This window comes from Herpailurus yagouaroundi, unplaced genomic scaffold (genome assembly GCF_014898765.1).
Source record: "Herpailurus yagouaroundi ecotype Mexico unplaced genomic scaffold, PumYag 190, whole genome shotgun sequence".
Classification (NCBI taxonomy): Eukaryota; Metazoa; Chordata; class Mammalia; order Carnivora; family Felidae; genus Herpailurus; species Herpailurus yagouaroundi.
Window position 1 is genome coordinate 24,237,106 of NW_024412421.1, and position 72,089 is coordinate 24,309,194.

The window sequence follows — 72,089 nt, forward strand, 5'->3', positions numbered from 1 at the left end:
CATAGTATTCCCTGATAATTGCTTGTATTTCTGAGGGATTGGTTATAATAATTCCATTTTCATTCATGATTTTATCCATTTGGGTTATCTCCCTTTTCTTTTTGAGAAACCTGGCTAGAGGTTTATCAATTTTGTTTATTTTTTCAAAAAAACAACTCTTGGTTTCACTGATCTGCTCTACAGTTTTTTTTTAGATTCTATATTGTGTATTTCTGCTCTGATCTTTATTATTTCTCTCCTTCTGCTGGGTTTGGGGTGTCTTTGCTGTTCTGCTTCTACTTCCTTTAGGTGCGCCGTTATATTTTGTGTTTGGGATTTTTCTTGTTTCTTGAGATAGGCCTGGATTGCAATGTATTTTCCTCTCAGGACTGCCTTCACTGCATCCCAAAGTGTTTGGATTGTTGTATTTTCATTTTCATTTGTTTCCATAGATTTTTAATTTCTTCTCTAATTGTCTGGTTGACCCATCCATTCTTTAGTAGGGTGTTTTTTAACCTCCATGCTTTTGGAGGTTTTCCAGACTTCTTCCTGTGGTTGATTTCAAGCTCCATAGCATTGTGGTCTGAAAGTATGCATGGTATGATTTCAATTCTTGTATACTTATGAAGGGCTGTGTTGTGTCCCAGTATGTGATCTATCTTGGAGAATGTTCCATGTGCACTCGAGAAAAAAGTATATTCTGTTGCTTTGGGATGCAGAGTTCTAAATATATCTGTCAAGTCCATCTGATCCAATGTATCATTCAGGGCCCTTGTTTCTTAATTGACCGTGTGTCTAGATGATCTATCCATTGTTGTAAGTGGGTTATTAAAGTCCCCTGCGATGACCATATTCTTATCAATAAGGTTGCTTATGTTTATGATTGTTTTATATATTTGGGGGCTCCCATATTCGGTGCGTAGACATTTATAATTGTTAGCTCTTCCTGATGGTTAGACCCTGTAATGATTATATAATGCCCTTCTTCATCTCTTGTTACAACCTTTAATTTAAAGTCTAGTTTGTCTGATATAAGTATGGCTACTCCAGCTTCCTTTTGACTTCCAGTAGCGTGATAGATAGTTCTCCATCCCATCACTTTGAATCTGAAGGTGTCCTCAGGTCTAAAATGAGTCTCTTATAGACAGCAAAGAGATGGGTCTTGTTTTTTTTCCCATTCTGATACCCTATGTCTTTTGGTTAGAGCATTTAGTCCATTTACATTCAGTGTTATTATAGAAAGATATGGGTTTAGAGTCATTGTGATGTCTGTAGGTTTCATGCTTGTAGTGATGTCTCTGGTACTTTGTGCAACATTTCACTCACAGAATCCCCCTTAGGATCTCTTGTAGGGCTGGTTTAGTGGTGATGAATTCCTTCAGTTTCTGTTTGTTAGGGAAGACCTTTATGTCTCCTTCTATTCTGAATGACAGACTTGCTGGATAAAGGATTCTCGACTGCATATTTTTTCTGTTCATCACATGGAACATTTCCTGCCATTCCTTTCTGGCCTGCCAAGTTTCAGAAGATAGGTCTGCCACTCGTCTTATCAGTCTCCTTTTATATGTTACAGCGTGTTTATCCCTAGCTGCTTTCAGAATTTTCTCTTTATCCTTGTATTTTGCCAGTTTCACAAGGATATGTCATGCAGAAGATTGATTCAAGTTACGTCTGAAGGGAGTTCTCTGTGCCTCTTGGCTTTCGATGCCTTTTTCCTTCCCCAGGTCAGGGAAGTTCTCAGTTATGATTTGTTCAAGTACACCTTCAGCCCCTTTCTCTCTCTTCTTCTTCTTCTGGAGTTCCTATGATACGGATATTGTTCCATTTGATTACATCACTTAGGTCTCTAATTCTCCCCTCATACTCCTGGATTTTTTTTCTCTCTCTTTTTCTCAGCTTCCTATTTTTCCATAATTTTATCTTCTAATTCACCTATCTCTCTTCTGCCCCTTGAATCCAAGCTGTGGTTGCCTCCATTTTATTTTGCACCTCATTTATAGCTTTTTTTTTTAGCTCCTCTGACTCTTTCTTAGTCCCTTGATCTCTGTAGCAAGAGATTCTCTGCTGTCCTCTATACTTTTTTCAAGCCCAGTGATTAATTTTATGACTATTATTCTAAATGCTTGTTGCATTATATTGCTTAAATCGTTTTTGATCAATTCGTAAGCTGTTGCTACTTCCTAGAGTTTCTTTTGAGGAGAGTTCTTCTGTTTTGTCATTTTGAATAGTCCCTGGGGTGGCGTGGAACTGGAGTGCTCTTCTCCTGTGCTGTCTGGAGTAACTTGTGTTGGTGGCAGGGCCACAGTCAGACCAGATGTCTGTCCCCAGCCCACTGCTAGGGCCACAGTCAGACTGGTGTGTACCCTATCTTCCCCTCTCCCAGGGGCAGGACTCACTGTGGAGTGGTGTGGCCCCTGTCTGGGCTAATTGCACACTGCCAGGCTTGTGGTGCTGCTTCGATGGGATCTGGCATATTAGCCAGGGTGGATCTGCAAGGTACACAGGGGCAGGAGGGGCAGGCTTAGCTGGCTTTGCCATCAGTGGTCCCCTGCGGGAGGGACCCTGAAGCACAGGGAGGGAGGGAGGCAGGCAGATCCGTCATAGGGATGGATCCAGAGAAGCACAGCATTGGGTGTTTGTGCGGTGGAAGCAAGTTCGGTGCTGTAAACTCGTTCCCTTTGGGATTTTGGCTGGGGGATGGGAGAGGGAGATGGCGCTGGCCAGCGCCTTTGTTCCCCACTGAGCTGAGTTCTGTCTTCTGGAGCTCAACACTTCTCCCTCCCGGTGTCCTCACGCTCTCCTGCTCTCCGAGCAGAGCTCTTGACTTATAACATTCCAGATGTTAAGTTCCGCTGGCTGTCAGAACTCATGCAGTCTGGCCCCTCCGCTTTTGCAAGCCAGACTCAGGTATTCCGCCTTGACGGGCGGGCTCCCCCTCCACCTCTCCAGCTCCCTCCCGCCAGTCCGTGTAGCATGCACTGCCTCTTCCCCCTTCCTACCCTCTTCCATGGGCCTCTTGTCTACGCTTGGCTCTGGAGAGTCCATTCTGCTAGTCTTCTGGCATTTTTCTGGGTTATTTAGGCAGATATGGGTGGAATCTAAGTGATCAGCACGATGAGGTGAGCCCAGTGTCCTCCTATGCCGCCATCTTCCTGGATTATCTCTATCCCCTTACTTTCAATCTGAAGGTGTCTTTAGGTCTGAAGTGGGTCTCTTGTAAACAGCATATGGATGGATCTTGTTTTCTTATCCATTCTGTTACCCTATGTCTTTTGATTGGAGCATTGAGTCCATTGACGTTTACAGTGAGTACTGAAAGATATGAATTTATTGCCATTATGGTGCTTGTAGAGTTGGAGTTTCTGGTGGTGTTCTCTGGTCCTTTCTAAGCTTTGTTGCTTTTGGTATTTATTTATTTATTTATTTATTTATTTATTCATTCATTCATTCATTCATTCATTCATCTTTTCTCCCCTGAGAGAGTTTCCCTTAAAATTTTTTGCAGGGCTGGTTTAGTGTTCACAAACTCCTTTAATTTTTGTTTGTCTGGGAAACTTTTTATCTCTCCTTCTATTTTGAGTGACAGTCTTGCTGGATAAAGAATTATTGGCTGCATGCTTTTCTGATTCAGCACATTGAATATATCCTGCCACTCCTTTCTGTCCTGCCAAGTTTCTGTGGATAGGTCTGCTGCAAACCTGATCTGTCTTCTCTTGTGGGTTAAAGACTTTTTTTCCCTTGCTGCTTTCGTGATTCTCTCCTTGGCTGAGTATTTTGTGAATTTGACTTTGATATGCCTTGTTGATGGTTGGTTTTTGTTGAATCTAATGGGAGTCCTCTGTGCTTCCTGGATTTTGATGTCTGTGTCTTTCCCCAGGTTAGGAAAGTTTTACACTATGATTTGCTCACATAACCCTTCTACCCCCATTTCTCTCTCTTCCACTTCTGAGTCCCATATGATTCTGATGTTCCTTTTTAACGAGTCACTGATCTCTAATTCTTGAGTCGTGCTCTTTTGCCTTAATCTTCCTCTTTTTTTCTGCTTCATTATTCTCCATAAGTTTGTCCTCTGTATCACTGATTCTCTGTTCTGCCTCCTCCATCCCTGCCGCCATGACATCCATCCGTGATTGCAGCTCAGTTATAGCATCTTTTGTTTCATCCTGACTAGTTTTTACTTCTTTTATCTCCACAGAAAGGGATTCTAATCTATTTTTGACTCCAGCTAGTATTCTTACTATCGTGATTCTAAATTCTGGTTCAGACATCTTGCTTGTATCTGTTTTGGTTAAATCCCTGGCTGTCATTTCTTCGTGCTCTTTCTTGTGGGTGAATTCCTTCATTTCATCATTTTGAAGGGAGAAAAGGAATTAATGATGTAGAAAAAATTAAAATTAAAAAATATTTAAATTAAAAAATAAAAACACACACAAAATCGAATCAATGATGCTAGATCCTAGGTGTGTTTTGGTCTGGGTGTTGAAAGTGGCTTGATAGATTAGAGAAGAAAGGGGGGAAAAAAGAAAAAAAAAAGGAAATCATTTGAACATTTGAAAAAATTAATACACTGAAGTATACTAAAATGAAATGATGGAAGTAAAATAGAATTTGAAAAAATTTACACAAAAGTAAAAAATGCAGTAAAAAATTTAAAGAAAAATATTTTTAATAAAAATTGATAATATAAATGAATTTTTCTCTTTCTGTATTCAAGAAAAAGAAAAGAAGTGAAAAAGAGGAAAAAAAAGAAAGAAAATCGAGTAGATGGACCTGCTAACAGATTGAAATACGACTGAAATTACTTCATTTTTTACCCTAGAAGTCAGACTATGAAGCTTTGTAGTCCATAAACTTAGCAGGTGGTGAGAATTGTATTCTTGAAGAGCGAGGTTAGCTCAGTTGGGCGGGGCTTAGTGTAATGGCTCCATTCTCCACTAGATGGTGCTGCTAGCATACTGGGGTGGATTGTTGTGGTGCTCCTAGGTGCGGATGTGCCTGCACAGGAGCTGTGAAAATGGCATCACCCAGCTACCCAGTCTCTGGTATTGGAACTCTCTTTTCCCCCATCAGCAATCATGCACCCGTCCTGTCCTTCGTCTTTAGCTTTCATCCACTCCCTGCTTTTACACTTTCCATGACCAAGCCCCAGGTAGTACCTCTCTCCTGAGTTTTGTCTCAGATGCAGCTGTTTTCCCTGGACCCTTACTTCTGAGGGACTGCAGCTTTGACCCATTCTGCCCCTCTGCAGGAGGGTCTCATCGAGCAATGGCTGAATGCTGGCTGCACCCAGGAATGTTTGCAGGACCATGCTGCTGCCGATGCCCAAAGACTGTGGCCAGGTGCCAGCCCATCCCAGAAAAAGTTTGCGAGATAGTGTAGCAGCAGCATTTTCAGGGAGTATGGAAAATCACAACACACATTTGACACCAGGCTTCACCCTTAATGACCTTGCTCCAGCACCAGCGAATGTGGCCCTTCTCTGGGGTCTGCTGGGACCAGGTGGCTTCAACAGTCTCTACCAAATGTCCTTCCAGCAGTGGAGCCGCTTTTCCCCATGTGGCTTGAGAACCTGCTGGATCCCACTCTGCTCCTGGGGATTCGCCCTTCCCACCAGAGCACCGCCAGGTATTGAGCTGCAGAGTTGCAGACTCTGCGCTCCCCTTGTTTACAGTCTTAATAGAATTTAAACCTTCTCCTTTCTCCCTTTGTAGTTTAGTCCCTGCAGCTGTTTCCAATTTTCCACTTTCTCTCCAGCTGCTTTTGGGGAGGGGTGTTTTTCCTGTATTCTTCCCTGCCCCATCTCTGTCCTCTCTCTACCAGCAAAAGCAGCTCCCTGCCCTCCACAGCTTCTCTCTCCCCAAGTTCATCTCTCTGCACTGCATGCCTGCTGAGTTCTGTGGTTCAGGTTGTGCAGATTATTGTGTTAATCCTCAGATCAATTTTCTAGGTGTGCAGGATGGTTTAGTGTTGGTCTGGCTGTATTTCATGGACGCGAGACACGCAAAAAACTTCCATGCTGTTCCGCCATCTTGGCTCCCTCCCCATAACACATGATGTTTTAAGCCACTAAGTTTTGGGGCACCTGGGTGTCTCACTCAGTTAAGTGTTCAACTTTGACTCAGGTCATGATCCATGGATTGTGACTTCAAGCCCTGCATTGGGTTTTCTGCTGTCAGCACCGAGCCCACTTCATATACTCTGTCCCCTTCTCTCTCTCTGCCCCTCCCTGCTCACATGTGCTCTCTCTCTCTCTCTCTCTCTCTCAAAAATAAGTAAACATTAAAAAAAAAAGGCACTGGGGCGCCTGGGTGGCGCAGTCGGTTAAGCGTCCGACTTCAGCCAGGTCACGATCTCGCGTGTCCGTGAGTTCGAGCCCCGCGTCAGGCTCTGGGCTGATGGCTCGGAGCCTGGAGCCTGTTTCCTATTCTGTGTCTCCCTCTCTCTCTGCCCCTCCCCTGTTCATGCTCTGTCTCTCTCTGTCCCAAAAATAAATAAAAAAACGTTGAAAAAAAAATTAAAAAAAAAAAGGCACTAAGTTTTGCTCCACCATTCCAGAAGACCTTCCCCCACTCCCTGCCAAACTACTAAATTTGGGGGTAGTTCTTTATATAACAATAGATAACGAATACAGGCACCTTATGAGGTCAGACGACCCGTGTCTCATCCCAACTCCACCATGTACCAGCTGTGTGGTTTTGTGCAAGTTATTCTACCTATTCAAGTCATGTTCTCTTCTGTAAAATAGAGATAGTAGTAATAATGTGGTTGTTATGGGGACTAAATGAGTAAGCCCAGCGCTTCCATGTAGTCGAGTTATACTAATATTAATAATCAATATTAGTGATATCAATAAAGCTTAGCAATGTTACTGAGCTTTCACAGCTCTGCTAACCTTAGACACTGGGATTTTTGGTGCCTCAGTTTCTTCATCAAAGAAGCCTAAAGAATTCTATGCCCCTTGCAGAAATGATATAGAGAGGAACATAAAATACCCAGAAATCTCTGAAGCAAATGGCAATTTAACTACTAAATATAAAGAACTGTTTCCACTTCCCTTATTTTGGTTTGTATTGTAAAGAATGATTTCCTGTCACAGAGAAGTCAAGTAACAGAATTCATGGTCTCAGATTCAAAATATCAAAAAATATTGGAGTTGATGGAATAGAATTTGTTTTCACAGTTTCCTTTACACAAAGGCATCCAACGACTGTCTGCAGCCGATTATTTTGTGTGTGGAAATGCCAGGGCACTACGCAGGTGGCAGTTTATCCCAGAGATGAAACCCAAAGATGAAGAGCACGTGGGTGATCAGTGCTGCTTCAAAGGTTTCTGCCTTCTGAGGCTAAAGCCCGTGGTGTCAAAGGTTTGATGGGATTTGCTCATTAATTCCAAGCTCGGATGTTCAGCTATCTTGTTTTCATTTCTCCTCAGGGATGCTGCTTTTCTCCCACTAGGAGCCGTGGGGCTCGGGTGGTGTGGGAGGTGTTGGATTTGCAGATTTCCCACCTGCCTCACCTCCCTTTTTTTTTTTTTTAAAGTTTGTTTGTCTGTTTGTTTATATTGAGAGAGAGGGTATGTGTGTGTGAGCAGGAAAGGAGGAGAGAGAGAGAGGGAGAGAGAATCCCAAGCAGGCTCTGCATTGTCAGCTCAGAGCCTGATGTGGGGATTGAGTTCACAAACCATGAGATCATAACCTGAGCCCAAACCAAGAGTCAAATGCATAACCGCCTGAGCCACCCAGGCATTGCTCGCCTCCCTCTTCATACCACTGCATCCCAAGGCCACTGCCCAGCCCCGGATTTCCTACCTGTCTCCTGCCACAGTGTGACTTTCTGGCAGCCGCCAGGGGCTCAGGCTGTCTGCCCCTCTTCTCCACTCATTCACTCGGCTGAGCTGCTTGCTTCCTGAGCCTGGCTGCGGAGTTGAGTAGCTTCCTGAGCTTCCCTCACTTTCATTGACATCCTTGGGGCACCTGGGTGGCTCATTCGGTTAAGCGTCCCACTTCAGCTCAGGTCATGATCTCATGGTTCATGGCACTGTGCTGACATTAGAGCCTGGAGCCTGCTTTGCACTCTGTGTCTCCCTCTTTCTGCGTCTCCCCAGCTCATGCTCTGTCACTCTCTGTCTCTCAAAAATAAAAATAAACATTAAGAAAAATACACTAAAGTTAAGCTGAACAAAAGCCCTTTGTGTTAAGGGTGACACCACTCCTTGCTGAGAGAACAAAGGGCAGCAGAAAGAGTAGATGGGAAGTGTGGTAGCCAGACAGACTTCACACAAAAAAATACCAGGCTCCCTGAGTAGAGCCTGCCACCACCATGAGACTGGGGTGTGCTGGGGTCATCTCCTTGCATCTTGTTTCCCATTCCCACCCTGTCCCTGAGGATGGTCGGGTGAAATGGCCAGACTTCTCGCAGTTATAAAACAACAATACCTTTTGGCTTCCAGAATCACCATCCCCTGTCACTCGGTGAAATAAACTAGTTAAAATAATTACTGCCAACAACTAAACAATGAAAGAGGTTATTTTCCTGCTATAAACCGAAAAGTGACAAGAAGAAAAACAGAAGGCTTTGGTGTGACTTTGTGCAGCCCCTAAATCCCCCTTTCCCCGAGGAGTGAAACAAAGGGAGGAAGAAGTGATGTAGGGGACTCAAAAAACTTAGAGAATTCTCCCCAGAAGCCCCTGATTTAGATAGAAGCTGATAAAGGTGGGGCAGGTAGCTTAGAGAAAAGTCGAGGAAATCTCTTCCAAGAGTAGAGGTTCCCGCCTATGATCTCAGTATCACCGTGGAGCCAGGAAAAAACCCCGGGTGTCATCATCTGCCAGGATCTGATGCTAAATCAGGGGATTGAGTTGAAACCTAAGGGTACCACCCCTGTGAGAAGAAGGGGTACCTCAGTCTGGATGTTAACAATCTTAGAAGAAAAGGTAGGTCTAGTTCTATACCAAAGACCGCAGGAAATTTCCCAAGTTTTTACCAAGTTCCTGCCCTCAGGCTATGAGAAAATGGGTGGATCGCAATCCCCAGGCCCAAAAATGTTGCTGGAAGGGAAGAAGGTCCCAGATAAGGTTCAGAAGTTGTCACTGAGAATCCACCTTCTTTTTTTTTTTTCTTCTGTAAATTAATTTATTTTACATTCTTTTTATCCCTGAAAATGATTACGTTCAGGTTTATGACATGCTTAACATGGGTGTAAGCCAATCTCTGGAGACCTTAACAGTAATGAGACTCCTATATATTGAGTCACTGCTATAAGTGTGACTACTAAAGCTAGGCTTATAATACTATGTATTGATTGCATTTATTTTATTGAGCTTCATTTATACAGTTTTCACCATTCATTCATATTAAAATGAATGTCTGTTTCAACTTTCCTTTTCATTCTTTCTGCCTCAGAAATGTCTGCTCACTTCACTATTCCTCATCTTTCTAAATAAGACCTATAACAAAACACATTTTCACCCATTTCACTATATTCACTTACATTTATCTCTAATATATTTCAGTACCACTTCACTAAGTCTCATGTGTTTAAAAAAGTTTCTTTTTTAAAATGTTTGTTTGTTTGTTTGTTTGTTTGTTTATTTAGAGCACAAGCAGGGGAAGGGTAGAGAGAGAGAGGGTGAGAGAGACCCCTAAGCAGGCTCCATGCTGTCAGGGCAGAGGCTGACACAGGGCTGGATCTCAACACAGGGTTCGATCTCTCGAACCTTGAGATCATGACCTGAGTGGAAATCACAAGTCAGAGAAAAGCTTAACCGTTTGGGCCACCCAGGCAGCCCTGAGAATTCATCTTCTATCAAAGCAAAAGGAAGAACTGGGTAGAACTGTCGCTAGAGCCTAAGCAAGATGAAAAGAAGCAACATGGTAACTAAGTAAGCATTCTGCAGGTGAATAAAATGAAGGGAAGATTTAAATGAGTATAGCAGGTGTAAAACAGATGAGAGACTGCAAGAAAAAAAATCCAGACAAGAAAACACCAAGGGATGTAGGAAAGGTTCCCTGCAATTGCTTTGAGCTACAGAGGAAATTAATAAGAACATGGATTCAATAAGACAAGAGGAAAAAAACAAAACAAAAACCTCATTTCAGCGATGAAATTTAACAAACCAAAAAATGAATGGGAGGTCAAGAAAAGAAAGACTAATGCAACACTCATTTCCAGTTGATCATGGAATAAATTCTACAAACTTACCAGGAAAAGAAAGTATAAATGTCCTTTGAGGATAAAGGCTGTGTGAGACAATTTAAAACTTGCTCAAACTTGGCACTTATAAGCCCTCTTAAAAATAAATTCTTGGGGCGCCTGGGTGGCGCAGTCGGTTAAGCGTCCGGCTTCAGCCAGGTCACGATCTCGCGGTCTGTGAGTTCGAGCCCCACGTCAGGCTCTGGGCTGATGGCTCAGAGCCTGGAGCCTGTTTCCGATTCTATGTCTCCCTCTCTCTGCCCCTCCCCTGTTCATGCTCTGTCTCTCTCTGTCCCAAAAATAAATAAACGTTGAAAAAAAAATAAATTCTTAAAACCATGGTAAAAAATGACTTAAGTGGAGGGGCGCCTGGGTGGCGCAGTCGGTTAAGCGTCCGACTTCAGCCAGGTCGCGATCTCTCGGTCCGTGAGTTCGAGCCCCGCGTCGGGCTCTGGGCTGATGGCTCGGAGCCTGGAGCCTGTTTCCGATTCTGTGTCTCCCTCTCTCTCTCTGCCCCTCCCCCGTTCATGCTCTGACTCTCTCTGTCCCAAAAATAAATAAACGTTCAAAAAAAAAAAAATTAAAAAAAAAAAATGACTTAAGTGGAGAAACAATGGTAAAAGGACTCTAGATGAATCAACTTAGGTATGATGACACCAAGGAATAAGTTGCCTTCTATTGACATGGGAAACTGGGTAGAGGGGGTCTTTGGGACTAAAACTCAATTTCAGTTCAGTTTGAGATACCTGTGAGGCATCCCAATGGAGACGTTGAGTAGGCAGTATTATATAAGAGACTAGATGTTGAAAGAGAGGTTTGGGATAAAGATATACATTTGGGAATCACAGATGTAGAGATGACATTTAAGGCTTGAGATTGGGTGAGATCATTCAAGGAATGAATGTAGAGAATGGGGTCAAGGAATGAGCCTTGGCTTACCCCAATATTAAGAATCATGGAGAAACGAGAAACAAGCAAATAAGGAGAAGACAGCTCAGTGATGTAGGAAGTAAACTAGAAGAGAGTGAGATCTGGAAAGCCAATGAAAGGGTAGGTATCCATGAGAAGTAGGTGAGTAGCTGTGTCAAATGCTGCTTGTTGAAAGATTAAAGTAAAATTAAAGTAAAATGAGGGGCGCCTGGGTGGCGCAGTCGGTTAAGCGTCCGACTTCAGCCAGGTCACGATCTCGCAGTCCGTGAGTTCAAGCCCCGCGTCGGGCTCTGGGCTGATGGCTCAGAGCCTGGAGCCTGTTTCCGATTCTGTGTCTCCCTCTCTCTCTGCCCCTCGCCCGTTCATGCTCTGTCTCTCTCTGTCCCAAAAATAAATAAACGTTGAAAAAAAAATTAAAAAAAAAAAAGAAAGATTAAAGTAAAATGAGACTTGAGAATTGTCATTTGCCTTTATCATGGGGTGACTTGGCAAGAGCTGTTTCAGTGAAGTTGTATAGTTCAGAGCCTGATTGGAGGGGGGCTTTAAAAACAATTTTCAAGAACTTTTGCTGTGAATGGGACAAAGAAAAGGGGTGGTAGTTGGCTAGGATGATGGGTCAAGATAATGTTTTCTAAACATGGAACTGGATGTAGTGAATAAAGGGGAAGAGGGGATGATTTCTAATTATATTAGGGCAATTGACTGGCTGGCTCTAGCCTCAGTAGTGAGCTCTGGGTTGGTGAAGTAAATTGAGATTCATCAACTTATTTAAGATTACCTGTAAATTATTTAATAATTAGGCAGAGGTATTGGATTCTACAAAGAAGCCTAAGGAAGAATGACCATAGGAGGAAAAGGAGGAGAATGACCATAGGAGGAGATCATGTTGGCACCAAAGTCATGAGAAGAGAATGTTTCAAGAAGGAAAATCACCAGGTTAAATAATGCCAGGAATTCAGTAAAGATAAGGGCAAAAAATTCTAGGTTAGATGTAGCAACAAAAGGAGGTTATTTGGGATCTTTCAATGAGAGACTCAGGGGTGTAATGAAGGAGAAATACATTTTTCATGAGTTGAAAACTTACTGGGAGATGATGAAGTGGAAACCTTGAGGACACAACTCTTTTAACAAATCTGGAACAACTCTTTTAAGAAAGGAGGTAGGAGAGAGATAGGGCAATTATTGGAAGAAGATACAGGTTTCAGAAACTTAGTTTCAAGATGGTGGGGACATGCATGCCTGAATGTTGAAGGAGAGTTTCTCAGGGGGGAGGGGGAGAAGCTCCTCTGTGTCTTTGGGATGAAATTGAGGAGAGGGAGACACAGAAAGGAGAGTGATAAATACAGGAGATAGGGAGAGAGGGAGAGGGAGAAGAGGAAAGAGAAGTTGGGGGTGGGGGAGAGTGAGAGACAGAGACAGAGAGAATTGATGGAATCAGTTTCCCTGAGAAGGCAGAAAAACCTGGGACACAGAGAACAGAAGGGACTGGTCTTAGACACCTATTCTATTATGACAGGAAGGGTAAGAGAGTAGGATAGATACAGATGAATCAGTGGTGAGTGGCAGAATTCTGAAGGAGTTCTCTTTCATGACTTTTATTTCCTTTGTGAAGGAGGAGGTTAGGTCATCTCCTGATAATGCATGAAAGGACAATAGGGTAGGAAATATGAGAGTGGAAGAAGTTTAAAATAGCCTCTGGGAAATAAAAAGAGACTTGTTATTTGGAAACACAGAAAAGGGAGTGTGAAGAAGAATGGAAGAAAGTTATTCGTTCCCCTTTCTCCTTTGTCTACTGAACTCAAGAAATGGACCTCTTTTCTTTTTAACATGTTGAGTGTTCAAAATGGATGTTCAAGGAGAATGTGGGTAAGTTGGGCTTGAAATCCTCTGGGTCCCTTAAAGGTCATTTTCAACCAAGTCCTCTTGTCCCGTCTGGTCTCATCTTTGCAGCCAGTTTTTTCTCGAGCCTATCTTAATTCCTTGGCTTGGAAATATGAGGGGATATTGATCTAACTCCAACAAGCACTGTGGAAACATTGGGATCAGGACCCTGGAATTTGGGTTGAGGCCAAGAAGATGTTCAGTGAAGCAAGTAGACATGTAGGAGGGTCTGTTTTTCATCTTCTACAGCAAGGCCACAAGCTTTGGTCCATGGGCCATATCCAGCCTTTTTCTGTAATACAGTTTTATTGCAACATGGCCATGTCTCCATTTGCTTTTTAGCTACAACGTCAGAGTGGAGTGGTTGTGACAGAGACCTTCTGGACCACAAACTGAAAATATATACTATCTGGTCCTTCTACAGAAAATATTTGTCAATCTGTGTCCTGGAGGAAAGATGGGAAGGTTTCTGAGGAAGTATAACCTGGAGAAAAATTTCAACTCTGAGTCTGTTTCCTTTTCTGCAAAATAAGGACACCATTCATTAAATCGTTCTTTCATTTAACAAACATTTATTGATTGCTTACTATGTGCCAGAAGCTGGGAGTGCAGATCAAAAGATCCAGTCTTGTCCTTTCAAAGCCCAGAGCAGAGATAGATGGGTAAACAAATAGTTGGGATAGCTAGAGATAAATGCTGTGTGTGTGCCACAGGGAGGTGTCTCACCTAGCCTGGATGGGGCTGGGAAGGCTTCACAGAAAACTAAAAGAGGAGGGACTCATCAGCGTGTAGGATTGCTGTGGTATGAAACCAGTCAGGGATTATTGCAGCATGAGTAAAGATCAATGAGAGTCAAGGAGGGGACTTCTAGGAGCACCAAGTTAGAATGGGGAAGTGATGGGAGATCGAGACAGAGCAGTGAGAGGTGGAAGGAGAATCAGGAAAGTGTCAGGAATATTATTGGGACACATAGGAAACCTTCCATCACCCTGCTCTTGACACAGCTCCCTACCTGACCATTGCCCTTCCTGTGGAGCTCAGATGTGGTTTCCCAACTGTCTAAACAGAGCACTGTGGCCAGCCACTATCGCTCAGTTGGAGTTTGTCCCTGAGATGAAACCCACTGCGGATCTTATGGTACACACGAGCAATCTGTTAACCACAAAACGTACCCAAGATGTAATCTGGTGTTAATGACATTAAAATGTAATAATAGGATAATATGTGTATTTCAACCCAGATATCAGAATTTGGAATATATTTTGGTAATGTAAACCTAACACAAAACATAATCCATTTGTAATAGATTCATTATACTCTTCTCGAATTGAATCTGAGAAGCATAATCATTCCTGAAAATCATGCATACGTGTGATTTAGCTGAACAGATGGGTTTCTAAAGTGCATGGGAGTTTGAGTGGATTTAGAAATGAGGCCAATGGTTTTCTTTTTTATGTTTAAAATTTTTAGGAAATATTTCAAACAATCAGAAAAGAGAAGAGAATAGTATAACACCCATGTAGCCACTACCTAGATTTTAAAGATGCCAAGATCTTGCCATAGCTTCAGAGTTTAGTAAAAAGAATAAAAACTTTACAGATACCCTTCATACCCATTCTGTGCTTCTTTCCCATCTCCTCTTGCTTCCCAGAAGTTGCCAGTCTCTGGAAGTTAGTGTGTTTTTATCATCTGTGTTTTTATATTTTGACTGTTTGTATCAATAAACATGAAACAGAATTGTTTCATGTGTTTTCAAACATTACATAAATGGTAGGCAACGCAAAACTGTTCTGCAGCCTCCCTTTATCTTTCTGCATTATGTTTTTGAAACACATCCATGTTGGTTCATGTGTTCATTCATTTTACAGCCAGTCTTCTTTCTGTTCTTTGAAACCGGCCCAAATTGTTGAAAACAGAACGCACATACATCTGACAGCTTCTCAATGACACCTATGAAATAACTTGGTCTCAAGTGTCTTCTCTTTTTTCCCTTTCTTCTCCTTGGTCTCCCCACCCCCCTCCTTTTCCTCTCCTCCTCTATTAAGGGTTTGGAATATAAGAAGAAACAGCAAAAGGAAAACCTTGCAAGGAGAGTCTGAATTTAGCACCCCATCTTCCAGAAAAGAACAGACATTGTTCAGGAGCAACTAACATCTATCAGATGTCGGCTGAGTGTGAGAGCCTGTGCTAAGTGTTTTACATTAGTTTGGTAATCCTCACTGTGACCCTTGCAGGTGTTGCTTGCCCAAGGCTGTGTAGCCAGTGGGTGGATATTCTAACCCAGGTACTCCAAAGTCAGAGCTGTTGTGCCTAACGGTTCAAGATGAGAAACCATATTGATCCCAAGGAGGGACAGTGCTAGGTGAGCTGTTAACAGTAAAGAGTCCCCCAGGGCTAGTGCTTTAACAACTTTTGGTATTGATTCCACTTCTGAATTAAGTATCATAATCGTTGTTAATAAACAATAATAAAGCAGGTACTTAAGAATCCACAGGGTTGAATGTTACTTTAGTTTTCTTCTCTTTTATTTATTTATTTTTTTTTAATTTTTTTTTTCAACGTTTATTTATTTTTGGGACAGAGAGAGACAGAGCATGAATGGGCGAGGGGCAGAGAGAGAGGGAGACACAGAATCGGAAACAGGCTCCAGGCTCTGAGCCATCAGCCCAGAGCCCGACGCGGGGCTCGAACTCACGGACCGCGAGATCGTGACCTGGCTGAAGTCGGACGCTTAACCGACTGTGCCACCCAGGTGCCCCAGTTTTCTTCTCTTTTAAATATTTATTTTTGAGAGAGAGAGAGAGAGAGAGAGGAAGACAGAGCACAAGGGGGGGAGGGGCAGAGAGAGAGGGAGACACAGAATCCGAAGCAGGCTCCAGGCTCTGAGCTGTCAGCACAGAGCCCGACACAGGGCTCAAACTCGTGAACTACGAGATCATGACCTGAGCTGAAGTTTGACGCCTTACAGACTGAGCCACCTAGGCACCCCTGAACGTTCCTTTAGTTTTGTTACCTGAACTTCAGCCACCCGTTGATTTCCAACTCCCTGCTGGATATTTCTGCTTGACTAGTCCACTATCATCCCTAAGTCTATTTAAACCAAACTTGGTCATTTTTTTCCCTCTTAACCATTTGCTATAGCAGCAGATTCTGGCACCTTAGTCTGGCTTCCATGGTCCTCTATATTCTGGCTCTTCACTACTTGCTATGGACTGAATTGTGTCCCCACAAAATTCATGTGTTAAAACTCTAGCCCCCAATGTGATGGTATTTGGAGATGCAGCCTTTGCCATTGGGAGGGAATTAGGTTTAGATGAGCTCATGAGGGTGGGGTCCTCGTGATAGGGTTAGTGTCCTCCTTATAAGAAGAGACCAGAGTGCTTACTCTCTCTTCCTGCCATGTGGGCACACAGTGAGAAAGTGGCTATCTGCAATCCAGGAAGAGAGTCCTCAACAGGAACCAAATCATCCAGCACTTTAATCTTGGACTTCCCAGCTTCTAGAGCTGGGGGAAATAAGTTTCTGTTTTTTTTTTTTTTTTTTTTTTTTTTTTAAGTTTTTGTTCTTTAAGTCACCCCGTCTAATAGTATTTTCTTATAGCAGCCTGACCTGAGACACTACCTATATAGCATTTCAGTCTTAACTTTCCATCCCTTTTGTCCATTTTCCCTTCTTCTTGTCTGTCTTCTCACGCACATTATTTTTCCTTTGGCATTCCCTGTACCCAAATAACAGCAACCTTTTAACACAAAAATTAGAGTCTCTTTCCCCCATCTTTTCCCTGCTATGTCTCCCATCTTTAGACTTCCACAACCCTTAATCTGTACTGTACAATAGAGCACTTAGTCATATAGTGTTATTTATTTTTAAACATCTTGTGTCTGCAATGAAATGATTAAGGCTTTGAGGGTAGGCCACGTCTTGTGTTCTAGTCCATATGCCAGTGTTTACCAACCTTTTTTTTTTAAACTGTGCCCATCTCACAGTAATATATATTGTTTCTTAAACCCTTAAGAATTTTTTAAAAAGTCATTTTGGTCATTTTTACATGAAGAAAATAAAGAAATGATTTTAAGTAAATAAGTATTTTAGGTCGGCATATTATTAATGATTGTATTATGAATATTAAAGTTCATCTAAAATATAAAACACATTTTTACTTTTCCCCCTTTAGTAATTCAATCGAGTTACTACTCAATTGAGTAGACTCAATCTGTTAACTTTAACTATGTAAGGAAATGAATGAATTGCTAAAAAATAAGTTTTGAGAAAGACATTTCATTCTGCATCGTAGTCCTGAATGTTTATTAAAATGCAGAATGAGGGGTGCCTGGGTGGCGCAGTCGGTTAAGCGTCCGACTTCAGCCAGGTCACAATCTCACGGTCCGTGAGTTCGAGCCCCGCGTCAGGCTCTGGGCTGATGGCTCAGAGCCTGGAGCCTGTTTCCGATTCTGTGTCTCCCTCTCTCTCTGCCCCTCGCCCATTCATGCTCTGTCTCTCTCTGTCCCAAAAATAAATAAACGTTGAAAAAAAAATTAAAAAAAAAAATAAAATGCAGAATGAGGTTTAACTACATATTACAACACGAAAAATAGACAAAAACTGCTTTCATAAGCTGATGTTTACAATTTTGCATTTATGCCTAAAAAATTAATTGATTTGTTTTAATAATCTTGTTTAGTTCCTAAACAGTAAGAAAGAAGAGATTTCAGGCTATTTTCAAGCACTTTCCCACAAATACCACAATGTAGATGCTCTACTTGATAGTTGAGTAGACAAATTGCTTTTAACTTTTACTATGTTTTCTTTTTTTTTTTTTTTTTTTCAACGTTTATTTATTTTTGGGACAGAGAGAGACAGAACATGAACGGGGGAGGGGCAGAGAGAGAGGGAGACACAGAATCGGAAACAGGCTCCAGGCTCCGAGCCATCAGCCCAGAGCCTGACGCGGGGCTCGAACTCACGGACCGCGAGATCGTGACCTGGCTGAAGTCGGACGCTTAACCGACTGCGCCACCCAGGCGCCCTATGTTTTCTCTTTTTAACATTGTATTTCAACAGCTTAAGGTGCTGTGTGAGAATTTTGATCAGAATGCAATCTAAAGACCTAGTGAAGATGATCATGAGGGAAATTGGAACAATTATGATCAGGTTTATAACCTTTGCTGACTTGTAGAATTTCAGTGTCAGTGTTCCCTTCCTTGGTTTGCTGCCTTTATTTTACTTACTTACTTACTTACTTACTTATTTATTTATTTATTTATTTATTTATTTATTTATGAGAGACAGAGACAGAATGCGAGTGGGTTAGGGGCAGAGAGAGAGGGAGACACAGAATCTGAAGCAGGCTCCAGGCTCTGAGCTGTCAGCACAGAGCCTGACACGAGGCTCGAACTCACTAGCTGTGAGATCATGACCTGAGCCAAAGTCGGACCCTCAACTGACTGAGCCACCCAGGTGCCCCTTTATTTTACTTTTTTAAATGTTTATTTATTTTGAGAGAGAGAAAGAGAGCATGAGCAGGGGAGGGGCAGGGAGAGAGGGAGACAGAGAATCCCAAGCAGCCTCCACGCTGTCACTATAGACCCAGATGCAGGGATCGAATCCACAAACTGTGACCTGAGCCAAAATCAAGAGTCGAACGTTTAACCAACTTAGCCACTCAGGTGCCCTGGTGTGCTGCCAGTAAACAATGGTCCATTCCAGGTGGCAAGAAGAGATTGAACTGGAGCACTCTGTGGCAAAGAATAGGAACACTTTAAGATTGTGTAATGGTCAAAACCAAGCCTGAATGGTGTTCACCAAATCAGATACATGGATCAAATGACTGAACCATAAGAACATTGGCCTGGTTGCTGCCAGATCCAGTGCTGTTCACTTAAAGCTCATTCAGAGCTTCTGTTTCCTATGTTAATGGGAAATACTTTTGCATTTCATTCAGAGCTTCTGTTTCCTGTACTAATGGGAAATACTAGATACTCTTGCATGTATTTTTTTAGTAAGAAGAGGTGCCATTCCTACCTTTTATGATGTGAATCTCTGTTTATTTCTCCTACTGTTTTACTATGAAAAAAATTTCACCAGAGGAAAGCTGAAGGAATTAGTGCACAGCCATGCGTCCACCATCTAGATTCTACAGTTGTGAACATCATACTATACTCACTTCACCACCAATCCATCCCTCTGTTTACGATCCATCTTGTGTGTGGTGCACTTCAAAGTAAGATGTCAGTACACTTCTTTCTAAACACTTCAGCATGCGTGTGGGTAACTACAGTTCAATATTTGTTTATGGCTTTTTTTTTAAGGTAACATTTATGTGTAGTGAAATCCTCAAATCTTAATTATACCATTTGATAAATTTTCACAGGTGCATGTACCTCTTAACCTAAACCTTCTTATCAAGCTATAGAACATTTCCATCATCTCAGACAACTCCCTCTGGGATTTTGGAACCATGATTTATACATTGTCACCTCACAGAATCTGTCTGAAGATGTAATTAGAGACTCAGCAAGTTGATTGGTGATAAATGACCACAGAAGCAGTTTAGTTTCTGTTTGCTTTGGCAGAGAAGTATAATCAGAGCAGAGAAAGGGGAGCTGGTTGTTTTAATTCTTGTATGCTACTTCTGTTCTCATTGTCATGCCAGTTGAGTATAAAGAATGCTCAGGAATCGGAAAGAATAACTAATTGTAGCTAGCTTCCACTCAGATAAATACATATATATGTATGTATGTATTTCAAAGTTGCAGGGCTTGGTTAATTTCCTTGAGTTTTTTAAAGTTTCAGATGCCAATTTCATCCATTTATAACATTTCATCTTTTCCAAAAATTTTTACAAACCCTCCTGCTTTTAGGATAAAATAAATGAAACTCATCATTTATATATATATATATATATATATATATATATATATATATATATATATATTAATGCTTATTTTTGAGAGAGAGAGAATGAGCTGGGGAGACAGAGAGAGAGAGGGAGAGAGAGAAGCAGGGACACAGGGCTCAATCCCATGAACTGTGAGATAATGACCTGAGCCAAAATCAAGAGTGACTTAAAAGTGCTTAACTGACTGAGCAATCCAGGTGCCCTAAAACTGATCATTTTTAATAAAATCACTGGCCTCATATAAACATTTCTGGCCATGGATGCGGACAATAAAGTTGTTTTTAAATTACTGGATGCAATTTCTAGGAATTCTCTGCAGAACAGATTGGCCTTGGAGTTAGGCACATCTAGGTCCAAACCCTGATTCTGCTACTTGCTGACTCTATGATCTTTAGCAAATTGCTTAATCACTTTGGTCCTTGATTTCTCTGTTTATAAAAGGGGGACAATACACATATCTACTTCATGGAGTTGTTGAGAGGATTAAAGGATTAAAAAAGGGGAAGTTTTCAGTGCTTAGTGCTGAACTCAACAAATGTTAATTTATGTACTCAACAAATGTTAATTTAATTAATTAATTTTTAAAATATAATTTATTGACAAATTGGTTTCCATACAACACCCAGTGCTCATCCCAACAAGTGCCCTCCTCAATGCTCATCTAATGTGATTATTTTAGTAAAGTTCAGTATGTTTTGTTGTTTGGAATATTCCTGATAATATTTATAAACCTCAGGGAACATAGTAATTGTATTTAAGAGACCATATATCCTTCATCTAGTATCTAGTCCCATAAAAGAACAATATCCACAGATCTTCATTTTTAATTAATGTTTGTTAAGAATCAGATGTAAAAAAGCAACCACCTCCCACCAATAGGTAAAATGACAAAGACTCACAACAGCAAAAGTTGGTGACGATGTGAAGTAACCAGAATTCTTTGTTGTTGTTTAGTTTTTATTGCATAATCATAAACTGAACTCTGCAATTGAACTTGATGTAGAGGAGGATAAGAAAAATATGTGAACCATAGAACTGCCCCAAGGAACACAAAGATTATGGGATATTTTGAGGAGATGAGGGTGAAGAGGTGCCCTCCTAAGCTACAGAAGGAATGAACTGGCGGTTAAGATATGACACAAGTCAAATTTATTAGATTTGTCCACATCAGCAATGTTGATTCTCTTTTTTTAAATTATTTTTTTAACGTTTATTTATTATTGAGAGACAGAGAGACACAGAATGTGAACAGGGGAGGGGTAGAGAGAGGGGCAGACATAGAATCTGAAGCAGGCTCCAGGCTCTGAGATGTCAGCACAGAGCCTGATGCAGGGCTCAAACTCATAAACTGCAAGATCATGACCTGAGCCGAAGTTGGTCGCTTAACCAACTGAGCCACCCAGGTGCCCCGGCAGTGTTGATTTTCTTGCTGGTTTTGCCATTCCTGGATCCAAGGTGTTCCACATAGCTTCCACAATAGTCATGCCCTGTTTCTCCTTGCCAAAGACCACACGCTTGCTATCCAGTCACTCAGATTTGGCAGTGTAGATGAAACACTGGGAACCATTTGTGTTGGGTCCAACATTTGCCAAGGACAAGATGCCAGGATCGATATGCTTCAGGATGAAATTCTCATCAAATTTCTCCCCATAGATGGACTTGCTGCCAGTGCCATTATGGTATTAAGGCACCACCATGGCACATAAATCCCAGAATAATACTGTCCAAGCAGAAAACTTTATAACCAGATCCTTTCTCCCCAGTGCCCAGAGCATGAAAGTTTTCTGCTGTCTTTGGAGCTTTGTCTGCCAACAGCTCAGTGGGGATGCAGCCCAAGAACAATGTGGGTTGACCACAGCTGGACCGTGTCTGTAAGGCCCAGAATTCTTAAGTATTGTAGGTAGGGATGCAAAATCGTTCAAGCACTCTGGGAAAATTTTTTGGAGGTTTCTTCAAAGTTACACATAGATCCGGGGCGCCTGGGTGGCGCAGTCGGTTAAGCGTCCGACTTCAGCCAGGTCACGATCTCGCGGTCCTGTGAGTTCGAGCCCCGCGTCGGGCTCTGGGCTGATGGCTCAGAGCCTGGAGCCTGTTTCCGATTCTGTGTCTCCCTCTCTCTCTGCCCCTCGCCCGTTCATGCTCTGTCTCTCTCTGTCCGAAAAATAAATAAACGTTGAAAAAAAAAATTTTAAAGTTACACATAGATCTGCTTCCGTGATTCTCAAAATGACATTAATGCTGAGCTGAGAAACCCTGATCTACTCTATGACCCAGCCATTCATTCCATGCCTAGGTATTCACCTAAAAGTAAAGAAAACATACACTTACAAAAATGTCTTGTACTAGAATATTCATAGCAGGTTTATTCACAATAGCCTCAATCTGGAAACAGAACTCAAATGTCCATCAATAAGAGAATAGATAACTAAATTGTGGTTTATCCATACAATGGCATACTACTTAGAAATAAAAAGAAATGAACTACAGATACATAAAACAACATGGGTGAATATTGACAGGGGTCAGAACATGCTGCCCCAAAATATGTTGATTGGCATATTAAGTATTTTAAGCTGAAGGAATTTGAGAAATGGCAGGTGTAGGAAGGACTCTCTGACCTTGCCTTGAAGCAGCTCACAAGATCCTCATGGGAGATATGCCCTCCCTATGCCTGGAGGAAAGGAGTATTCTTATTTCTGAAGTTGGAAGGACTCCAAGAGGAATCTGGATGAACATGCCTTGCCTAAATTTCCCCCAGTGTACTACTCTTAGCTCATACTCATTTGTCACATTTCCCCACAACTTTCCACTCCTCATCAAACTTAGTATGAAAACACTCAGTTTTAATGGTTTCTTCAGATCTTCATTTCCTTGTGGAGGCTCCTGGTCACATAAAATATTAGTAAATTCACATGCTTTTCTCTTGTTAATATATCATTTGTTACAGAGCCCCAGCAGAGAACCTAGAAGGGTAGAAGGAAAACATATATATATATAACATATATAGAGTGATATATTTTGGATACAAGTCCTTTGTCATATGTATATATTGTAAATATCTTCTCCCACTCTGTATGTTGTCTTTTCACTCCCAATGATATCTTATGGTGAATAGATATTCTTAATTTTAGTATGGTTCAGTTTATATAATTTTCCTTTATGATTAGTGCTTTTTCTGACTTGTTGTATACTTTTGTCTACTTCATGGTCACAAAGCTGTTTTCTTATGTTTTCTGCTAAAATAATTGACTTTTTAATTTTTTTAAGTTTATTTTTTATTTATTTTGAGAGAGAGAGAGCATGCACGAGTGCATGGGGGAGGGGCTCGAGCCACTTGAATCGGGGAGGGAGGATCCCAAGCAGGTTCTGTGCTGTCAGTGCAGAGCCCAACATGGGGTTTGATTACGTGAACCATGAGAGCATGACCTGAGCCAAAATAAAGAGTGGGCACTTAACTGACTGAGCCACCCAGGCGCCCTGAGAGTTTTTTGACTTTTAAAATATAGATTGGCATCCCAAATGAAATGTATTTTTATAATGTAAGAATCCAAATAAAATTTTTTCCATATGAATATCCAAATGTCCTAGACTCATTTTTTGAAAAGACAATTTTCTTTATTGATGGACATCCAGGAGGAATTAGAAAATAATGTGTGTGTGTATATATATATATATATATATATATATATATATATTTTTTTTTTTTTTTTTACATAATTTACATGAATGGTTCAAACTCTACCCACAGCTCTATATTCTATTTTTATGCAATAGTGTTACCACACATAACCTATTATTGGCTGAATGGTATCCCATTATATGGATGTATCACAAATAATTTTTTTAAAATGTTTTATTTATTTTTGAGAGAGAGACAGAGTGCAAGCGGGGGAGGGTCAGAGAGAGAAGGAGACACACACAGAATGCGAAGCAGGCTTCAGGCTCCAGGCTCAGCGCTGTCAGCCCCCCCAGTGGGGGGGCTTGAACTCACAACAGTGAGGTTATGACCTGAGCCAAAGTTGGACACTTAACCGACTCAGCCACCCAGGCACCCTTGTATCACAAAGAATTTAATTAATTCCCTTAAAGTCAACATTTAGAGTTTTTGTTATTGTTGATATTAAGGAGATGAATATTTTGTCCAAAGTGAGGGCTGGTTATGTTGCGTTTCCTAAGGATAAATTTCTTGGAGCGGGAATTGCCCAGCTGGGGTGCAAGGCCATTTTAAAGTTTGCCATCTGTGAAGTTTATGCCAATGTTTACCCCCATGCACAACCGGTATATAAACCGGTTTCTCCTTATTCTCACCAATAGTGGCCATTATGAATCTTTTTAATCTTTGCTAAATCAGGTGCAAATGAAACTTATTTTCATTTCCATGTCTTTCTTTTATAATAGGCTAAAAAGTTTTGTACATCCTTAGTTGCTATTTTACTGGTTTTAGATGGTCTGTTTGAATTTTTGTCTAATTTTCCTTTGAGATTGTTTTTTCCTTTCTGGTTTATAAACATATATATGTTATAACAGAGTATTACGTCGCAGTTGGCCTAGTTTGGCTTTTAACCTCATATTGTCTTTCGAGTCTCAGTTTTAACTCAGCCTGTGTACTAGGAACCAACTTCCGCCTAATAACTTTGGAAAACCTTCCCGACTCAGGGTCTGGGTGGGCGGAGCCGGAGTGTCTCGGACGGGTTTGCCCCGCCCACATCCCCCGAAGGGGCGTGGCCAAAGGACGCCCCGCCTCCTCGAGCGGGTTCCGTTGCCATAGACGCCTTTCCTCCTCCGGACTTGGCGAGAAAAGAAACCTATAGAGAGCCTGGGCCCGGGCACTGCTAGAGTTGCCGGCGTACGTAACGTTGACGCGTGACGCTAGCCCCACTCGGCTGTGAAGCGCGTGCGCGGTGCGTCTCTCAGGGCTCTCGGGCCGTCGTCGGCCGGCGACGCGCGGCGGCGCGGCCTGGAGGTGGGTTCCGGGTCCTGGTGTCGAGAGGGCGGGTCCGGGCTTCCTTCCTTGTCTTCTGGCGCACCACCTGCTTTCGCTGCGGCGGGGGGCGCCGTATACCCTACGAGCGACCGTTCCGGGAAGCAGCTCCGGGAGCGGAAGTGGAGGATGGTTTCCTGGAGTGGGAAGAGGGAGTGAAGCGCTACCTCTCTAGAGTCGGGGAGCCAAGGTGGGCGTAAGCGAAGGTAATCAGACCCGGCTTCCGAGCCCAGTCTTCCTTCGACTTTCCAGAGGATGAGGCAGGGCCTGGGACTGAGGTTCTTCCACGTCAGGAGGGCTCGGGCCGCTTGAATATAGCTTGAGACTCAGTCCCATCAGGTGAAACGAGATCTTGGCTGCCCCTGGCCCAAAGTAAAGCGCTAGATACACTCTATTATTTTCACGGTTGCTGGGAAGAGGAGTTGCCAGAAACAGTTGTAAAACTACTTTGTAAGCATTAATTGAAGAGAGCCTGTTGATAAGATCTTGTGGGGTTTGTGTCAGGCCCACGGATTTTGCAGGTATTTTCCTTTGTGGCTTTGGGCGGGGCGGGGGGGGGGGGGGTCATGACTTTCTACTCGAATATGTAAATTAAGAATGGTAATACTGACCCTCAGAACTATGATGCCAGAAAGTTCTAAGCAGTGCTTAATGGAAGGGCCAGAGGAACACATACTGGAAACTTTTTTCCTGTAGTCTGTAAACCACGTGTTTTGTTTGTTTTTAAATTTTTGCTCATGCATTGAAGTGCTGAAGTTATGACTCATATTTGGAACCTAGAGGAGAGCTGTTTGTGCTAAGTATAATATACGTTTGTTTATTAGATACTCACAGAGGGTTTACTTTGTACCTTAAGCACTGTTCTAACCTCGGGGTGATACATGAGTCACCAAAACAAAAGATCCTTGCCCTGTGGAGCTTAGATTCTAGTTTGGGGAAGACAATAATAAACAATAAGCAGATTTAATGTTAGAAAAGAGTGTCACAGAAAGAAAAAAAAGTACAGCAAGATCCTTACCTTTACCATTGTTAGTGCAAGATGCAATTAGGATGTCAGGGTAGGTCTCATAGAAAAATTACACTTGATTGAATACTTGAAGGAGGTGAGGGAGTTAGCTATGCAGGTACTCTGAAGAAAGAGCATTCCAGGCAGAGGGATTGACCAGTGCAAAGGATTTGCAGGTTGCAGTGTGCCTCGTGTTTCAGTGAACAGAAAGTTTATGTGGTTGGAGCAGAATGAATTGGAGGGATAGTAGACAATTAGGTTAGAGATAGGTTGGGGCTGGAAGGCAGAAATCTTCTAGAGCATTGTAGACTACTGTAAGGACTGTGGCATTTATTTGGGAGCCAAAGGAGGCAAAGATAGAAGAGACCAGTTAGAAGGCTATGGCAGTAATCCAGCAGAGAGTTGACACTGTCTACAATCAGGAAGCTGGTATCTGGAGGTGGGTGAGAAGTGGTTGGATTCTGGGAATTTGATAGGAGGAAACAAAGTTCAGGTTATAGACCTGAAAATTCATTGTTTACATATATACATATTTTTCAAGATCTGTGTGTGTGTGTGTGTGTGTGTGTGTGTGTATATATTCAAGATATGTATTTTATATATAAATATATAAGACATAATATTGATTTGCGTACCACCGGTGTAGTCAGGAAGAACAATGGAATGTTTGAATCACTTTAGTTTTTCTCATGTGAAAGTATTATGTATTATCTTAGGTAACATTTCAGAGCTTCCTTATGCCATTAATTAATATGTGAAGTAAATGACTAAAGTCAGACTTTTTCCAAAGTAGAATATAGTTGCAATCTAAACATGGTTGTAGTTTCCAGTAAGCACAGTGTAAATTAAGATAGAATAACTTGTAATAAACTTTCATTTGCTTTCATTTAGGATTTTAGTGAATGTATCAATGCCCCATTTTTGCCTTCTTTCAGAAATTTGTCTGAATACAGCGTCTAACAGTGAAAAAAAAATTTGAGAGAAAGATATTGATGGACACATGTGACTGTTAGCTGTAATTTACATGTATGGCAAATATACTGTGGCAAACATGACTAAGAAGATACTTGTTACTTCAAGAAGCTTACAAGCTAGTAGAATAGACAGGATTGTAAATAATTTAAACAAAATATTAAAAGAACTGCCAAAAGAACAGTACAAAGTAAATGCTAATAGAATACAGTTTTCTGGATATTATTGTATTTATTGTGGCATTAGCTCATATTTATTTCCCATTTTAATTATCAAATGTTGGCTTTTTGTGGGACAGTGGTTGTGAATTTTTTGTTTGACAAATTTATATTCTTTTTGAATATGCTGAGAAATGTGGAACTTATGAACTAAAACACCTATTGATTAACATTGAGCTGACAAGTACTATGTAATACTCATAGCTGTCTCTGCTGGAATTTATGACTTTACCCAACACTATGCCATCAGGCCATATATCTTTCTCTTATATCTCTTTCCTTCTCCATTGGACAAGTGTTTTTGGTTTCTTAGTGTTAGACCACAAGATATAGGGTGACTATTTGTAATTTGTATATTCATTGCGAATATTTCTTCAATTTAAAGATCTTCTATCGAAGTGTGTTACTTTTCTTGTTTTTTTTTTTTTTTTTTTTTTTTTTTTTAAGATTATTTTGAGCGAGAGACAAAGCGTGAGTGAGGAGGGACAAAGAGAGAGGGAGAGAGAAAATCCCAAGCAGGCTCTGCCCTGTCAGTTCAGAGCCTGATGTGGGGCTCAAACTCATGAACCATGAGATTGTGACCTGAGCCAAAGTCGGATGCTTAACTGACTGAGCCACCCAGGTGCCCCAAAGTGTGTTACGTGGCAAGAAGAAATATAGTCGAAGTATGGAGCTGTCTGACCAGATGAGACAAGAATCTAGTTTATGGACATGCCAGGTTGAACTATAGTTCACTTTCAGCATTGAACTGAAAAGAGACTGACCAGTCAAGTACACCACAGTCAACAAGCAGTATGATGATGAGTGTTAGTAGGTGGCTTATAAAAGTGATTTGGCACCACCAAAGTGCATGTTTTAGCAAGAGTGTGAGATCTGGATGAAGGATGTATTTGACAGTCCTTATAGGTAAATAAGTGTGTGGTGGCAGAGACGTCTGGTAGCAATGTTAGTACTGGGTTTAGGTGTAGAATCTTCTCCTGGAAGGAGGTGAGATTCAGAAGGAACTAAAAACCTGGAAGTCTTGGGGCACCTGTGTGGTGCAGTTGGTTAAGCATTCAACTCTTGAGCTTGGCTCAGGTCATGATCTCACAGTTTGTGAGTTTGAGCCCCATATTTGGCTCTGTGCTGATGGCATGGAGCCTGCTTGGGATTCTGTCTCTCCTTCTCTCTGCCTCTCCTCAGCTTGTGTGCATGTTTTCTCTCTCTCTCTCTCTGTCTCTCAAATAAATAAAAACTTAAACAACAAAAAAAGCTAAAAGTCGCTTGTTAAAGCTTGATCAAAGGTGTTCAGGGCTGAATCTTAGTCTGAGAGTGTGTTTGGGGCCATGTGGGTAGAGGAAAACTTTGGGAGGAGCTAGATGGATTAATATAGCAATATGAGCTGCCATCACTGATGATTATTCTTCGGTATATGCTTTTTATATGCTAGCATGTTCTATCCTTATCTAAAAAAAATGATACCCTAAATAAGAAACAGACTCAAAGATGTAATTTTCCCAAGGCTACTTTGTAGCTCTAAGTTGCAGAGTTGGAAATTGAGCTCAGATCTGTTGGGTATGAAAGCCTTTACTTTTTCTTTATTCCAAATTGTCTCATTATGTAACAGCATGTGCTGACATTAGCTTTCCCATTTTATGCAGTTTGTCATGAGTGTGATCCGATTTGCTGTGGATGAGATTTCACTCTCTAATAAATTTGATTCATTTAATTGTGTGTTTTCTTTTTCTAGATTTTAATTTAATTTGAAAATGAGTAAGTGCAGAAAACCACCCCTGGGTTCAAGTCCTGAGACATTCAGCCCAGATGTTGTTGCTGACATTTTTGAACTCTTTGCCAAGAACTTTTCTTATGGCAAGCCACTTAATAACGAGTGGCAATTACCAGATCCCGGTGAGATTTTCACTTGTGACCACACGGAATTTAATGCATTGCTTGATTTGAAGAACTCCCTAAATGAAGTAAAAAACCTACTGAGTGACAAGAAATTGGATGAGTGGCATGAACACACTGCTTTTACCAATAAAGCTGGAAAAATAATTTCTCATGTGAAAAAATCTGTGAATGCTGAACTTTGTACTCAAGCGTGGTGTAAGTTTCATGAAATTTTGTGCAGCTTTCCACTTATTCCACAGGAAGCTTTTCAGAATGGAAAACTGAATTCCCTACACCTTTGTGAAGCTCCTGGAGCTTTTATAGCTAGTCTCAATCACTACTTAAAATCCCATCGGTTCCCCTGTGATTGGAGTTGGGTAGCTAATACTTTGAATCCATACCATGAAGCAAATGACAATCTTATGATGATTATGGATGACCGACTTATAGCAAATACCTTGCATTGGTGGTACTTTGGTCCAGATAACACCGGTGATATCATGAACTTGAAATATCTGACTGGACTTCAGAATTTCATAAGCAACATGGCTACCATTCACTTGATCACTGCAGATGGGAGTTTTGATTGCCAAGGAAACCCAGGTGAACAAGAAGCTTTAGTCTCTTCTTTGCATTACTGTGAAGTTGTCACTGCTCTGACGACTCTTGGAAATGGTGGCTCTTTTGTTCTGAAGATGTTTACTTTGTTTGAACATTGTTCCATAAACCTGATGTACCTGCTAAACTGTTCTTTTGACCAAGTCCATGTTTTCAAACCTGCTACTAGCAAGGCAGGAAACTCAGAAGTCTATGTGGTATGTCTCCGTTATAAGGGAAGAGAGGCAGTCCATCCTCTGTTATCTAAGATGGTGCTGAACTTTGGGACTGAAATGACCCAGAAAGCTCTCTTTCCCCATCATGTGATTCCCGAATCTTTTCTTAAAAGGCATGAAGAATGTTGTATGTTCTTTCATAAATACCAGCTAGAGACTATTTCTGAGAACATTCGTCTGTTTCAGTGCATGGGAAAAGGGGAACAAACAAAACTGAATACTTTAAGGGACTGTGCTGTTCAATATTTTATGGAAAAGTTTCAGTTGAAGCCTCTTTCCAGAAATAATTGGCTAGTGAAAAAATCTAGTATTGGTTGTAGTACAAATACAAAACGGTTTGGGCAGAGGAACAGATATTTTAAAACCTATAATGAAAGGAAAATGCTGGAAACCCTTTCATGGAAAGATAAGGTGGCCAAAGGATACTTTAATAGTTGGGCGGAAGAACATGCTGTGTATCATTCTGGGCAGAGTTCTCTCTTAGAAGGGACAGCTTCCAGTCTTGAGTGTCACTTATGGCATATTTTAGAGGGAAAGAAACTGCCAAAGGTAAAGTGTTCTCCTTTCTGTGATGGTGAAATTTTAAAGGCTCTTAATGAAGCAATTGAAAAGTCATTAGGAGGAGCCTTGAATTTGGATTCCAAGTTCTGGCCCAAACAGCAGGATTATTGTTCTTGTCATATTTTTACTGAAGAACTGATATTTACTGAGTTGTTTAGCCTTACCAAGTGCCTTCAGGATGAGCAGGTCATAGAACCCAGCAACCGAATAAAGTGCCTGCTTGTGGGCTTTCCAACCCTCAGTGACATCAAAACGCATATACCGTTGGAAGTTCAGTTCTTGGAACCAGCGGAACTCATGACTTGCAGCTGTTCGTTGCTTCATGATGGAGACCCAATTTACCAGCAGCTGTTTTTGGACTGCTTTCTACGTGCGTTGCAGCAGCTTCAGACAGGAGATGCTATGATTTTGCCTGTACTTTCTTGTTTTACGAGATTTATGGCTGGTTTGATTTTTGTACTCCACAATTGTTTTAGATTCATCACATTTTCTTGTCCCACTTCCTCTGAGCCCCTGAAGACCTGTGCAGTCCTGCTGTGTGTGGGTTACCAGGACCTTCCGAATCCAGTTTTCCAGTATCTGCAGAATGTGAATGACTTGCTGAGCTCTTTGCTGAATTCTGATGCACCCCAGCAGGTTTTACAGTTTGTGCCAATGGAGGTGCTTCTTAAGGGGGCACTGCTTGATTTTTTGTGGGATTTGAATGCTGCCATTGCTAAAAGGCATTTGCATGTGATTATTCAAGGAGAGAGACAAGAAATCATCAGCAGCCTTCAGCTATGAAATTGAAACTTTCTGAGATTTAACTTTATGACTTCTTCCAGTTTCCATTGTTATTGTAGTCTTTTGCTATTAATTTAAAACCTTTCATTTGAGGTTTTTTGCATCATTGAAAGTCTCATTATTTCTGGAAAACCACCAGCTAGTTCTGATCTCATATATATGCCCATAGGCATAGAGTTTTCCATGTGGTGCAGCCTGTGCAGTGATGAAACTCAACCTCAGACGTGAGATGTGTGTGGGTGGATGGGGTGGACACACCCATACTTATTTAAGCCGTTTTGTTGGTCCTACTTATCTGTTTAAGATTTGCACCCATGTGCCTTCATTCAAATTAGATTTTTTCCCAACTGATTTCCTCAGTGGATAACGCTGTTAATAAATTGATAGACGTCTTTGATGAAAGGAGGTGAAAACCTCAGCTGCACCAGTTTTCTTTACTCCTGACCACGTCACTTATGGATTCGGGGAACTCCTTTTGCCAGATGCTGAATATGTGCCATTCCTTGCCTTTAGGCCACTGACCCAATTTACTGGTGTGGTTTAAATGAAGCTAGTGTGCTGTTTTATAAATATTTCACTAACCACAGCCATCCAGCTAGTCCATCCAGGACAACTTCAAACCAAAGATCATGTTTAAAACAATGAAAAATCACTGTGGCTAATACACACATGTATCACGAAAAGCTTCATTTAGCAATCATGTAGTAATTTTTAACTTCCAGGAAATAATCTGTGAACTAAAGGATTTTTTTAGATTGCAAAATAGTGTGTATGGTCTCATATTGGAGATGTATGAATGTGATGAATATAGTGAACCCTAAAGAAAAATTTTAACACTTCCAGAATGATGATTCAACATTTCAAAATTTTTAATTTTATTTCTTTTTTTCGGTATGAAAGTAGCACTTTATTAAAAGATTAACCGTAAGATGGTTATTTTATCAGTTATGTCTGATTGCTTTTAAATTCTATGTATTCGACCACGTAAATGAGCTTTTCTGGCAAACTGTATTAATTAAGCAAATCTTCATTACTTTGAAATTACACAAAGTGGAGAGTGTACTCTCACATGTGCATTTTAGACATTTGTGTTAGTTATATAAAAAGTAGGTGTATTCTCTCATGTATTTGGTTGATAAATATTAATCTGAATTTTTAGAATGTTCTTTGCTATTTTGAGCTACATTATAGATTCATGAATAAAGTCATTAGCAGAGAGATTTTGTGTTCGTCTTTTTTAAAGAGAATCATGGGGGAAGTTAAAAATATAACTTGGAAACATTTTTTTTAAGGAAGGTTTGAATGGGAGTTAATGTTCTTTCATTTCCTCTGATATGTATTCATTAAAATTTAGTTCTTAATATTGTAATATTTATGGAATTTCTACTTCGGGAAAGAAACTGAATACTTAGGGAGTAGAAGGGGGTAGATTGAGTTCTTGCCAAGGGGGGTACGGAGGCCTGGAGGGAGATTTCCAAAAGAATTGTAATTTCTTATTGGTGGGTGACTTTCTGGAAATGGTTCCAGTTGTATAATGATAAAAATCTGACAGAAAATTGGTTACTAGGAGAGAATTAAAAATCACTCTTGGGGGGCGCCTGGGTGGCGCAGTCGGTTGAGCGTCCGACTTCGGCCAGGTCACGATCTCACAGTCCGTGGGTTCGAGAACCGCGTCGCGCTCTGGGCTGATGGCTCAGAGCCTGGAGCCTGTTTCCGATTCTGTGTCTCCCTCTCTCTCTGTCCCTCCCCCGTTCATGCTCTGTCTCGCTCTGTCCCAAAAATAAATAAAAAACGTTGAAAAAAAAATAAAAAAAAAATCATTCTTGGAAAACCATTTTGTACTTAATATGCCTTGGTTGGTTTGGTCTAATACAATGACACAGTTTATTTTTGTTTTTTTTTTTAACCAGTTCGTTTGAATGAAGTTGAAAGCCTAGGTCCAGGTTCTGGTATTAAAACTTTCTTTTAAGCGTCTCAAATAAGTACTGAATGCTTAGTTGTTGTTGTGTGTGTGTGTATTTTGTTTTGTTTTTTTAAACACTAATCACTGTCGGGATGTATAGCATACTGGTGTTTATTAGAATATATTTTGGTATTTAACTTGGCTCTTGGAATCAGTTGCTGTTCATCTGATTGGTTGGATTCAGATTTGCTCTATATAGGTGAGATAGGAGTTGAAGGTTCAAACTGAACTGGATGTGGCTGACAGGTACCAATGATTTAGAGGAATTTCTCTTTGAGAAAAAGGGGAGGAAAAATGCTGTCCAAAAAATGAATGACAAGAAGACAGTAAGGTGAGGGATGGTTTATATATCGAGGTAGTTACTGTTCTTTGAAAAAAAAAATTTTTTTTTGTAGATCTAAACAGCCAGAAAATTTAAACTTCACAAAATGTGTTTCCTAAAAGACTTAGATGAGAAAGAGGTCTTATAAATGTAATTTCTTCAGTATTAATTTTTGTCCTCTCTAAGAAAAAAGTCAGTTTTATATTCTAGTGAGGGCTTTTATATATTATCCTAATATTACTTAAATATTTAAATGCATTGAAAATATATTTTCTGGAATAAATTAAAAATCTGAATTTGTATACTTTATTTTGTTTAAAAATATTTGTATTAAAGGCAAGCCTGGGTGGCTCAGTTGGTTGGGCATCAGACTTGGGCACAGGTCATGATCTCATGGCTTGTGAGTTTGAGCCCCGCTTTGAGCTCTGTGCTGACAGCTCAGAGCCTGGAGGCCGCTTCAGGTTCTGTGTGTCCCTCTCTGCCCCTCCCCTGGTCATGCTCTGTCTCTGTCTCTCTCTCAAAAATAAATAAACATTGAAAAAAATTAAAATTTGTATTCAAATTTTTTCTACTCCAAAGATCTTGGAGTGGAATGAAAGAAGCAAGTTTAAAATATTAGGGAGAGGTGAAAAAAAATGTTGATTGATGCTTTTGTTGTTTTACTTGTTTTTTTTTATTTTTAATTTTAGCTTTTTTTTTTTTTAATGTTTTATTTTTGAGGGAGCACAAATTGGGGAGGGTCAGAGAGTGAGGGACAGAGCGGACGCTCAACCAACTGAACTACCCAGGCACCCCTTGTTGTTTTACATATTTTTGATGAAAATATACCAGATATTTAAAAATATGTAGGCCTTATTTTTCATTTGCAGTTGAGGTCATTATAATTATATTGCTGTGGCAGGCAAATGAAATCAGTTAATCCCTTACATTTTCACATTTTTAGAAATGAAAATGTTTATAAACCCAACCAAAATCTTTTTTCTTTGTTTAAATACTTTTCCATATTTAAATTGATTTGAAAACAAAAGGGTAACACTGATATTTAGTGTATTTTTTGCTTTCTAAGGTGAAAGTAAGAAATAGCACATTTTTATTTTTATTTTTTAAAGAATGTTTATTTATTTTGTGTGAGTGAGAGAGCTCAAGTAGGGGAGGGGCAGAGGGAGACAGAATCCCAAGCAGGATCTGCATTGCCAGCTCTGAGCTAGACACGTGGCTTAAATCTATTAACTGTGAGATCATGACCTGAGCTGAGTTTCAGTTTTTAAAATTGTTTTAAACAATAAATGGTTATCATTTTTTATAAAAGCCAAGATTTTAAAGCATAAGAGGTTTTTTTGTTAATTTTTATGTTCTAAAAAGTAAGAACATTTATTAAACTGTTATAATTAGGCCTTATTTAAATGTCCTTAGTTATCTGTTTAATACATTTTGAACACAACTTAGACTTAATGTAAATATTATCTTCTGTTAAAATGATGAAAAATTATTATACATAGATGTGCAAGGCCTGACAGAAAATTTGTTTACTGAATAGTTACTATTGAAACTAGAGACTCTATTATTATTTGATAATAGGTCACCCCACCTTTTTCCTTTTTTTTCTTTTCTTTTCTTTTCTTTTTTTTTTTTTTACTGGATTAAAACTCTTCAGGTTGATTTTAGGAGCAGAACTAACCATAAAACAAACCTTTCAGTGTTCCCTAATGAATTTCTATTTGGATGGTAAACATTTTTTAGAGCTGGCCTAATGGCCATGTAGCAAGTAAACTAAAAGCTTGATACAACACATAGTAAGTCATGATATGTAGGTATGTTTTAGGGCATGTAATTAAAGCAATAATCCTCGACATTTATAATGAGTTCTTGCTTATTTTGCACTTCTAATCAATTCATTCTTGATATAAAGTAGCAATCTTGGAATAAAGAATTCTGCCTCCCACCCCCAATCTGTTATTTTTATTTTCTTAGTTTTGGCCAACACAGAAGAAAAAAATAACTTATCTTTGGATAAGGACAAGTGTATACTGGAATGTTTTAGGAAGAGGTGAAGCTGCTTTATGACCACAGATATGGTGAAGATGCCAGCTGTTCTTTATTAGTGAAAATATTTAGAAATTATCGGTCACTGAGCTTAGGTTAGCATTTAATTTTACTCAAGTGAAAATTTTATTTAAAAGTCTAATCTGCTGATGGTGACTTATAGGTTGTATACTCATTTACAAGTTGCACCCATAATAGTGTTGATCTTTCTGTCTTTCCAGAGTATCTTTATAGACCCACTAGGTGTAATTCTGTGTTTCTGTATGCCAGGTGCAGCAGCATCAGTGTAGGCTGTTATCAGACATTTAGTATTACGTATTATTTAATATTGCAGCCACATTGCTGATTTGTAGGTTAAATTTGTCACGATATAATTAAGGAAAACATTTGTAGAGATTGTTCTTTTCCTCTAAATTATTCCTATACCTTCTGCTGAACATTTTATTGAAATGATTCTGTAGATCTTTGTGGGTAAACATATTTTATTTACATGTATATCTACATCTTTTTGCTATTTAAGCTTGTGCTTCATTCAACACCAAATTATTTTACTGGCCAAGACAGATGTGCTTTTACTCTCTAGGCCTTTGAGAATATCTGTTGTTTCCAGTGAATTTCAGATTGAAAAATTAGTCTTCATACTAGACTGGCTAAGAAGATACAAAAGAAGCATAAACATATCCTAGTGAATTTTTTTTTTAATTGGAGTAAACATCATTCCTGTAACTATTAGATAACTCAAGTAATATTAATCTCTTCCTATAGTGATTGTGCTTACTGCTTGAATCATTCAATCTGAGCATTACCCTAAACAACCTTACATTGTTCTTTCTTTTTTTTCCTCCATTCTTTCATTTTCCTGCTTGAATTATAAATTTAAGGGCAGGGTGCTATGGCATATACTTATTTTGTATTTCATATTGTCGGTATAGGTGTCTACAGAATACCAGAATACTACTTGATTTTTTAATTATAGGAAACTTTCAAACACACACAAAATTAAAATCAGGTTAACAACCCCTTCACATACCCTGAGCCAGGTTCCATAACTACCAACATTTTGCTGAACTTGAATTATCCTCCTACACTTTTTTTTTTTTTTTTTTTTTTTTTAGTACTTTAAAACAAATTCATGAAATCTCTCTTAACAGATAAGGACTTTATCACATGTGACAAAATTAATATCACCGAATACTTAGTCCATGTTCAAATTTTTCAGGTTGTCTCAAAAATGCCTTTTACAGTTGGTTCAAATAAGGATCCAAATGAGGTTGACACATTGCATTTGCTTTGTGTGCCTCTGAAGTCTATCTGTTTAAAGTCCCTCACCCCACTCTGCAGTCCAACATTTTCTTTTCCATGCCATGTTAACTGTCCTGTAGTTTCCACAGGCTGGATTTGGCTATTTCATCTTTTGATTTGTATCTCCAAGCCACATATTTCCTGTGAATTGGTAGCTAGATCTAGAGGACTGATTACTTTTGGCAAGAAAACATTCTAAGTGGTATTGTGTACTTCCTTTTTTATCACATCACAAAGGACAAAATGGCTAGTTGCCTCCCTCCTTGGCATTAAGGTTAATCAAATTCAAATGTCAACCTTATTTATATGCTACTAATTTTCTATTGATCTTTCATTTAATAGTTTTAGCATTTATTGAATATTGATACTTAGCTCTATTAGAGGTTGCAAATTAGTGAATTTTTCTTTTTTTTATTTTTTTGAGAGAGAGAGAGAGAGAGAGAGAGAGAGAGAGGAAGCACACAAGCCAGGAGTGGGGAGGGGTAAAGGGAGAGAAAGAGATTTAAGCAGGCTCCACCCCCAGCATGGAGCCTCACCTCACAATCCTGAGATTATGACCTGAGTCAAAAACAAGAGTCAGATCATTAACTGACAGAGCCGCCCAGCCCCCACCATTTAGTGATTTTCTAACCACATTTCTTCAGTATTCATTGGGCTTTATAATATGTACTTGAAGTTATCCACTATTTCTTTTTCCTGAAATAGGTTATTCAGGGAAAGTGCTTAATGTTTTAAAACATTCTCAGTTTTCAGAACCATAAGGTGATGTTTTAGCAACCTTCAAAGGTGACCAATGGATTTTTTTTTGTTTGTAGTTTTTAAACTAACTTACTTTTGTAGTTTTTAAACTAAATTACAAATAGTGTTCTCATCCGATGCTCAAATTATCCTATTTTGGCTTGGGTGGGTGAGGGAAAGGGCTCCTTTAGGTTGATACCTATAATATTTTTTATATAATTCAAAAAGTCTTCAATAGCTTCAATAGTTTCTGGCACAACATATGCCTGTTTCATCTTGTATATTTTCTGCCCAGTCTCGACATCATCCTGACCTTGATGGGAATGTCTATAGTGCAGTGGTTCTCAAACTTTTTGGTCTCCGGACCCCTTTACTCTCTTAACAATTATTGAAGAATCCAAAAAGCTTTTGTTCATTAGAGTTATGTCTGTTGAGATGTTCTGTATCGGAAGCTAAAGTTCATAAACATTTTACGTTTTATTAACTAATTGAAAAATGACAAAGATAAAACTATTATGTGTTCACATAAATACATTTTATGAAAAATAACATTTAAAACAAAAGAAGCATGGCAGTGTTTCCGTTTTTGTAGGTCTTTTTTGTCTTTATAATAGAAGACAGCTAAATTCTTATATTTGTTTTTACATTCAATCTGTTGCAATACGTTGTTTTGGTTGAAGTACTTAAAAAAATTTGGACTCAAATATATTGGCAATTAGGAAAGGGAGGAGTATTTTAATAACCTTCTCAGGTACTTATGGATGTTCTTTGATGCTAATCCAAAATTTGACAGGTGATAGTTTCTTAACAGTTGATTGCAAAGAAGAATCTTAAACTATATTAGTTAACTTTTTGTACTCTTAAAATCCATTGGTCTGTCTTGCACTTTGAATGGATTGCTTACCCACATGTGGTTTTGTAACACCACGAATTTGTTATTTGGAAAATGAGTTCATGGAGTTATGCAGATCTTGCAAATGTTGAATGCATTTGATTTATACGGTATCCAAAAAGTCATATTTTTAAACATCACTGCTGATCTCATCAGAAAGAAATCTAAACTTTTAATTTTTGCTTGGATGCTTACATTTTCTCATAGCAATGAATATTGTCAGTTGTTTTCCTTGAAATGAGAGCTCACTGTATTAATTATGTAGGAAATATCTGTCAAATATCCATATCTAAAACTATAAACTGTAACTGTAAACTATATAATAAGTATAGTTTGTCTGCCAGTTCTTCCAAGTAAATGTGTTCCATGAAAAATGCTCATCCTCAGTTTGCAACTCAGTCACAGAAATGCTTTTCCTGGTGACAGCCATCCTACTTCAGGATGCGGGAGAAGTGCTTTCTGCCTACTTTCCACTTCTTCACCTAGAATGTTAAAGCCACCTACTCAAAGGTCAAAACTTAATCCAGTTAATTATTTTTAACCACCTTATTAAGGATATTCTTAATTAAAAATAGCTCTTTTCCACCGTAATGAACATGTCTGATGTTCCTACAATGACCACATAGAGAAGTTTGGTGCCGCTACCTTGATTTGTGCTAAGGCACCAACAATTTTGCCCATCAGTGCTTCTGCATCATCAGTGAAACTATTAACATGGTGTAAAGGGGAAATAAATAAGACCATAGTTTGAGAACTGCTGTCCTAGTGTGTTCCCATTATATTGGCTGCTGATTTTTTAAAGTTTATTATTTATATCAATGAGATATTCCTATTTTTGAGACTTTTTAAAAACATAAATGTGTAGTTTTTCCATTGCTAAAATCTGTGGAGATCAGTATATATTTGTCATTAGTTCTATTAATATAATTAATTGTATTTGCAGATATTGAACAAACACTACTTGATCATGATGCTTTTTGGATCCTATGTGCTACTATTTTATTTACAATTTTTTTTTCAACGTTTTATTTATTTTTGGGGGGGACAGAGAGAGACAGAGCATGAACGGGGGAGGGGCAGAGAGAGAGGGAGACACAGAATCAGAAACAGGCTCCAGGCTCTGAGCCATCAGCCCAGAGCCTGATGCGGGGCTCGAACTCACGGACCGTGAGATCGTGACCTGGCTGAAGTCGGACGCTTAACCGACTGCGCCACCCAGGCGCCCCTTATTTACAATTTTTGCATTAACATTAATAAGTAAGATTGGTTTATAGTTGTATTTTATTGAGCAATGTTTGTCTGCTTTTGGAATTAATATTAAATTTGTTTTATAAAAATAGTTTAGACATTTTGTTTTCAACGCTGTGAAATAGTTTAAGTAGCATTTACATCATCTGATCTAGACAGATTTGGTAGACTTCTTTGTGAAACTGGCTGAGCCTAGTGCCTTTTTGTGGGGGAGCTCTTTTATGACTTTCTATTTCCATATTTCTTTTTACACAGTTCGTTTGTTTAGAATGTTGTGTATTTCATCTATATTTTCTTTAAAATTTTTTTATTTCATAGAGTTGTGCAAAGTAGTCTCATGATTAAAAAAAATTCCTCTTCTGACCTTGTTTCTATTTTGTGCTTGTGCTTTCTCCTGGTCGTTTAAAAATCAAGTTAACTATTTCTGTTTTGTTGACTAGGTTTCAAAGAACCAGCTGTTGTGATTTACTCACTGTTTTTTTCTAACTAATCAATTTCTGCTTTATTTTTAAAAATTGAGATATAATTGACATAACATGATAACAGTTTCAGGTGTACCACATAATGATTCAATATATGTATGTATTGTGAAATGATCACCACAATAAGTTTAGTTAACATTCATCAATGTAGTTATAATATTTTTCCTATGATGAGAAAGATCTACTCTCTTAGCAACTTTCAAATATAACAGTATTATTAACTGTATATATATAAAACCTTCCTGCCTCTGGCAACCACCACATTAAATGAGTTTAATGAACTCATTAAAAAAATTGTTTTAGATTATACATATAAATGAGATCATATGGTATTTATCTTTTTCTGTCTGACTTATTTCATTTAGCATAAAGCCCTTAAGGTCCATCCTGTTGTTGCAAATGGCAGGATGTCCTTTTTTTTTTTTTTTTTTTTTTTTTAATGGCTGAATAATACTTCATCTTCTTTATCCATTTATCCATCACTGGACTCTTAGGCTGTTTCCATGTTTTGGCTATTGTGAGTAATGTAATGCTGCAATGAACATGGCAGTGCATACATCTTTTTTTTTTTTAATTTTTAACGTTTATTTATTATATTATTGAGAGAGAGAGAGAGAGAGAGCATGAGTGCGGGAGGGGCAGAGAAAGAGGGAGACACAGAATCTGAAGCAGGCTTCAGGCTCTGAGCTGTCAGCACAGAGCCCGACACAGGGCTTGAACTCACGGACCGTGAGATCAGGACCTGAGCCGAAGCTGATGCTCAACCGACTGAGCCACCAGGTGCCCCTCATCTTTTCAATTTAGTGTTTTCATTTCCTTCAGGTAAATACTCAAGTGGAATTGCTGAATCATATGGTAGTTCTATTTTTAGTGTTTTGAAGAACTTCCATACTGTTTCAGTGGAGTAAAGCATAGAGGCTGCACCAATTTACATCCCCACTAACAGTGCACTAGTGTTCCCTTTCCACATCCTCACCAACACCTATTTCTTGTCTTTTTGATAACAGCCATCCTAACAAGTATGGAGTAATATCTCATTGTGGTTTTGATTTGCGTTTTCCCAATGATAAATGATGTTGAACATCTTTTCATGTACCCGTTTGCCATCTTTCTGTCTTTGGAAAAATGTCTGTTCAGATCCTCTGCCCATTTTTAATCTTTTATTTAATTTTTATTTATTTTAATACATTTTTTTAAGTTTATTTATTTATTTTGAGAGAGCGTGAGCTTGAGCTGGTGAGTGGTAGCTGGTATCTGTGAGCATGAAAATCTCACTGGCAAAACTGCAGGAGGTCTGCAGGGGCTGTGCTGGCTGTTGGATTCCTTGGTAGCAAAAAGCTGCTGGGGTCCTTTGTGAAGCAGTCTGCTGGAGTCTGTAATGTGATTCGCAGGGGTGAAAGCTGGGGATGGGGTGTGTAGCATCTGCAAGGGCTGGTGAGGTCCTCAGAAGTGAAGATTTTTGTGATGCTCTGCAGAGCAGGCCACTGGGAACCACAGCTGCTCACACCGTGTGGCTGACACTCGAAGCCCCTGCCCTTGTTCTCTGTTCCTAGCCATTTCTAGATGTCTTAGCTTTGCCGGTCTCTGGGCAGGGTGCAACTTAAGTGGGTTCTTTGTGCAGTGTTCCCAAAGGCTGGGGAAGCTTGTAGCTCACCCTTCCTTCCTTTTACCAGTGAGGGGAATTCTCTTGAGACCTCTTGGCACGGAACAATGCCAGCCTGGGGCGATGGGGTGATGCAGGCAGAATGAAACTTCTTCCTACCCTTTTTGTATGGTTATTCTCAGGTCTTTTGCTCTGTTGTGTTGCTGAAGCTCTTAAGGGGACTTTTAAACTCTCCCAGAGTTATTTTTTGTTCACAGATAGGTGTCTACTTGTTTTTTGGGGGTGGGGTGGGGATGGGAATGGAGGCTCCTACTCCTCTATCTTGATGATGTTACTCTCTCATTCAGCCCTTTAAAAATGTCACTCTACTGTCTTCTAGCTTCCCTGGCTTCTAACAAGATGGCTGTTATAATTCTTATATTTATTTCTCTTTAAAAAGTTTTCCCCTTTGCCTGCCTTCAAGATTTTCTCTTTGTTTTTTTGTTTTTAGAAGTTAGATATGATATGTCTGTCTCTGGCTCAGATATTTATCTTGGTAGGTGGTTTGATCTGTAGTTTGATAAATGTTATTAATTTTGAAAATTCTTAGCCGTTATCCCTTCAAGTATTTATTCTACCCAATTCCCTGTCTTTTTTTCCTTCTGGAATTCTAATTGTATATCCATTAGATCATTTGATGTTGTCCTGTATTTCCTGGATGCTATATTCTCTTTTTATTTTTTACTCATTTTTCTCTTTCAGTTTGAATATTTCACGAATTCTTCTGATGAACCTGTCAGTGACCATCTTGATCTCCAATACTATGTTTTTCATTTCCAGCATTTTCATTTGATTTTTTCTTACAGTAAGCATCTCTCTGCTAAAATTACTCATCTGACAATGAATGTTCTCTTTTTTTTCCATTGGAGGCTTTGACATATTTTTCATAGTTATTTTATTAAAAAAATTTTTTTTAAGGTTTTGTTTTTAAGTAGTCTCTATAACCAATGTATGGCTCAAACTCACAACTCTGAAATCAAGAGTCACATGCTCCACAGACTGAGCCAGCCAGGGGCCCCCAAAGTTATTTTAAATTAAATGTTGATAGCTCTGACATCTGTGTTATATATGAGTTTGGTTCTGTTGATTGTTTCGTCTCTTGGCATTAAGAACTTATTTCTCGTTTTTTTGTTTGTTTGTTTTGTTTTTTTACACCACATCACCAGTGATTGTTTGTTTGTGTTTGTTTTTGTTGTCATAAGGGAGAGAGAGAAGAAGGATCCGGGCTGGGCTCCATGGCCTTCCTGCAGCAGCTGCTATTCCTCACCCTGAAGCCTGACCCTGAAGCCTGAGGGATGCTTTCTCGGACTCTTGCCATTGTTTTTTGTGAGTATGTTGGCATCCATAGAGAGAGAAGCCTGCAAGTGGTGTTAACTCCCCTTTATCTGTAGCCTTCAGGGCTCCGTATTGTGCCACCAGCCAATTCTTAGCCTCCACTATTTTGTTAACAATTCTAAGTGAATTCTTCCTCCCAGTGTTCAACTGCCCCAAGTAAACAAGTGCTTGTACTCTGTCTCCCTGTAGACACTTGTCTCAACTCAGATGTGGAACTAGTTGGCATTTCCTCAACTTCAACTGTGATGGATGCGGGAAAAGTTGTTCACTTACAGTTTGCCAACTTTTTTTTAAATTATCAGGATGGGAGGGACACTCTTTCTACCTCTTTTCCAGCTCTCTATACCCATCTAGAAACTAGAAATCGGATCTTCCTGTTTTATTCCTGATATCACTACTGGCAGGGTGACTTTTTGTCCTGGTTTACATTGGTATAAACAGCATCTCCCTTTCACTCCAGAGTTTCTTCGTTTGAATGGTAAATGATCATCCTGTCCTCAAAAATATTACATGAATGAGCTTTCACCAGGAGCTTATGTTAAGTTTGGATGGATTTGTTTATCCTGGAGAAAAAATATTGATCATTTTGGTGATATTCTAAAGGATATGGGAGAAAAGGTGTTAGTGAAAGACACATCAACCAAATCCAATGTGTAGACTTTGGATCTTGTTTTACACCAGAAGCATTTTTGGTAGGCAATCAGGAACGTTAGAACATGGGCTATATATTAGAAGTGTTAAGGGGGTGCCTAGGTGGCTCAGTTGGTTAAGTGTCTGATTTTGGCTCAGGTCATGATCTCGTGGTTCATGAGTTCAAGCCCGGTGTCAGGCTCTGTGCTAACAGCTCAGAGCCTAGAGTCTGCTCTGGACTTTGTGCCTGCCTCTTACTCTCTGCCTCTCCCCCGCTCATGCTCTGTCCCTCTCTCTCTCTCTCAAAAATAATAAAATAAACATAAAAAAAAAAGAAGTGTTAAGGACTTATGGGGCACCTAGATGGCTCAGTCGGTTAAGCATCTGACTCTGGCTCAGGGCATGATCTCACAGTTCATGGGTTCGAGCCCTGCTTCGAGCTCTGGGCTTTCAGGCCAGAGCCTCCAGCCTGCTCTTGATTCTGTTGTCTCTCTCTCTTTCTGCCCCTCCCCACTCATGCTCTTCTCTCTCTCTCTCTCAAAAACAAATAAACATTTAAAAAAGAAGTATTAAAGAATTATTGTGATTTTGTTAAGTACTATAATGATATTACAGATATATTTTTAAAAATCTTGTTTGTCAGAGATAAATTCTAATGTATTTCAAGGTAAAATGGTATGACAGTGGGAGTTTATTTTGAAATATTTAAAATTAAAAAAAGGGTGAAGGGGAAAGAAAGGTGTTAAAGACAAAAATGAGAAAATGGTAATAACTGAAGTTAGATGATGTGTATGTGGGGATTAATTATTTTATTATCTCATCTTTTCTTATTTTTATCAATTTCCATAATCAAAATTTTAAAAAGGGACAAGGGCAATTTCATTTAAAACTAAAAGAACAATATTCAGTTACATACCTGCCACATTTCTTTCAAATATATTCATGGAAATGATGAGGAGAGGATGGTGATTCTCTTCTCCCCTCTAAAAATCCTCCTGCTTAGCTCTGCAAGGAAATCAGAAGACTTTGTCATATCCTGTCCACAAGAAGTTGAAACGACAGGTATCCTTAAAGAAATAGGTGTAATTAATCATGGTGCTGCTTGTTTTGATGAGCATGTAAGAGTGACAATTTAATAATAAATCTCCAGCTCATCCAGGGAAGGTGGCTAAGGAGGTGCTGTGGTTTAATTTACATCTTTGGAAGCACCGAAGATTTAATAATCTTCCTGCCTCATACATCAAACTAACACCCCTGAGACAGAAAAGCAAAACATTTTTAACTGTTAATCTGAGAAGCAATAAAATCCTGTCTGAGGTTGCAAATAAATTGAGTTTCTGGTGGTCTCAATGGCCCCCTAGTGTGTGATTTATTCAGATTCCAAAGCTATTCAGAACCCTTGGGAACTTTGGCTGCAAAACCAGGCAAGCTGGGAATGTGGGGATTGCCAGTGTAATCATAAGGTCTAGACCGAGGGCAGTGACTGATTTTACCTTAGGTCTACTCAATTTATTTTACCTTCTACCTCAACTACAGGTAGATTATGGGATACGAGCATATGTGAGTTTGAGATTCAGTTCTAAATGCTTGCTTTTAGCTGGAACTGTAACCATATATATATGTATTTTTAATGTTTTATTTGTTTGAGAGAGAGAGAGAGGGAGAGAGACAGAGACAGAGCTTGAAGGGGGGAGGGGCAGAGAGAGAGGGAGACACAGAATCCGAAGCAGGCTCCAGGCTCCCAGCTGTCAGCACAGAGCCTGAAGCGGGGCTTGAACTCAGGAACCGTGAGATCATGACCTGAGCTGAAGTCAGACACTTAACCGACTGAGCCACCCAGGTGCCCCAAATTGTAACCATCTTTATGCTTATGCAGTGCTTGTTCTTAAAAGATCAAAAGCTGTTTTGAAGTTTTTACTTTCAAAGAGTAGGATTTATATTTTGTATTTTAAAATGTTTATTTCTTTATTTTGTGAGAGAGGGAGAGAGTCTGTGAGTGAGCATGAGCTGGGGAAGGACAGAGAGAGGGAGAGAGAATCCCAAGCACGCTCCATGCCTGTGCCGAGCCCGATGTAGGGCTCAACCTCACGAACCATGAGATCATGACCTGAGCCGAAATCAAGATCCAGTTGCTTTAACTGATTGAGCCACCCAGGCACCCTCAAAGTGTGGGATTTTAACCTGCTGGAGAAACTGGGATGCAGAAGGGGGAAGTAACTCTTCATGGCATGGCGAGCCATCTGCAAAATGTAAGCAGTGTTCAGATTTCCAGCTCTTTATTTCTTGAGCAGCTAAGCTATGAGGTGTATTGAATTTATTAATTTGGAAAACTGTTTCCTTATTGATATCATCTTCCTTTTTTAAAGAATGGGCCATGAGGGTCTCAGAGAAAGGGGAAGGTAGAGTTGGTGCATTTGCTCCAATTTGTCATGAAATAATTTAGGGAATTAGATTATAAAATGTGATCTCAGCTCATCTTTTTGCTGCTTATAATTTCCACAGCATCATTTGTGATATTTAATGCACTATTATAGGAAATGGAAAAAAGAGCCTAAATTGGTGGCCTAAAAATAGCCAATTCCTCTTCTCTTCCTACCTCCCTCCAGCACCCCCCTGGCTCTAAATCACAGCTGTAAGTTGGAATTGCATTTTGTCATGTCTTCCAAGGATACTGACTGACATAGAACGAGCTTCAGATTATTACTAGCACATCCATTCAACTTACCAATTAGGAAAACACATACCACCACAGATGTACCTGGGCGAACCTCCCTCTCCCTGAGGAAGGCTAGACTCTCCCTGTCAGTTCAGATTGGGCCAGATAAGAGATACCCTGGAAGAGACACTCTTCCTCCTTCAGTAATTAGCAAATATCCATGGACTACCTCAGGTCCTGGGGATGTAAAGGCCATAGGAGATTAGAGGCAAAGAGCACCATGTCAGTTCCCTATTGCTACCATTAACAAATTACCACAAATTTAGTGGTTTATTTTTTTTTTTCAACCTTTTTTATTTATTTATTTTTTGGACAGAGAGAGACAGAGCATGAACGGGGGAGGGGCAGAGAGAGAGGGAGACACAGAATCGGAAACAGGCTCCAGGCCCTGAGCCATCAGCCCAGAGCCTGATGCGGGGCTCGAACTCACGGACCGCGAGATCGTGACCTGGCTGAAGTGAGACGCTTAACCGACTGCGCCACCCAGGCGCCCCAAACTTAGTGGTTTAAAGCAACACAGATTTATTGTCTCTCTGTTCTGAAGTTTGAAATCTAAAATCAAGGTATTTTTTGGCAGGTCTGTGTTCCTTCTTGAGGCTCTAAGGGAGAATGTGTCTTTACCTTTTCCAGCTTCTTTTTTTTTTTTTTTTTTTAATTTTTTTTTTTTAAAGTTTATTTTTTTTTGGGACAGAGAGAGACAGAGCATGAACGGGGGGGGGGGGGAGAGAGAGGGAGACACACAATCGGAAACAGGCTCCAGGCTCTGAGCCATCAGGCCAGAGCCCGACGCGGGGCTCGAACTCGCGGACCGTGAGATCATGACCTGGCTGAAGTCGGACGCTTAACCGACTGCGCCACCCAGGCGCCCCTACCTTTTCCAGCTTCTAAAGGCTGCCTGCTTTCCTTGGCTCATGGTCCCTTCCTTAAATCACTTCAACTCCTGCTTCTGTTGCCACATCTGCTGCTACTCAATATCATCTCCTGCCTCCCTTTTGTAAGGATTCTTGTGATTACATTGAGTCCATTCTGGGTGATTCATTATAATCACCCCACCTCAAAACCCGTAATTTAATCACACCTATAAAGTCCCATTTTCCATACGCAGTAACATTCACAGGTTCCCGGAATTAGGCATATTTGCGGGGGCCATTATTTAGCCCAGAATTTGGCATTGGCCAGGCCTGCCACACTCAGCTTAACATGACTGTTAAGTTTCTTAACCTTTCTGAATCTCAATCTTTTTATCTGGGAAGAGGACTAAATAATGCCCGTCTCACAGGATCTGTGAAGAGTAGATGCCTGAAAACAGTACCATGTCTGACACATATTACTAGTTCAGTGAATGAGAAGTTAATGAATTACTGTTCGTAGGTTTCAGTGATGAAAGGGCATAGCCTCACCTTTTTGATGACTTCTAAGTCTAATGGAAAGATAAACAGGTAAACAAATAATTACAAGTCAGTGTGAGGCAGTGTGAAACAGGCTATATTTGTCTCAGGCTTCAGGAATCCTGCAGACATGACTTCACCATTATGGGTGGTCATGTGACAATTGAGTTTTGAGGTGAAGGAAGGAAAAATACAGAAGGTCTTCTGAAGCTGTGGCTGCCGTGAAATGTCAGGGTCCTGGAAGGTCGTGTGGTGTTTTTGTTTTTGTGTTTGTTTTTTGATGAGGTCATGTTTTTTTTTTTTTTTTCCCCCAAGAAAAAAACTAGTTCCAGGTCTTGAGCTAATATGTTAATTATCCTGGTTTAGGGTTTATTCCTTTTTTTTTTTTTTAATTTTTTTTTAACGTTTATTTAATTTTGAGACAGAGAGAGACAGAGCATGAACGGGGGAGGGTCAGAGAGAGGGAGACACACAATCTGAAACAGGCTCCAGGCTCTGAGCTGTCAGCACAGAGCCCGACGCGGGGCTTGAACTCACAGACTGTGAGATCATGACCTGAGCCGAAGTTGGCTACTTAACCGACTGAGCCACCCAGGCGCCCCAGGGTTTATTTCTTTTAACAATTTAGGGCCTTGGAGGGCTTCAGACCCTATTGTATGGTAAAAGGAGAGACAGTAGTGCAGATCTGTAAGAGAAAGCTGAAAGTCTTTCTGTTCTTTTCATTTCTGCTCTCCTCCTCTTGCTGTTGACCTTCACTCCTTCCCTCCCCCCAAGGTGAAAGAGTGCTGGTCTGATTTGAAACGTTCCAGGGTTCTAGTTGGGCCAAGTTGTCCAGAGACTCTAGAATCCCTGTGTGTGGAAATATTGGCACTCCGCGGGGTGGGGAGGGAGCTTTCATTCAGGTGTCTCTCCCATCTCTGCTGCTGGAGTGGTGAGGACCAAGGTCCACTGTTTTCCTTCTGTGTATGTCCTTTCTTTGTGTATCAGCTGGCCTGAATATGCATGCTGTCCCTACGCTGCCTGTTTTTGGTTCCTTATTCTGTCCTCTGCTTTGTTGACCCTTCAGCAGCCTGTGACACAGACTCCTCATTTGGCTTCTAGAGCACTGCTTTCTTCTGTTTTCTTCTCACTTGTGTCCATTCCTTCTCAGTCATCTCTGCTGGATCTTCCTCATTTCCCTGACTTAATATTCAAATATGCTCAAGGTCAGTCCTATGACTTCTCTTTTCTGTCACTAATATCCCACCCTTATGAATGTAAACACTATCTATGTATTGATGATGCTTGCATTAATTTTCCATTGCTACTGTAACAAAGACCACCAATTTAGTAGCTTAAAGCAACACTGACTTATTATATTACAGTTCTTTTTTTTTATTTTATTTTTTTAAATTTTTTTTTTTAACGTTTGTTTATTTTTTTGGGACAGAGAGAGACAGAGCATGAACGGGGGAGGGGCAGAGAGAGAGGGAGACACAGAATCAGAAACAGGCTCCAGGCTCTGAGCCATCAGCCCAGAGCCCGACGCGGGGCTCGAACTCACGGACTGCGAGATCGTGACCTGGCTGAAGTCGGACGCTTAACCGACTGCGCCACCCAGGCGCCCCATATATTACCGTTCTTTAGGTTAGAGGTTTGACAGTCTCTCTGGGCTAAAATAATGTATACCAGGGCCAATTTCCTTTCTGGAGGCTCTAGTGAACAATCCATTTCTTTGCTTTTGCAGCTTCTAGAAGCCTACTTTCCTTAGCTTCTGGTTTCCTTTGTCTTCAAAGCCATCAATATCTTATCTCTTTGATCTTTTTCTTTCATCACCTCTCTCTCTTTCACCATTTAATGACCCATCTGAGTCAGTTTGGCTCAATCATATAATCCAGGATAATCACCCCCATCTTAAAGTCCGTACTCTTAATCACATCTGTGAAGATTTTTTTTTTTTTTTTTTGCCATGGTAAGGTAATATATTCATATGTTCTGAAGATTAGGTCATGGCCATTTTGGGGAGGGGAGACATTGTTCTGCCTACCACAATGCCCCAATATATGTCTCCAGCCTAGACCATTCTCCCAAACTCCAGAACCATAAGTTCAATTACCTACTCAACTTCACCATTTGAATGTTTTATAAACATCTTAAACCTAATTTGTCCAAAACTGAGCTTCTGAACAACTTCCACCAAACCCGCTTCTCTCAGTCTTCATCATGACATTTGATGGATCAACCCTTCTAGTTGCTTAGGTCAAAACCTAAGGATGATTTTTGACTTCATAGGTGTGTTGTCTCTTTCTCACCTATTTCTAGTTCTTCAGGCAAATCCTGGTGGCTTACCTGTTTTTTGTTTTTTTGTTTTTTGTTTTTTTTGAGAGAGAGAGAAAGCCAGGGCAAGGGAGGGAGAGAAGAGAGGAGAGGAGAGGAGAGGAGAGGAGAGGAGAGGAGAGGAGAGGAGAGGAGAGGAGAGGAGAAGAGAAGAGAAGAGAAGAGAAGAGAAGAGAAGAGAAGAGAAGAGAATCCTAAGTAGGCTCTACACTCAATGTGGAGCCTGACGGGGGACTCAATCCCACAACCCTGGGATCGTGACCAGAGCCCAAATCAAGAGTCAGATGTTTAACAAACTGAGCCACCCAGGTGCCCCTGGTGGCTCTACTTTTATTTAAAAAAAAAAAATTTTTTTTAACGTTTTTATTTATTTTTGAGACAGGGAGAGACAGAGTATGAACAGGGGAGGGTCAGAGAGAGGGAGACACAGAATCTGAAACAGGCTCCAGGCTCCGAGCAGTCAGTACAGAGCCTGATGCGGGGCTCGAACTCACGGACCGCGAGATCGTGACCTGAGCCGAAGTCAGCCGCTTAACCGACTGAGCCACCCAGGCGCCTCTCTACTTTTAAAGCTACCATAATGTGGCCACTTTTTACCTTCCTTCTTGCTATCACCCTTGTCTTCGTCACCATCATCTCCCGTCTAGGTTATTACAGTAGCTTCCTAACTGGTCTCTCCATGTCTCTATGCTCGCTCCTCCTCGTTCTGTACTCAACACAGCAGCCAGAGAGATGCAATCTTGTTAAAATGCAAGTTGGATAAAGTCATTTCTCTTTCCAAAAAATCACAGATGATTTCCCACATAATGAGTAAAAGCCTGTAGTGGTGCTCTGTCCCCTCTGACCTTCACATTACCTCCTTTCTCTCTTCTCTCTTCGCTATGCTTATTCCTCTCCAGCCACAGTGGCTCCCTTACTATTTCATAAACATTCAAAGCACATTTGTACCTCAGGATTTTCACACAAGCTGTTTCCTCTGCCTGAAATCTCTTCCTCCAGAAAAGCACATGGCTTGTTCTCTTCAAGTGTTTACTCAAATGTCATCCTCTCAGTAGGGTCCACCCTGCAACTGTTTATTTAAAATTGTATCTCCCTTTGTATTGACCTTTCCTGCTTTGTTTTTCTCGTGCTCTGTAGTTTACATATTTATCTTGTTGTGGTTTGTTTCTTCCCACTTGAAAGTAAACTCCACAAAAGCAGGAGTTTGTTGCTGTAGTGCTCACTGTTCTCCCATCACTGCCAAGAACAGTGTTTGGCCCATAGTAGGCACTCAATAAAATTTGTTGCATGGATGTGTGAGCTCCCTCTGGCATTGGTGAGTGGTTTTTGGGTTAGCCTTTCTTACATCAGAAAAAAATAAAATTTGAATGTTAGGAGACTAGAGTGAATGATACTACATTGACAACACTAGCTTTAGGGCAAGGTGCTTCTAGAAATTGAAGTGCTTATTACTTTTAAATGTTTCTATTAGAGAAATAAACACTTGTGAATAAAACAAGTGGACTCCCAGATCTGTCACTTATCTGTCAATATCATTGTGATATTGTGACATAATCATAAATACATATATTTGATCTGCTCTTGTACCTGGCACAGAGCTCCTAAAATTGGAATTTCCTAAGTGATAGGGGTGACAAGAACATTGATTCTCATTCATAATAAGGCCCTTTCAACCACACCTGAGTCTATGCTAATTAAAATTAATAAAGGTACATAATTAAGTATTCTGTCTTTCCTGTAGGAACTGTGTTCAGGAAAAGATAGCTGATGAGGGAAGTTGGTTTTTTGTTTTTTCTTTGTTTCAAGTTTTTATTTAAATTCTAGTGGGGCACCTGGGTGGCTTAGTCGGTTAAGCTTCTGACTTTGGCTCAGGTCATGATCTCATGGTTCGTGAGTTTGAGCCCTCATCGGGATCTGTGCTGACAGCTCAGAGCCTGGAGCCTGTTTCCGATCCTGTGTCTCCCTCCATCTGTGCCCCTCCTCTGCTTGCACTGTTTCTCTCTCTCTTAAAAATAAATAAATGTTAAAAAATTTTTATTTTAGATTCCAGTTAACATATAATGTAATATTAGTTTTAGGAGTAGAATTTAATGTTTAGTGATTCACCACTTACATACAACATTTGTGCTCATCACAAGTGGCCTACTTGATGCCCATCACCCATTTAGCTCATCCCCCACCCCATCTCCCCTCAGTTTGTTCTCTATAGTTAATAATCTCTTATGGTTTGCACCCCCCTTCTTCTTTCCCCTATGTTCATTTGTTTCTTAAATTCCACATGAGTGAAATCGTTTGGTATTTGTCTTTCTCAGACTAACTTATTTCACTTAGCATAATACACTCTAGCTCCATCCATGTCGTTGCAAATGGCAAGATTTCTTTCTTTTTGATGGCTAAGTAATATTCCACCATGTATATATCCCACATCTTCTTTATCCATTCATCAGTCACTGAATACAAGGGTGGTTCAGTATTCACAAATCAATCAATGTGATATACCACATTAATAAAAGAAAGGATAAGAACCATATGATCCTCTCTATAGATAAGGTATTTTGTTAATTGTATAATTTTTTCTTATTGAAATAATCTCAAACTTACCAAGAATGTCAAGTATAGTACAATGAATTACTTTTTTCAGCCATTTGAGAGGAAGTTACCAAGCTGATGCCCCTTCAGCCCTGAATACTGAATACCTGAAATACTTTGCATTTTCCATAAATAAGGACACTCTCTTAGATAACCACACTACAGTCATCAAATTTCAGAAGTTAACATAAACGCTCACTTGTATTAATAACATCCTTTGTAGCAAGAGTCCTTTTGTACGTTTGTGTCAAGTGGTATCTGATTTTTATTTGTCCCATTACTGATGATGCTCATTTTGATTAGTTTATTCAGGTGGAGTCTATTGGACTTCTTCACTGTGAAGTTACTCTTTTTCCTTTGTAATCATTAAGTATTTTTTGAGGAGGTACTTTGAAAATATGTAAATATCCTGTTCTTCATCCAACATTTATTGTATTCACTTATTTATATCAGCAAATCAATGGATTCTCATTTTATTTAATGGGTTGTAATCTGTTACTATCATTATTTATTTTGAGCCCCATCAATCTGACCTTTGTGCCTGACCCGTTATTCTTTGACTACTTCCTTACTTTCTAGCACAAGAGGTCCTGAGCACATCTTATACTTTCCTTGCTCTAACCCTTGGATCAGCCATTTCCCCCTGCTTCCTTTTAGTGGAGAGTAATACTTAGAAACCATAATCAGGTGTTATTGCTGTTGGATACCATTGGCCCCCAGCCTTTCACCCTACTAGTGGATAGAGCTAGGAGTCTTTGTGTGTGTGTGTGTGTGTGTGTGTGTGTGTGTGTGTGTGTGTGATGCAATGTGTGGACCTTGTTTGTATTTAGATTCAGATGAACTAGTTATAAAAAGACATTTTGAGACAATTGGGGAAACTTTATAGGATCTGGGAATTTAAATGATATAAAGGACTTGTTAACTTTGTTATGTGTGATAAAGACATTGTGATTATGTTAAAAAAAGATCTTTGTCTGAGTCAACTGACATACTCACAGGTGAACTCTACCTTCCTTTATGGTGGTTAAATGAGATAATATAGGTAGAAAGGACTATGTAAATAACTTCCTATTCCATGTACTGTGTATGTATATGTATATACTCACATATACATGTACTGTACATATATATACATACATATATACGTGTACATATACACTCACATATAAAATAACTTGGTAATTAAGTATCTAGAACCTCAGCCCTTTTATATACAATGTCTGGAGCTCATGTAATCCAAAAGTTCCCTGTTAAAATAAATTTGTATCACAAGCTTTGTTTATGAGATCCAGAAAGGTTTTGAGTATGTCTAGAGGAGAAGACTTATTTCCTGACCATCATTTTGGTGGTTTGTATGCATCTTAAACCAAAGATAGAACTGATAATTTGAGAAATCACAACGTATTCTTGGTTTTGGTTCAGTTTTCCTCAAATTAAGAGGTTATTTAGGACCAAATATAAAGCCTGTCCTTTGTAATCTTGTCTGTGAACTGTCACTGGTATAACAGGAAGATTGATACAGACATAAGGACTTCTGTCCTTCATTGAGTAGGATAGCTGGTCTCTAACCCCTGAAATTGTTCCCTGCTGGAATGGTCATAGTTCCTAGGTGCTCTTTGACATCCTCAGCAGCTGTAACAGCAAGCAATTTAGTGCAAAAATAATCCATCAGTTAATCTCTTTGTTATTGGACACTTCAGACACTTGTATCTTGGTTCATACTATAAATGAAGTGGGAAGTGGCATGACTCTTGATTGTCACAGGCATCTCGCAACATCATCGTTGTCCTGCCTACTCGGGCAGTGACCCACGGAGGGCTCCAGAGCCCCGAGAAGAAGCATTAGGAGGTGGTGAGGCATGTATACAACTTTCTCACCATCAGCAGTGACTCTCCCCTTCATCTTCCACTTCAGGAAACATATCAAAATGAATGAGAGGGCTAACCTGGAACTATGAAATTAAGTAAATTATTCAGGAACTTAAATACTTGGAATCTTGGTAACAAACAGTGTCAGGATATCATGGTTCCAAGCTATAGCTCTAATGGAATAATTTTAATAAAAAAAAGAAATGTAAAACAATGTCTACACACTTCAGCAGAATTGTCCAGAGGCCTGACTCTTGCCAAAACTGAAAAGTCCCTTGGAAGTCACCAGCTTCACACTTAATTACCACCTTCTTTGGCTGTTTCTCTTTTACTGCTTTTCTCTCCTCTTCCTGTGATTTTCCTTCTTGCTGCCAAACACACTTTCTCTTCCAGATACCATCTGTTTTCAGAATACATTTGCATTTCCTTTTTCCTTCCCAAAATGGCCCTCCTTTGGGGCCCCTCAAGAGTGAACTGTCTCCATGTTACCACATGGACTGGAGGAAAGAAAGCTGTGGCTTATAAAATTGAAATATAACCAGGAACCTGGTAGAGACCTTGTTTCTGAACTTGGGTGTGTGCTCTGTGTTCCTAGGGCGCCCACCTTCTTAAGAATCTTGGAGCACAGGGATTAGTTTGGGGTATGTCTTTAAAATACCTTTTGTTTGTTGTAAAACTTCAAAGAATTTCAAGGTGTAAAAAGGAGCAAGTGCATACCATTCTCTCCAATGTCAGTCATATTCCTCAGGGGGACATGAACCCCTCAGCCACACACACTGACCACTGTCAGTAGTTCTAGTCTTTATGCTATGTGCATATCAAAATGTGCAATATGAACATACAGAAATTTAAAACAGAAATTGGATCATACTCTATATATTATTTGCAATTTATTATTTTACATACGTATCATGGGCATGTTTTCATATCAACACGCGTAAAATTTCTCATTATATTTAACAACTGGCATTCCAAAGTATGAATGTACCATGATTTCTTTACTGATCCATATTTTTTCAGATTTCTCATTTTTAACAGTGCCTAACACATTTATCTTTATACGTCTGCAACTGTATTTGTAGGATGATTGGAATTGCTTCATCAAAGGATATGTGCATTTTAAACATTGATAGGTATTCTCCTAAATTTTATATCTAATCACTAAGAGAAGCATAGCATTTTCTCCCCTCAACTATCAGAGATTATAATGAGATGAATGATAATGATTTGTAAAGGATAAAGTATTTTACAAAGTATTTTTATTCTACTTATTTAACACAGATATGCTAGAGGGAAGTAATGATCTCCAATTCACAGATGAAAAATGAGGGTTCATTGAGATTAAGAGATTTGCCCAAGGTAATACACTTGGGAGTGACTGAGCTGAGCCCAAGTCCCTCTTATCTAGGAGCCTGAAATTCCTGCACTTTGTCCTACACAGCTTTAGCTTTTCATGGGGTAGCACCGAAACTTCCACTGTGATGGATTGACTGAGCCTAGGTTGGGGAGAGGGAGTGTGGGGAGATTAATGGCCAGCCAACTTCATGTTAATGTGGCACACCCACGGACATACAAGACGTTTCTTTCCCTGCCATTACTCCCTTAGTAATCTCATTTGGTCACAGTTTCAAATATCATCTGTGTCAGTGACTCCCAAACTTTATTTCATTGTAGAACTCTGTCCTTAACATACCCTATTCCTAACTCTGGCTATTTCTTCCAAAGCCTGCTCTCCCTGCAGCCTCCACCGTCTCAGTTGTAACTACTGCACCCTTTTACTTTCTCAGGCCTGGATCCTTGATTCTTCTTTCACACCCTCATTCGCAGGGGCTATTACCAAGGCCTTTGTGTGACTTTCCAACCAGATTTCAAATTAAAATCCAGGCTCATCTTGTTCTAAACAAACCTGGATTATACTGCGTTATTCTAATTTAAAAAAAAATTTTTTTAAGTCTTTATATATTGTTGAGAGAGAGACAGAGCGTGAGTAGAGGAGGAGCAGAGAAAGAGGGAGACACAGAATCTGAAGCAGGCTCCAGGCCCTGAGCGGTCAGCACAGAGCCCAATGCAGGGCTCGATCTCACAAACCATGAGATCATGACCTGAGCTGAAGTCTGACGCTCAACTGACTGAGCCACCCAGGCACCCCTACATTGTGTTATTCTAATCCTACTAGCATGAAAGGTGATTCTGATCTGATGCTTGGAATTTGCGCTCTAATTTAGGAGACCATAGACTGAGGGAATGTTTGGAGACGAGAGCATGTTCATAATATATTTGTTTCTACTGGTTTTTAAGATTAAGAAAAATAGAAAGGCTGAGTTAAATTTATTGAAAAGATATTCAATTTAATCTTAGCTGAGAGATCAGTGGGCCCAGATTTTGCAAGCACTCAAGTCCTCCTGAGATCAGTGCTTCCTTCTAGCGTGCACATCGGTAAGGAGAAGGAAAACGGGGACAAGTGTTGTCCCAGAAGTGAGCCTCTTGCACTGCTGCTTTTTCTCTCCCTCCCAAAAGTACAGGTGCAAAATGAATATCTTCGAGTGGAAAGGCAGCTGATTTCAAGGGCTTAAACAGGAGCTGAGGCAAAGCTGTGGATCTTCCTTAATGCACAAAGGAAAGCAAGCTCTTAAGTAAACTGTGGTAAAAAACTTAAATTATTGATCAGAAGGGGGATTTAATTTGTCAGGAAGCATTTTTATTTCTCCTGACCAACTGAGCCACCCAGGTGCCCATATCCATTTCTACTCTTGGTGGAGATTTCAGTTGTTTCCAGTTTGGGATTTTACAAGTAGTACTGCTTTGAAATTTCTCATACATCATCTTTTGGTGAAACTATGGATACAATTTCTGGGTCAAGTAGAATTTCTCAGGGGATATCAGCTTGAGCAGGCACCACCAACCAGTTTCCCAAAGTGGTTGTTCCAAGTTAAATCCCTACTAGCAGTTGCTCCATATCCTCACCAACTCTTGGTGTTTTTGCTGTTTTCGTTTTGACCATTCTAATGGGCTTGTAGCATTATCACATTGTAGTTTGAATTTGTATTTCTCTGGTGACCTAATAAAGTTGAATACCTTATCATGTATACATTAAATACTGTGTCTGGTATATAGAAAGTATGCAATAAATGTTAGCCATATCATTATTATTATTCTCTGGCAACCAAAGAATAACTTTTCAAGTGGGACCACAGACAGATTTCTAGAAGCTTTGAAACAGTTTATACTCTCTTGGCCTACCTTCTGTCTCCCATGTATGCTCTTCCCCACACCTCTCTCTTCTCCTTGTTAACTTCCCTATAAATAAACTCCCTGACTGTCTCTGAGTCCGGACATGCTGAGTAAGAACTGAAAGCCAGGTGCGACTTCTGACCTCCACCCCAAACAGGTTCTCACCTTTGCTCAGATGTGCCCATTCCAAGAGGAACAGAAAAGATCCTCAATGAGAGGCTCCAGGTCACCCAGAGTCTCATCCAGCTGACCTGACCTCCCTCTAGCTCTTTCGTGATAAATGGCTTTGACGACTTTCTCATTATTATGGTGTCTGGTCCAAATCAGACTTGAATCTTTAATGCTTCCCATTAGGAAAAATGCATCACTTGACTTTTAAGATGCAGACAAATTCCCCTTGCAAAGCCAGTGTCTTGAGGGGTTTGTTAATGCATCAAGCCATGTGCCTTTGAGGAAAATTCCATGATGTCCCTAAAACAAGAAGACAGTTAGTTTAGCCCTTCTTGATAAACTGTAGGAAAAAAGAACAACAACAAAAAAATGTGTAATAGGGGGTCGACCTGCATCTTATAAGATGTTGGGAAAGAGACAGAAAGAAGACAGACAGCTTAATACTTCCCAAACCAGGTCAAAAATTTTCATCCATGTTTGTATAAAATATTTATTATGTAATGTAATAGATACAATTTTATTCTCTGTGCAGCTAGGCTGAGATTTTCTCTTGATGAGACCCACCTTTGTCAAGAAATTTCTTGGTATATCCCCTGTGGAATAAAATGTGGCACCCCTACCCCTAAGGAGCTTAAGAGACAGAAATAGTCTAGCAAAGACAAGAAAACGAAACTGCTGGCCACAATAGAAGCTGCAGGGAAGAGAAAGAAAGAGGGACGCTAAGCAGGCAAAGAGATGGTTTAAGGCTGTTCACGGGGACCCCTTAAGTTTTGGGGAGAGCTGCTTAATTCATTAAATACATAGTGTGAGGTGAATGTTTTGTGGAAACCCATGGAGGAACTGAGCTCTGTGTGCGCATCAAGCAGGGATGAAATCAGAAAAGCCTGAATACAGAAGCCACGAGAAGGGGCAGAAGGAACAACCAGCCTGGGATGAACCTGGCGTGTGGTGAGGGCTCTTGACTCAGTCGAGCTTGGGGGAACCAACTTGTAACTGTTTAGGCAGAACTTTCCAAAGTTAGTGTCCCAAGGATCCCCTCAGTCGGTTAGGAGCTCCACTCTTGGTTTCTGCTCCGATCATGATCTCACGGTTCGTGAGTTTGAGCCCCATATCGAACTTGGGATTCTCTCTCTCTCTCTCTCTCTCTGCCCCCCTCCCACCCCCACTCATGCTGTCTCTGTCTGTCTCAAAATAAGTAAATAAACTTAGAAGAGTAGAATGGATCAGTAAATCATAGAATATTCACACATTGTACTACCGAATAGCAATGAGGATGAAGAAACTCTCAACTGCATGCAGTACTGGATGAATCTCATTTATTCACTGTAACTTGATGAGGCGGTACTTATTATTACTCTCGTTTTGCACATGAGGGAAGTGAGCACAGAGAGGATATGTTATTGCTGGGTCCCACAGAACTAGGTAGTGAAGTAGTTGGGATTCAAAGCCTTGGCAGTTGAGTTCCATCCTCTGATCATTGTGTACCACTGCCGCAAGCCTCCAGCCATACCAGCAGCAGGCACTTAGTGTGTGTGCTTCTTTGGTGTAACATAGCCAGAGTCACAGGGTGGACCTGGTGCAGACTGGTCCTGAAAAAGGTGTCTACCAGCCAAGTGCGATGACCGTGTTCCAGGCTGTATACAAGTGCTCCCCCTAGAATATAATGTTTTATCTTCACAGCAGCCCTTTGTAGTGAGTACTGCTGTGCCCATTTTTACAAAAGGGGAAACAGATACGGAGAGGTAAGGTAACTGACTAAAATCTTATTATAGTATGTGACGGAGCCGGGATTCAAAGCCAAATCTGTGTGCTACGGAGTCCATGCCCTTTACCAACCCACCACGTGTCTGTCCTCAGCACCAACCAGGGCAGCGAAGCCACAGGGCGGTAGTCCGGCAGGAACTATTGCTCCTGGTCGCAGAACTTGAGTTCTTTGAGCTGTATCAATTGACAAAAGCGAATAAAAAATGAATATGCGACCAAACCCCTGAGGATTCGTGAGGTCAACTGGCTTTTGGGAAAAGTATCTGCCATAGGTTGTCTTCACTCACTTTCAAATGAAGAAGGAGCCTGCATCTCCACTGCCTTGACCACATCTTCGCTAATCTCTGCAGTGTTTGCAGCTCTGCCAAAGTGCGCCCAGCAGGCCGCGAGCATGGCCCCCTTCTAACAGCCAGAGCGGAGATGGCTTGTACTGGGGAGAAGGGTGACTTACTTAGCAGATGATGGAGGTGCACATGGAATCCCGCAGTGGACTCTGAAACAGGTGAGGGCCTGTGCCCCAGGGTCCTCCAATGAGAGGACGCTCGGACGCTGGCAAACTCTAGCCACTGGCTGCTCGAGAAACAGATGCTAGGCCTTACTGCATTGCCAAGAGCAAAAGTCCTTGGGGACTCAAAGTTCTTTTGCTTGACTGTGTTGGAGGCATGAGAAGACAGGAGAGTTGAGGAATTTTTAATATTTCCTCGTGATTTTCTAGAGTATCATCCTCTTCAGTCTCAATCATTACAGTGGCTTCCTACCTGGTCTCCCTAACTTGAGTCTGTCTCCTCCTGGATTGACCTAGGTTCATACCCAAAGCTCTAGCTGCCATCTCCCCAAGCATGCCATGTCACCACGGCATGCATACAAGTGCTTCCCCTAGAATATCATGTTTAATCCCCAAGCGTGGCTGTCACCATGTCATTGCAAATGCTGAATACTCCCTCTTTGCATGACAGGAGACAGCTTATCCTTGACGGCCCAGTTCAAAGCTGTCTCCCTGGTGTTGCCCTCCCTGACCACCTATCCAGAGAGAATTCATTGTTTCCTCCTCAGCACTCCCAAAATATATTTTTTTTCTCTTTTTAATATAATATCTGTGCTCTAACAGTGTACTGTAATTATTTGTGATCCTATCTCTAGAGTAGACTGTGAGCTTCTTATGGGCAGGAACTATGGCACATTCATCATATCCCTGGCATCTAACAGTACTTTGCTTGTCTAGGTGCTAAATGTACATTTGTTGGATGAAATCCAAAAGCACAGATGTTTGAGGTATATGATCATAGTTTCTTTGCAACTCCGATGTAGCATTGACCAAAAAAAAAAAAAAAAATGCTTTCCTTAGACCAACTTTACTGTTGTTACATTGCTTTCTCATATGTGCTCCTTTTTGCCATTTGAACATTAGTACCAGAAACTATTTTTTTGTTTATTTATTTTTTAATTTACATCCAAGTTAGTTAGCATACAGTGCAATAATGTTTTCGGGAGTAGATTCCAGTGATTCATCCCCTATGCTGAACACCCATTGCTTATCCCAACAAGTGTCTTCCTTAATGCCCCTTGCCCATTTAGCTCATCCCCTCTCCCACAACCCCTCCAGCAACCCTTAGTTTGTTCTCTGTATTTAAGAGTCTCATGTTTTGTCCCTCTCCCTGTTTTTATATTATTTTTGCTTCCCTTCCCTTATGTTCATCTGTTTTGTATCTTAAATTCCACATGAGTGAAGTCGTATGATATTTGTCTTTCTCTGACTAATTTTTTTTAGCGTAATAGCCTCTAGTTCCATCCACGTAGTTGCAAATGGCAAGATTTTCATTCTTTTTGATTGTTGAGTAATACTCTATTGTGTGTGTGTGTGTGTGTGTGTGTGTGTGTGTGTGTGTGTGTATTTAACATCTTCTTTTTCCATTCATCTGTTGATAGACATTTGGGCTTTCTCCATGCTTTGGCTGTTGTTGATAGCTTTGCTATAAACATTGGGGTGCATGTGCCCCTTCGAAACAGCACACCTGTACCCCTTGGATAAATACCTAGTAGTGCAATTGCTGGGTCATAGGGTAGTTCTATTTTTAACTTTTTGAGGAACCTCCATACTGTTTTCCAGAGTGGCTGCACCAGTTTGCATTCCCACCAGCAGTGCATAAGAGATCTTTCTCCGCATCCTCGCCAACATCTGTTGTTGCCTGACTTGTTAATGTTAGCCATTCTGACAGGTGTGAGGTGGTATCTTATTGTGGTTTTAATTTGTGTTTCCCTGATGATGAGTGATGTTGAGCATTTTTTCATGTCTGTTAGCCATCTGGATGTCTTCCTTGGAAAAATGTCTATTCATGTTTTTTGCCCATTTCTTCACTAGATTATTTGTTTTTTGAGTGTTGAGTTTGATAAGTTCTTTCTAGATTTTGGATACTAACCTTTTATCTGATATGTCGTTTGCAAATATCTTCTCCCATTCCGTTGGTTGCCTTTCAGTTTTGCTGATTGTTTCTTTCACTGTGAAGAAGCTTTTTGTCTTGATGAGGTCCCAATAATTCATTTTTGGTTTTGTTTCCCTTGCCTCCAGAGACATGTTGAGTAAGAAGTTGCTGCGGCTGAGGTCAAAGAAGTTCTTGCCTGCTTTCTCCTCCAGGATTTTGATGGCTTCCTGTCTTACCTTTAGGTCTTTCATCCATTTTGAAGAAGCTCTATCTTTTAAGTGTAGGTAGTGAGGTACTTTCCTCCACCTCAGCTTTCTCATTTGAGTGGGTGTTGGGATGGTGGTAGACTTATCAGTGATGTGGTCTAATATGAAACGGAGTATTTGTAGGTGGGGAACAAAAGCTTCTTTGTTTCCTGTGCCCCACCCTCTCCAGCTCCCAGGAGGGATTAGCAGGTATCAAAAGCTTTATAAGCAGTTTTTTGCTGCTTAGTAAAATTAGATTTTATTTTTTTATTTTTTGTTATTTTTAAATGTTTGTTTGTTTATTTATTTATTTATTTATTTATTTTGAGAGAGAGAACATGCAAGCAGAGGAAGGGGCAGAGAGAGGGAGAGAGAGAATCCCAGGCAGGCTCCTCACTGTCAGCGCAGAGCCTGATGCAGGGCTTGAGCCCAGGAACTGTGAGATCATGACCTGAGCCGAAATCAAGAGTCAGATGCTTAACTGATTGAACCACCCAGGCCCACCTCCCCCCAAAATTGGCTTTTACTTTTTAGAACAGTTAGCCAAAGTTTATCATTTATTCAGATTTCCTTAGCTTTTACCTAATGTCTTTTTCTGTTCCAGGATGCTATCCAGGATAAGACATTACCTTTAGTTTATCATGTTGAATTAGGTTTCTTTCTGCTGTGACAGTTTCTTAGACTTTCCTTGTTTTGGATCACCTTGACAGTTTCGACAAGTACTGGTCATGTATATTGCAAGATATCCCTCTAATGGAATTTGTCTGCTGTTTTCCTCATGATTAGACTGGAGTTACAGTTTTAGGGGAGTAAGATTACAGGTAAGGTGTCATTTTCATCACATCATGTCAAGAGTATAAGCAAACTTCAAAAAGTGTCAGTGGGGCGCCTGGGTGGCGCAGTCGGTTAAGCGTCCGACTTCAGCCAGGTCACGATCTCGTGGTCCGTGAGTTCGAGCCCCGCGTCGGGCTCTGGGCTGATGGCTCAGAGCCTGGAGCCTGTTTCCGATTCTGTGTCTCCCTCTCTCTCTGCCCCTCCCCCGTTCATGCTCTGCCTCTCTCTGTCCCAAAAAAATAAATAAACGTTAAAAAAAAATAAATAAAAAAAATAAAAAGTGTCAGTGTATAATAACTCTTCCCTTTCCTCAAATTTGTGTTCCCTTCTGTATTCCCTATCTCGATTAGTGGCATCATCACCCACACAGTCATGAAGGCTACAAATTGCATCTGCTCTTTCTTCTCCATCTTCCATCGAACTAGCCATCAATTAGTAAGATGCTAGTGCCCCATGGCTTTGTATTTTTCCTCTTCTCTCATTCATGCTGCGTCTGGTTAACTCTGTGTTATTTTTCCTGTGAACTGTTACCATAGCCCCCTACCCGGTCTCTCTGTTTCCACTGCCCTACCTGTCCATGGCATCCCTCCTAATACTCAGGGTTAACTGTTGGTTTAACATCAACTCCACCTTCAGAAATCTCCGAATGGTTTCCCATCACATGCAGAGTGTTTTAATTTGTTGGTGTGGAATTCAAGGCTCTTCTAGTGCTAGCTCCAAATAATCTCATATGCATTGGTAAATATTATTTCCTTTCTAGTGAATGGTTCTGGGGAATTTATCTCAAAAACAAACAAATATTTTCTAAAACTAATTTTCCCCTTCATTAGAGTAAGTGAAACGATGTGTGTATGCTGTGCATACTTCATGGGGGATATGTACCTGTCCAGGCCACGACTTTTGCTGAGAGAAGGAGCTACCCTTGTCTTAAAGTCTGGTATGAATAGACAGGCCCACTTGCATAGTTTGTATCAAGTTAGAAAAGATGAGAGGGAAGAAGAAGGGAAGGAGGAAATACAGTGGCCCGGGGTGTGTGTGTGTGCGCTCAACAAGACCTTTACTCAGTTTCCTTTTTCAGTGGCTAGAACTGCAACATCTGTCTATTCTCTCACAGTTTCTGTGGGTCAGGAGTCCTGGCACAGCTTAGCTGGCTCCTCTGGCTCCGGCTTCCCACAAGCAAGGTATAGCTGCTCCACTGGGTTTTGCAGTTCTATCACAAACATTTTCTAAAATTCACTGGCTAAACCTCAACGACTTCAAACTTCTGTAACTCAGCTTTTGTCACTCTCCACGAATGGTGTTTAAATGTACATTAAATTCCTTCTTGTATCGGATAGCCAGTTGTCTATGTCACAGGTTGTGAAATGAGTCCATTGTGCTTGAGTTTATAATATGGCTGTTCAAAATTTTAATGAGCAAAAGAAATTGGCTTTCAAATTCCATCTGCCAGTTATTCATGTAAGTTCACAGTCTTCATTATTAAAATTTAAAAGTGCACGAGGAATTTGTGAAAGTCTCTTAGGTGTCTGCTGAGGAATGCATAAGCAGTTTAGACCAGGGATCATTTTTAATGCCCAGCACTAAGCGAAGAGAAAGGCTAACAGAGGCCAGGAGCTAAGAGTGGAGAGAGCAGGAACCACGGGTCCAGGAGTGCTCACAGGCAAGAATTTGGATAAGTCATTGAATTAATCAGGAAGATTAATGTTCTCTTTGCATGCTTCTAAATATTGAACTGTTAGCTCATCAAAGCTGTGTTATGGGAAAAGGCAGAGACTATACAGAAGTAGTCACAACTGATTCGCAAACTGTTTTCATTTCCCAAGCTCCTAAATAATGAAACTATTTTCTGAGAGTGGCACAAGAGCTGTTACTCTGGGATGGGAAACATGCACAGATCATCTGGTGAAAGCAGCAACTATAACCAAACCTCTGATGTTTTTACGCTCTGAGAATCCCATTTATCCATGGTGGAGAATGCTTCCATATTACTTGATTCCTTGCACGATTTCTGATAATGCTGTGTTGCCAGCAGCAGAAGTAAAGACTGTTTATTAAGGGTTTACGTGGCAGGGTGCAGACATCGAGAGACCAAGACAGTTGGTCAGAAACAGGAAGAACACATGGACAGAACCACATCATGTAATTCCACTATATCCAAGTGGATTTAGAAACACACTCACTCACTCACTCACTCACTCACTCACTACCCATCCATGTATATACCAGCCATGTTCCTCCACTATTTTTCCTCACTGATGCTAAGAATATTTCAAAATACCCACTTTTGATGTATTGTCTATGCTGTGACTACCTTTATTAATGCAGGCAGGGAATATTTGATTTAATAAACAATCGATGATGCTTCTACTACCCTATTTTAATTTTTATTTCTCCTTTCCCCCTCTATTCCTATGGGGGGGTTATTTTTCTTAAATCCTAACATAATTTTAGATTTTGCCTTGCAGTTCATTCCCCACCAAAAGTCATTGCTCTCAAGTTTCAAAGTCATAACCATCTTTATAGGATCAGCAACTAGGACCAATCATATCAGGGTCATCCCTGGCTGTCATTAACCCATCTGATACATCCATCTGCTTTTCTAATGACGCCAGGGACCTGAGGACTGTCCAAAGCCTCAGGGTTGGTCTGATGGGAAGACAAGGGCAATGGGGTGCTTTTAAATTTGCTCTCTTGTTTCCTTTTAACATTCAGCCTGGACAGCTTACAGAAGACCACTAGCTCAATGCCTGCCTCTTTCTGGTCCCTTCCCATGGCATTATTATAGAGACTACCTTCTATGTTTAATCTAGCTAGAAAGTAAACAACTGAAAAATTTCCTCTCTTTGTCCCTCATATCTGACACAGCTGATACAGTCCTGAATACCTAGATATCTGAGAACTAGGTGTTTAAATGAATGAGTTGATGAGTTTTTATATATTCCTCTCCATTTCTGTAACAGATATAATCATCAGAGCAAAATTTTTATATGGACTCAAACATTTCCTTCTTCTCTTTTAGGTCATCTAGGCATTTCACAGATCTTTCTTCATTTTTCCAGAAAGAGAATGTGAGATTTGTCTCCCCTCCTTCCCTCCAAAGTCAAAATAGTAGCCCACCTCCATTTTCTCTTTTATGCAAGTGCCCAGCTTTGTCACTCGCCAGTCTGTTATTATCAACCACCTAAGTTTACGTTTTATCTTGGAAATTTCCATCTTTACCATGGCTTAGCCCTGATGAACACCCTGTTTACAGGGGTGTTGTAGCCCCCCCAACTGGAAACCTCACTCCTCCTATCCTTCTGCTCTCTACGGCTTTGTGTTTTCACAGTGGCATCTCCAGTGCCTGGCATGGAGGAAGCACTCACGAATAGCTGTTGAATATGATAATAAAGCTTCAGCCTCCCTTACCCCCCACCCCCACCAGTGACTGGCCTATCTCCTCTAAGAGCAAGGACTCAATATACTATTTGAAGAACCCATCAAAGCACATTGATGAGTGAGTCAAAATTTCAGTAGTCCTTCAAGGGCCGCTTCAAGTTCAACCTCCTCTGAGGCTTTCCTGACAGCCCCAGCCAGTTGTTCCCTTCTTAACCATGCTTGCTTGTATTACTGAATCTTTTTATAGACTATTACAGTGCTATTTATTTTGTGATGTATTGTACATTGGTTTTCGTGTGTCTAAGGTGCCTCATCTCCCCTTGATTGCAAGCTTCATCCAGGTACTAATTTTTGTGGAATCTGAAGCTTCTACACTTTTGGAAGCTCTTTAGTACAAATACAAACTAGATACAAAAGTGAATTTTTTTTTTAGGATGAGTTGTAACACATTATAACTTTAAAAAAACTGATGAGCACCACACACATCACAAAATAAAGAGATAAGATTTTTATTCATTAGCCGCTTGCCATATTTTTATGATTTTCTTTTATACTTTTGTCTGCCTAACCTTTGATTGCCTCTTCATATAACAATGGTTTGGTAGTATCATTTTCTAGAGAAAATAGGTGGTTCAGTCTTTTATCTCGGATGGTTGATGTAATTTGGTGGTTTTGACTATTGATAGTTTCACATATATCATTGTATGCTACTTCACACCCAGACATAATCACTTTTTTTAGTACTGCTACACTGTGGACCCTACAAACACAGGGATTCTATTTTGTGAAATTTGCTTTTTTCTGTTTTTTATTTTTTTAATGTTTGTTTATTTATTTATTTATTTATTTATTTATTTATTTATTTAATATGAAATTTATTGTCAAATTGGTTTCCATATAACACCAGGTGCTTATCCCAACAGGTGCCCACCTCAATGCCCATCACCCACTTTCCCCTCTCCCCCACCCCCATCAACACTCAGTTTATTCTCAGTTTTTAAGAGTCTCTTATGCTTTGGCTCCACCCTCTTTTTTTTTTTTCCTTCCCCTCCCCCATGGTCTTCTGTTAAGTTTCTCAGGATACACCTAAGAGTGAAAACATGTGGTATCTGTCTTTCTCTGTATGCTTATTTCACTTAGCATAACACTCTCCAGTTCCATCCATGTTGCTACAAAGGGCCATATTTCATTCTTTCTCATTGCCACGTAGTATTCCATTGTCTATATAAACCACAATTTCTCTATCTATTCATCAGTGATGGACATTTAGGCTCTTTCCATAATTTGGCTATTGTTGAAAGTGCTATAAACATTGGGGTACAAGTGCCCTATGCATCAGCACGCTTGTATCCCTTGGGTAAATTCCTGGCAGTGCTATTGCTGGGTCATAGGGTAGATCTATTTGTAGTTTTTTGAGGAACCTCCACACTGTTTTCCAGAGCAGCTGCACCAGTTTGCATTCCCACCAAAAGTGCAAGAGGGTTCCCGTTTATCCACATCCTTGCCAGTGTCTATAGTCTCCTCATTTGTTCATTTTAGCCACTCTGAGTGGCGTGAGGTGATTTCTGAGTGTGGTTTTGATTTGTATTTCCCTGATGAGCGACGTTGAGCATCTTTTCATGTGCCTGTTGGCCATCTGGATGTCTTTAGAGATGTCTTCTTTAGATGAATAGAAGGTGTTTTCTATTCATGTTTTCTGCCCATTTCTTCACTGGATTATTTGTTTTTCGGGTGTGGAGTTTGGTGAGCTCCTTATAGATTTTGGATACTAGCCCTTTGTCTGCTATCTCATTTGCAAATATCTTTTCCCATTCCATGGGTTGCCTTTCAGTTTTGTTGATTGTTTCCTTGGCACTGCAGCAGCTTTTTATCTTCATGAGGTCCCAAGAGTTCATTTTTGCTTTTAATTCCCTTGCCTTTGGGGATGTGTCAAGTAAGAAATCGCTGCGGCTGAGGTCAGAGAGGTTTTTTCCTGCTTTCTCCTCTAGGGTTTTGATGGTTTCCTGTCTCACATTCAGGTCCTTTATCCATTTTGAGTTTGTTTTTGTGAATGGTGTAAGAAAGGGGTCCAGTTTCATTCTTCTGCATGTTGCTGTCCAGTTCTCCCAGCACCATTTGTTAAAGAGACTGTCTTTTTTCCATTGGATATTCTTTCCTAGTTTGTCAAAGATTAGTTGGGCATACTTTTGTGGGTCTAATTCTGGTGTTTCTATTCTCTTCCATTGGTCTATGTGTCTGTTTTTGTGCCAATACCATGCTGTCTTGATGATTACAGCTTTGTAGCAGAGGCTAAAGTCTGGGATTGTGATGCCTCCCGCTCTGGTCTTCTTCAAGATTACTTTGGCTATTCGGGGCCTTTTGTGGTTCCATACAAATTTTAGGACTGCTCGTTCTAGCGTCGAGAAGAATGCTGGTGCAATTTTGATTGGGATTGCATTGAATGTGTAGATAGCTTTGGGTAGTATTGACATTTTAACAATATTTATTCTTCCAATCCACGAGCATGGAATGTTTTTCCATTTCTTTATATCTTCTTCAATTTCCTTCCTAAGCTTTCTATAGTTTTCAGCATACAGATCTTTTACATTTTTGGTTAGGTTAATTCCTAGGTATTTTATGCTTCTTGGTGCAATTGTGAATGGGATCAGTTTCTTTATTTGTCTTTCTGTGGCTTCATTATTAGTGTATAAGAATGCAACTGATTTCTGTACATTACTTTTGTATCCTGTGACTTTGCTGAATTCATGTATTGGTTCTAGCAGACTTTTGGTGGAGTCTATCGGGTTTTCCACGTATAATATCATGTCATCTGCAAAAAGTGAAAGCTTGACTTCATCTTTGCCAATTTTGATGCGTTTGATTTCCTTTTGTTGTCTGAGTGCTGATGCTAGCACTTCCAACACTATGTTAAACAGTAGCGGTGAGAGTGGACATCCCTGTCGTGTTCCTGATCTCAGGGAAAAAGCTCTCAGTTTTTCCCCATTTAGGATAATGTTAGCTGTGGGCTTTTCATAAATGGCTTTGATGATGTTTAAGTATGTTCCTTCTATCCTGACTTTTTATTAACAGAGGATGCTGAATTCTGTCAAATGGGTTTTTCTGCATCTATTGACAGGATCATATGGTTCTTTTCTTTTCTTTTATTAATGTGATGTATCATATTGATTGATTTGCAAATGTTGAACCAGCCCTGCATCCCAGGAATGAATCCCACTTGATCATGGTGAATAATTCTTTTTATATGCTGTTGAATTCGATTTGCTAGTATCTTATTGAGAATTTTTGCATCCATATTCATCAGGGATATTGGCCTGTAGTTCTCTTTTTTTACTGGGTCTCTGTCTGGTTTAGGAGTCAACGTAATGCTGGTTCTTGGAATGAGTCTGGAAGTTTTCCTTCCCTTCCTATTTTTTGGAACAGCTTGAGAAGGATAGGTATTATCTCTGCTTTAAATGGCTGGTAGAATTCCCCAGGGAAGCCATCTGGTCCTGGACTCTTATTTGTTGGGAGATTTTTGATAACTGGTTCAATTTCTTCACTGGTATGGGTCTGTTCAAGTTTTCTGTTTTTTCCTGTTTGAGTTTTGGAAGTGTGTGGGTGCTTAGGAATTTGTCCATTTCTTCCAGGTTGTCTAGTTTGTTGGCATATAATGTTTCATAGTATTCCCTGATAATTGCTTGTATTTATGAGGGATTGGTTATAATAATTCCATTTTCATTCATGATTTTATCTATTTGGGTCATCTCCCTTTTCTTTTTGAGAAACCTGCCTAGAGATTTATCAATTTTGTTTATTTTTTCAAAAAAACAACTCTTGGTTTCACTGATCTGCTCTACAGTTTTTTTTTTTTTAGATTCTATATTGTTTATTTCTGCTCTGATCTTTATTATTTCTCTTCTTCTGCTGGGTTTGGGGTGTCTTTGCTGTTCTGCTTCTATTTCCTTTAGGTGTGCTGTTAGAGTTTGTATTTGGAATTTTTCTTGTTTCTTCAGATAGGCCTGGATTGCAATGTATTTTCCTCTCAGGACTGCCTTTGCCATATCCCAAAGCATTTGGATTGTTGTATTTTCATTTTCATTTGTTTCCATAGATTTTTAAATTTCTTCTGTAATTGCCTGGTTGACCCATCCATTCTTTAGTAGGGTATTCTTTAACCTCCATGCTTTTGGAGGTTTTCCAGACTTTTTCCTGTGGTTGATTTCAAGCTTCATAGCATTGTGGTCCAAAAGTATGCATGGTATGATCTCAATTCTTGTATACTTATGAAGGGCTGTTTTGTGACTCAGTATGTGATCTATCTTGGAGAATGTTCCATGTGCACTCGAGAAGAAAGTATATTCTGTTGCTTTGGGATGCAGAGTTCTAAATATATTTGTCAAGTCCATCTGATCCAATGTATCATTCAGGTCCTTTGTTTCTTTGTTGATCCTGTGTCTAGATGATCTATCCATTGTTGTAAGTGCAGTATTAAAGTCCCCTGCAATGACCACATTCTTATCAATAAGGTTGCTTATGTTTGTGATTTTTTTATATATTTGGGGGCTCCCATATTTGGTGTGTAGACATTTATAATTGTTAGCTCTTCCTGATGGATAGACCCTGTAATGATTATATAATGCCCTTCTTCATCTCTTGTTACAGCCTTTAATTTAAAGTCTAGTTTGTCTGATATAAGTATGGCTACTCTAGCTTTCTTTTGACTTCCAGTAGCATGATAGATAGTTCTCCACCCCCTCATTTTGAATCTGAAGGTGTCCTCAGGTCTAAAATGAGTCTCTTGTAGGCAGCAGATAGATGGGTCTTGTTTTTTTATCCTTTCTGATACCCTATGTCTTTTGGTTGGAGCATTTAGTCCATTTGCATTCAGTGTTATTATGGAAAGATATGGGTTTAGAGTCATTGTGATGTCTGTAGGTTTCATGCTTGTAGTGATGTCTCTGGTACTTTGTGGTCCTTGTAACATTTCACTCACAGAATCCCCCTTAGGATCTCTTGTAAGGCTGGTTTAGTGGTGATGAATTCCTTCAGTTTCTGTTTGTTAGGGAAGACCTTTATGTCTCCCTCTATTCTGAATGACAGACTTGCTGGGTGAAGGATTCTCGACTGCATATTTTTTCTGTTCATCACATGGATCATTTCCTGCCATTCCTTTCTGGCCTGCCATGTTTCAGAAGATAGGTCTGCCACTAGTCTTATCGGTCTCCTTTTATATGTTACAGTGTGTTTATCCCTAGCTGCTTTCAGAATTTTCTCTTTATCCTTGTATTTTGCCAGTGTCACAAGGATATGTCATGCAGAAGATCGATTCAAGTTACGTCTGAAGGGAGTTCTCTGTGCCTCTTGGATTTCAGTGCCTTTTTCCTTCCCAGATCAGGGAAGTCTCACTTATGATTTGTTCAAGTACACCTTCAACCCTTTCTCTCTCTCTTCCTCTTCTGCAATTCCTATTATATGGATGTTCCGTTTG

At 40.1% G+C, this 72,089-nt stretch overlaps 1 protein-coding gene across 4 annotated transcripts; it reads left to right on the forward strand.

Annotated features, from left to right (window-relative positions):
* Positions 1-24,727: 24,727 nt before the first annotated feature.
* Positions 24,728-32,325, forward strand: CMTR2 (cap methyltransferase 2). 4 transcript variants are annotated; one of them, XM_040443064.1, is made up of 2 exons: positions 24,728-24,842; positions 28,786-32,325. In XM_040443064.1, exon 2 carries the CDS (start codon positions 28,805-28,807, stop codon positions 31,103-31,105), a length of 2,301 nt encoding a protein of 766 aa, XP_040298998.1. In that variant the 5' UTR covers positions 24,728-24,842; positions 28,786-28,804; the 3' UTR covers positions 31,106-32,325. The 4 variants fall into 4 exon arrangements, with proteins under 4 accessions (XP_040298998.1, XP_040298996.1, XP_040298999.1 ...); XM_040443062.1 differs by lacking the exon at positions 24,728-24,842 and adding an exon at positions 24,849-25,381; XM_040443065.1 differs by lacking the exon at positions 24,728-24,842 and adding an exon at positions 24,849-25,066.
* Positions 32,326-72,089: the final 39,764 nt, after the last annotated feature.

Coding starts and splice junctions, on each gene's coding strand:
- CMTR2 (XM_040443064.1), top strand. CDS start 28,805: ATGAGTAAGTGCAGAAAACCACCCCTGGGTTCAAGTCCTGAGACATTC.